The sequence below is a fragment of the Camelus ferus genome, chromosome 9 (assembly GCF_009834535.1).
Source record: "Camelus ferus isolate YT-003-E chromosome 9, BCGSAC_Cfer_1.0, whole genome shotgun sequence".
NCBI lineage: Eukaryota > Metazoa > Chordata > Mammalia > Artiodactyla > Camelidae > Camelus > Camelus ferus.
The window spans coordinates 12,069,006-12,130,127 of NC_045704.1; the positions used below are offsets into that span (position 1 = coordinate 12,069,006).

Genomic DNA, 61,122 nt, shown 5'->3' on the forward strand with positions numbered 1-61,122 from the left:
AACAACAGGGATCTACTGTATAGCACAAGGAACTATATTCAATATCTTGTAATAACCTGTAATGGAAAAGAATCTGAAGAAAATAACTGAATAACTGTGCTGTACACCTGAAACTAACGCAACATTGTAAATCAATTGTACTTCAATTTTTTTTTAAAAAAGGATTTATTATGTACCATGGGAACTATAACCAATACTTTGTAGTAAGTATAAATGCAAAGTACCTTTAAAAATTGTATAAAAGTTAAAAATTAAATTTAAACAATTTTTAAATAAAAAGAGTTTTTAAAAAAGACTCTCTTTTGGCTCAGCCAGTGGGAGGGGGAGTGGCTTAATGGCCCAGTTGTGCAGTGAGAGTGGGCTCTTGGGGCTGGAGGTGGCCTCATCTCACCACCTCCCGAGCAAAGCACAATGTCTTCTCTGGTGGAGGCTGCACCTCACCTACAGGTAAGGGTGAGGGCAGATGGCTCGGGTGAGGGGCAGTGGACCCAGGTGCATCCTAGACCCTCATGACCTGTGTCCCTGCTGAGATGGCTCACCTGTCCCTTGCCTTCTGCTTCTGTTTCCTCATATGCAGGAGGGAGGCAGAGCAGCAGATAGATCAAGATGTGGGTTTTGGAAACAGATGCCTAGATTCATTCACTTAACTGTGTGACTTTGAGTCAGTTGATTGACCTCTCTGTACCTCCCTTTCCCCTTTCATAAATGTAGGCATGATAATGAGTACCTCATGGTGTTATTATGAAGATTCAAACTAGTCGACATATATAAAGCTGTTAGGAAGGCACCTAGAAAAAAAGTGGGTGATATACAACTGTTAGATCTTCTGTTTTTATATTTTTTTATCATTATTATCCCTAGTTCCTGAGATGTGTGTCTGTCTTTTAGCGTCTATCTTTCACTATGCTTCCAGCTCTCTCCTGCTTCATATCTGTCCATCTCTGTCTGTTTGTCCATCTCTCTCTCTTCCAGCCTCAGTCTTTCTGAGACCTTGGGTAAAGTACCTAACCTCTCTGTGCCTCAGTTTCCTCATCTGTAAAGTTAATAATGGCATCAACTTCGTTGTGGCATTGTGGTGAATAAATGAGTTATTCAATATAAACAACTTAAAATAGGGCTATGGTGAGCTCTCAACATAATTGCAATGAATTTGACATTACTTAATTAATTGAACCGACTTAAGTTCCCTACTCTTGTCCCAGCGAAAAGAGCTATTATGAAAGTGAGCTATTGCTACTGTTTGTTACGATCTTTCTCTCTCTCCACTAGTCTCTGTCTCCTGTTCTTTCCTCTTTCTGTCTGTCTGTCTGTCTGTCTCTGTGTGTCTCCCTCGGTATCTGTCTTTCTCTCTCTTTACCCATCTGTTCAGCACACACACACTAAATGCCTGCCTACTCCATGGGAAACACTGAGTTTTCGGTGGTGAACAGAAGAGACCTGGGCCTGTCTCCCAGGAGCTCCCAGGCTGGTGAGAGAGGCAGGTGTTTGAAAAATAAACACACAAACAGTAACATGTGTGTAGATTGTACCAAGGGCTCTGTGCTTTGAGAAGAAAACAAACAAATGAAACCCAGGAGAGTAGGGGCCTAGGATTGCATGGGGAGAGGGGTCAGGTAAGGCCTTTAAAGTGAAGTGACATTTGAGATAAGGTAAAATGAGGAGTGGGAGAGGACAAGGGAGAGAGTGAAGGGAAGAGTGTTGGAGGCACATGGAACAGACCACAGGGTGGCCTAGAGGATGAGGGAGGTTGGGGAGGTGTCTGAAGCCATTCACGGGCGCCAAATCCCTCTGGGAAAGAGACTGGGATGGAAAAGGGTGGGAGCAGAGAGCCCAGGGAGGGGGCCGAGCCAGAAGACAGGGAATCGAGGTAGGGAACCTGGCTAGGTCTGAATTACATTTTGGAGGTGCCGTCCAAAGGACCTGCAGATGCGCTAGAGTGACCAAGAAAAGAATCAGAAGGGACCTGTGAATGGGGTGACACCTACTGAAAGGGGAGGCTTGGGAGCTGGGGCTGCGTCAAGTTGGAGGACGTTTAAACTATCTTTTGTCTCTACTTTAAAACTGACTTCCAGGATGCTTCAATAACCTCTCTGTCTGTGTCATTTTCTCTTTACTTCTGTCTGTGTCCCTCTCTCTGTCCCTCTCTATCCTGTGTCTCTGTCTCCCTGTCTCCCCCTCATTTAGGGTCTCTATCCCTGTTGTTTCCTAGTCTCTGTCTTTATCTCTTCTTCTTGTCAATCTCTGTGTCTCTGTTCTTTGTCTCTGTGTGTCTCTGTCTCCATCTCTCTGTGTCTCTGTCTTTCTGTGTCTCTCATCGCCTTATCTCTCGGTGTATTTGTCTCTCTTTGTCTCTTGTTCAGTCTGTCTCTCTCTGTCTTTGTCTCTTGTTTCTCTGTGTCTCTCTTAGTCTCTTGTCTCTGTCTTAATCTTGTCTTCCTGTTTCCTCTCTCTGTCTCTGTTCCTCTCTGTCTCCCTGTCTCTGCTTCTGCCTCCATCTCTCTCTGTGTCTCTAACTGTATCCCTCTGTGACTTCATTTCTCTATCTCTGGTTCCAGTCTCTCTGCCCATCTCTGTCTCTCCTGGTCTCTGCCTCTCTGCATCCCCTCACCAGCCAGGGTTCTCACCCATAGAACCCCCACCCCTATGGGTCATACTCCACACTGTTCCCATCTGCCAGGTGGAATCATCTCCATGGTGTGACCCCCACACACACTCTGTCCTGGATACACCCCCAAATAACTGGGTCACCTCTGCCTGATCTCGGGTAGGACAGGACACAGGAGAAGCCACAGAACAGGGCAGAGGGGTGCCACGTGCCTTCTCCCTCCTTCCAGCCACCTCAGCCCTGTCCCCAACTAGGGCCCCAACCTGCCGCCTCTCACCGTCCAGACCTAAGACACGTCTGGGCAGCCAGGAGACCCGAACCTGCCCTGCATCCCCCGCCCCTCCTCCCGGCCTCTTCTGTCCTCATGGTCAGAGCTGTGGGTCCCAAGGAACAGAGCAGGGTCGGGGGTCTGTGTGCCACCAGGAGATGGAATGCAGGCACATAGATGGAGACAGAGCCAGAGACCCAGACAGACACTAAGAAAGGGTTAAGGACAGAGAAATCAGAGAGAAAGAGGGACACGACAGAGAGAGTCAGAGAGAGGCACAGACATTCATGCCTCAGTGTCACCATCATCTGTCCACACAACCCCTCATCAGCCCCGTCCACACCTGCTCCCTAGGTGATCTCATTCAACCCCAGGCCTCTAAACACCACCTCTCCCCGGATGACTCCTCACTGTTTCTCCCCAGCCCTGACCACTGTCTGCGCCTTGGTGCTCATACGGCCAACCACTTGGCTCCTGGCAGGCGCCCCCAGCTCAGCCCTTCTCCCCACACCTTCTAGGTCCTCCACGCAAATGGCACCACAAATGGAGCCACCAACAGACCAAATCTCAGAGGCACCATCCTTGCCCCCTTTTCTCCTCCCTCCCCACTTCCCACCCATCGGCCAGCAGTTGACTCCCCCACCCCAGCCCCACCCCCCGAAATGAGCCCTGTACTCATTCACCTCTCTTCTCCCTGGACCACAGCGTCTCCCAGCTGGGCTGCTGCCACCTCCCACCTCCTCTCTGCTTCCATCTCACCCCTGACCATCATTCTCCACGCAGGGTGTTTTTAAAAAATAAATAAGATCATGTCACTCCCTCTACCTCAGTGCTTAAAATCCATTGCACCTACAAACCCAAACTCTTCCCCTGGTGTGCAAATCCTTGCACAGTCTGCCCTGCTCCTCTCCTGGCTCTGCCTGGCGCACACCAACTTCTCTCTTTTTCCTGCAAGGCTCACATGCCAGGAATGTTCCCTCCTCGGAGACTCCCGGCCACCACCTCATCCACAGTCACCCCACCCGATCCGATCCCCGTCAGCTCTGCACACACGCGACCATCAGATACTTGCTTGTCCCTGTGCTTCTCCTGTCTGTCAGTCTCCCCTGCTAGGACGTGAGCCCCATGAGCACCAAAGTCTGCTTGTCCCCTCCTGGGTCTCAAGGGCAGTGCTCAGAGCATGGCAGGTGTGCAATCGCTCTTTTTTAAAATTTATTTTATTTTGTTTGTGGGGTTTTGGTTTTGGGGGGGTGGGGGGAGGTAATTAGGTTTGCTTAGTTAGTTGCTTTACTGGAGGTGCTGGGGATTGAGCCCAGGACCTCGTGTGTGCTAAGCGCGCGCTCCACCACTGAGCTCCACCTCGCCCCACGCCAGCTGCTCTTTACTGAGCGAGGGCTTCATCTCGCCTGACACTGTGTCCAGGCGCTTTCCCCACGTTCTCTCTTGATAGATGAGAAAACAGAGGCTCAAGGGTGCAGTCACCTCCCCAAGGTTCCAAAGGTAGAATGTAGATGCTAGGGGATTTGATCTGGGAAGTCTGGCTGCGGAAGCGCAGTAGGGGGAGAGAGGGACGGAGGGCAGATGGGAGAGATTTAATGAGAGAGAAACTAAGAGAAGAAGAAAATGAGAAAGGAGGAGAGAGAAAGAGAGCAAGAGAGAGAGGGGAAGATAGAGGGAGAGAAGAAGAAACTGACAGATAGCCAAAAAAGAAGTGGGGGGGGTGAGGCCAGGGTCTCCTCGCGGCGTCCCTCTCCCAGCCCCTGGGGCTCTCTGACCGCAGCCTGGCTGCTGAGAGCACTGAGCTGGAAGCTTGCAGCACCTGACCCCAGGAATGTGTCCCTGGGGGGGCAGGCCAGCCCAGCTGGGGATGTTTATAAGCCCCAGGGGGACCCCTGTTGGAGGCAGCAGGCAGGAGCTCAGCCCAGCGCTGGATCCAAGAGCCCAGAGGCAGCCGGGTGAGTCCCCACTCACTGCCCTCTAAGAGCCCAGCAGTCTTTGTGAGCCACTCTCCCTGTGGCTCCACGTCACTGCGATTCTCAGCCACTGGACGTTGTGTCTCCAGGCCTCCCTCTTCTACAAATGGTGTCTCTCCAATTCCTCCTCTGTTCCCCCTTGTCTCTCTCTCTCTCAGTCACTCTCTCCATGAGTCTGCCTCTCAGTCTGTCTCTCATTCTCTCTCTCAACTGCTCCATCCTCCCTCCAACCTTAAGGGTCTGGTCTCCACCCTCCTACCTCCCCCAGTTTACAGATGGAGAGACACTGTCTCCATCCCTTCCTCTCCACCTAGCTCTCTCTCTCTTTCCACTTCTCTCTCCCTCTCAATCTGTCTAGATTCTGAGTCTCTTGGTCTCAGACCCTACGATGTGTGTGCATCGGAGGGAGGTGGTATCGGTCCTTGTCTGCCCAATAATATCCCAAGGGGACAGGAAGAGAAAGAGAAAGAGAGAGATGGAGAGACCTGAGCCCCAGGGCCCCTCAGACTCACCTGAGATCGACCTTCATGCCAGGTGCTGAATGATGACCACAGCAGGAAACCCCTGGGGCTGGTTCCTGGGGCACCTTATCCTCGGGGTCACAGGTATCTGAGCGTGTGTCTGTGTGTGACAGTCTGTGTCTGAGGCAGTGTTTGTTACTGTGCAGGCATGACTTTGTCCCCCTGGACATGACTACAGCTGCACGTGTGACCACTGCTCTCTGGTTGGGCAGGTGGGATCCCTGTATCACAGGGAGTTTGCACGTGTGCCACCTGTGTGGTGTGTGTGTGTGTGGCTTTGCACACCTGTGTGTGACACAGTGTGACAGGGTGTGTGGTCATACCCGTGAGAATCGGTGTGTGATGGGGGAAGGACTCTGACAGTTTGTGCCTCTGAATATCCTATGGAGTGACAAAATGACAATGTGAGGCCGTGGACATGAGTGATGATGTTTTGAGGACATGGGAAGCCTAGAGTGCCGCTAAAAGGGAGATTGTTCTTCTGGGGGAGTCGCCCATTGCTGGGAATCTGTGCCTGCTTCCTGGGTCTCCGATCCTCGGACCCCAGGGACCCATATCACAGGACAGTGTGATGGGGTTTCTGTGTGAGCCACCTTTTCTGCTGCTGTGGGGAGGTTGAGCCAGGGAAGGCGAAACTCTGAGGGTCACAGAGGGTGGCACTGCCTACCTGAGCATCCGGCTATGTTGCCCTCGCCTCTGCCACCTTGTGTGAGGGGTCTGCTTCTGCTGGGAGACTGTGGCCCCAGTAGTGCACATGCCTGGTGTGGTGGTGCTTGAGTGTGTGTGTGCGTGTGGGTGTCCTGGAGATGGGTGCCTGTACGCTCAAAGCTGAAACTCTCCTCTTGACAAATGACCCTACCTCCTGTACCCTGATCTCAGCCTCCTGAGTTCTAACCCACCCCAAGGAACCTGACCCGCGGAATAAAAGCCCTGCACCGTGACCCTGCCCCCAGGAGGCCTGATCCCACTTCCTGAGTCCCCCTCCTCATTCTTGACTTCACCTCTAAGAGCTTGGCTGCCCTCAGGTCCCCTGACTCCATCCCTGAGACGCTGACCACAATCTCCAACAGCCCTATCCCGCCTCTTGAGTCTGTCCCTGAGCCCTGACCACGCCCCTACACCGTGATCACACCCCAGAGAGCCCTGACCTCGCCCCCAGGAGCAAGTGTCTAGCATCCTGAGCCTTTCCCCACCAGGCCTGACCACGGCCCTGCACCTAGCCCCGCCTCCGGGAGCCCCTGTTCCACTCTGAGCCCGTCCCCCCAGCCCTGACTCCGCCCTCAGGATCCCCGGCTTCGGGTGGCAGCAGCCGCATCATAAACGGCGAGGACTGCCACCCGCACTCGCAGCCCTGGCAGGCGGCGCTGTTCTTGGAAGACGAACTTTTCTGCGGGGGAGTCCTGGTGCATCCGCAATGGGTGCTGTCAGCCGCACACTGTTTCCAGGAGTGAGTGCTGGGCGGGGTGGGGACGGGGGCGGGGCCTGGGCCCTAGGAGGGACCTGGATGTACTGTTAGCCGAGATAAGGGCTTAATAGGTTCAGTCTCTGGGTGTTAAGAAGTGAAAACCCGCCGTGAAGGTAGGCTCTGCGAGGGAGGCGGAAAGGACTGTTGCTTTGGAACCGCTCAGAAAGTCCTGGTGGAAATCCCAAATCCAACGGCTGAGTTACTAGTGAATTAAGGCAAATTCCTACCTGTGAGTTAGGATTTGAATCACTGCTGAGTAGCTCTTAGTGCGTAGCAAGGAGGACAGGGGTGGGGTAAGGGGAGGGAGATAGGGTTTTGATTGAGGGCAAGAATGGAGATAATGGTGTAGTTGCCACAAAACTATTCTGTGCCCCCGTGGCCCCCAGTTCCTACACCATTGGGCTGGGTCTACACAGTCTTGTGGCCGACCAAGAACCAGGCAGCCAGATGGTAGAGGCCAAACACTCCATACAGCACCCAGAGTACAACAAACCATTTTTCGCCAATGACCTCATGCTCATCGAGTTGAAAGAATCCGTGTCCTGGTCTGACACCATCCAAAACATCAGCATCGCCTCCCAGTGCCCGACCCCTGGGGATTCTTGCCTGGTTTCTGGCTGGGGGAAGCTGATGAATGGTGAGCTCGGGAGTGTGGGTGTGTCTGCCCTCTCTGGGGTTCTCTGCCCAGCCAGAGGGGCTGACCCAATGCTCTGCATCCCAGGCAGACGGCCCAAAGTGCTCCAGTGCGTGAACATCTCTGTGGTGTCCGAGGAGATCTGCAAAGCAGTCTATGCCTCCGTGTACCACCCCAGTATGCTCTGTGCTGGTGGAGGCCAGGACCAAAAGGATTCCTGCCACGTAAGAGACGGGGCAGAGAAGAGGGGGTAACAGGGAGTGGTGGAGAAGGGACGGGACATGGGGGAGATAGTGATCAATGGGGAGAGATACTGAGAGGAAGAGAGAAATGGACACACAATTAAAGGAAGCAGAGAGAGAGAGAGAGAGAAAGAGACAGATGCAGGGAGGCAGAAACACACACGTACAGAAATACACCCAGATGGAAACAGATACACAGACTCATAAAGATGAACTGCAAAGTGAAATAGGAAAAAAATACATACAAAGAGATGCAGAGAGGCACAGGGACTCTTGGAGTCACTGAGACAGAGGAAGAAACTCTAGGAGTAGACAGAGAAGGAGAGGCACAGAGAAAGAACAGCAAAGAACCCTGGAGAACGGGCCAGCTGTGAGGATGCAGGGGAGCAGGATTAGGTGCGGTTGGTTGGGGCTCTGGAATGCAACATCTAAGGGACATGTGGCTATTCTTTTTTTTTTCTTTCTTTCTTTCCTGTCTTTGTCTCTCCTCGTTTGGTTCCTCTCTGAGCTCACGTTTATCTCTACCTCTCTGTGTTTTGGATTCTCATTCTCTGTCTCTCCACAACAGGGTGACTCTGGGGGTCCCCTGGTCTGCAATGGGTACCTGCAGGGCCTCGTGTCCTTTGGACAAGCCCCGTGTGGCCAACCCTCTGTGCCCGGCGTCTATACCAACCTCTGCAACTTCACGGACTGGATAGAGAAAACCATCCAGGCCAGTTAACTCCTGGGACTGGGACCCATGAAACTGAAACCCCCAAATATATGCTGCTGAAGGAATTCAGGAGTCTGGGTTCCCAGTGCCTTCCTCCCTCTGCTCCAGGAGTCTAGACCCCCAGGTCCGTCCTCTCTCAGTCCCAGGAGTCCAGGCCCCCCTAGAATCTTTTCCTGTGCACAGTGCCCCCTAGTGGCACAATGTTGACCCCGCCTTCCCATTGGTAGAGAAAGTTGGTTTTTCCCCTTTTTTGTCCCTTCCCCTAAGCCCAGAAATAAAGTCTTAGAGAAGCACGGGCTCTGTTCAAACTGTCCTCCTTGCTTCCATTCCCTCCAAGGGATTCCAGCAAATAGCTTTTCCTCCTTGGGCCTCAGTTTTGCCATCTGGGAAATGGGAGCCTTAATCAGGGCCACAGGGTCCCAAAGGAAGGAGATACACCAGGGAGGTTAAGAGAAACTGATTCTGTGGGTGTTGTCCAACTTCTGAAAAGTCAAAGCAGCAAGGCTTGGTCTTTTTTTCTTTTTTTTTTAATGGAGGTACTGGGGATTGAACCCATGACCTTGTGCATGCTGGTCATGCAGTCTACTACCAAGCTACACCCAGCACCCACGCCTGATTGGAATTTATTGATAAGGGCTCTCTAAGCAGAAATTCTGGATTTCATCTTGCAGATTGAGGGGTCAGAAGGTCTCTGGTTATTTGTTTTGTTGGCTGAAATATGGATCAAAAAGTGGCCCTGCACTAGATGAAGTTGAAGTGGTAGAACCATCTTGATAAACTATGGAGGAAGAAACCCAAAGACTTCAGGAGATGGGATGTTACAACGAATATATATTTGAGACCTGCTCGCCCATGCTGGGGGGCTCCAGAGACACATTTTTCATCACAATTATGGCAAATAAATTTTCAAGGGGAGCCAGCATCCTTGGAGAGTTCTGTGATCGCTCTTCTCTGTAGGTCAGAAAGTACAGTAGGAAGAGAGGCCACTGAATGGGAAACCTAAGTGCAATGGAGATGATTGGGTCCTGTGGTGTTAGGGGGCCAAGTGGTAGCACCTAATCACCAAGACACGGTGGATGTGGTGGCTGCACTAGACATCAGAGTCAAAGCAGTAACCGGAATCATCTGATCACACGGCCACAGAGACTCAGGCATTGGCTAGTTGATCATGGCACCTGTAGCAGAGAAACAGATGGGCAAAATGAACTTCTTTGTTGACCCGTATAAGCAGAAGTATTGTAGGACACATGGACAGAAGTCTGACTTGAATCATAAAACAGAGACGCACAGCACCCTCGTCAGCTCCCAGGCTTGAGTCCATTGACAGACCTAGAACCCCTTGAATGAAGGGGAGGCTGAATCCCCATGAGGACAGACTCAACTATGCTACCAAAACAATTATATGCTGTTAATTTCTCTTCCAGCCTTCCCCTAAAGGGACCTACAGCCTTTTGCTAGGGTCACAGTTTACTGGGATAAAGGAAATAATCAGAGTTTGGAAGGATTCATGGACCCTTGATCTGAAGTGACAATAATACCAGGAGACCCCAAAGTCACTGTGGTCTGCCAGTCAGAGCAGAGGTTTACGGAGGACAGGTGATCAATGGAGTTTTGGCTCAGGTCTGTCTCACAGTGGATCCAGCATGTCTTTGAACCTAGTCTAGAATTATTTCCCCAGTTCTGAAATGCATGATTGGAATAGACAGACTCAGAAACTAGCAGAATCCCCACATTAGCTCCCTGACTTAAAGATGAGAGCTATTGCGGTATGAAAGGCCACACCTAAACCAGTGGAGCTGTCTCTACCTAGGAGAATAGTGAAACAAAAGCAATACTGCGTTCCTGGAGAGACCAGAGTTTAGTGCTGCTCTCAAGAATTTGACAGTTGTAGAGCGCATGCCTCGCATGCAGAAGGTTGTGGGTTCAATCCCCATTAATTACTTCTAATCATCATCATCATCATCATCATCATCATCATCATCTAATTACCTCCCCCCCAAAGAAAACAAAATGTAATTTAAAAAAAATTTTAATGTAAAAGTTGTTTAAAAAAAAGAATTTGAAAGATGTAGGGGTGGTGATTATCATCAGATATCTAGATCTACCCTGGAGAATGTGGATTTAGCCGAGCTTCCATGTCCAAATCTGTATGAGTGTGTGTGTGTGTGTGTGTGTGTCTGTCTGTCTGTCTGTCTGCCCTTAACTTAATTGACATATTTGAATACACACATAGGAACATCTGTGCTGATTCTTGAAGCTGTAACCCATGCACATGAATTTCAGCTGAAGGTGCATTTTTATACATGTACCTAAGTTCGGAAGCCCAGCTGTTCATATATGTATGTCCATGACCTTGTGTGACCACATCTGTGTCCTTGTACGACACTGAGTTTGACTAAGCCGCCCAGATTCTGAGACCAAGACTATGTGTCATACATACTGAATGGCCACATCTGTTTGATGTCTGTGACAGATCAGTGACCTTGAATGTCTGGTTCCAAATGTACACCTGTCAATCCCTATACACGTCTTCTCCAAGTCTAATCACAAGGACTTCTTTCCCTCCACTGGTACCCTCTTTCTCTCTGTCCCGGCTTCTAGGAAAAATAGGCAGCAGTTATAAAAAAAAAAAAAAAAAGAGAGAGAGAGAGAGAGAGAGAGCGAGAAGACAGACAGAGCTTAAGACAATACAGCAGGGACTTCTGGAGAAACGGGGGGTAATGTGCAAGTGAAGATTATGACCCTCGGTTTCCTCCTCTATTCCGTTCCCCACCTGCAGCGGTGGGTCATTCTAATCTCAGAACTGACCTTTTCCCTGCGTGCTCACTTCGGGGTAATGCTAGAAGCAGTGAGCCCTGCACCCTAAGAGCTTGAGCTCACGGTATGAGCTGCGCACAGCCAGGGCTGGGGGCGTGGCCTCGGCTCTGTGAGTCGGAGCAGACTGGGGCGTAGCCTCAGCTCCATGGGCGGAGCTGGACGGGGGCGTGGCTTTTGCTGATTGTTCCGTCAGCAGGTCCAGGCTGGGGCTGTAGAATTAAGAAGTTAAATTTCTACTCAGGAGGGGGCACGTGACCCAGCCATAGAGATCTGGTCATGGAGGGAATCATTTGAATCCAGACAAGAGGTCCTAAAGACTAGGGCAGAGGGTAGAGTCTCCTATGATGGAGACTCATTCAGCCCTGGGTCCGAATCCCAGCTCAGCCTCTCAGGCAGTGAGTGAGTGAGATCAGGCCAGCTGTCTTTGAGCCCTGATTCCTCATCCTCGGAGTAAAGGATGGGGATGTAATTGGAGGTGAGTTTGGGATTGATGGTGAGGCTGGGTTGGCAATGGGGATGGAGATGCGGATGCGGTTGCCAAGGAGCTGGCCTGCCCTTTAGTCTAAGATGCAAGGGATACCAGCAGGGCCTTGTGTCAATGGGAGAGCCTCGCTGTGGGAAACCCCACGAGCCAAAAATCTGCACAAACCTGAGACCTTTCACTGACTGGATCCAAAAACTCCTGCACACCAATTAAGGACAAATCCGAGGACCAAGGTGTCTCCATCCTCTTCCCTCCCTGCTGCCATCAAGATCCACCTTCTTCCTCAGTCAGAATTCCAGAGAAGTCCTTCCCTCAAAGCTTGCTCCCTCAGACCCAAGAGTCCCCGCCCCAACCCCGTCCTCCTCAGACCCAGAAGCAACGTCCGACAAACAAACGCACATTGGCGCCACCTAGCGGCAAGACTCTCCCAGGACAAGAAGAAAAGAGGTTCCCTCCTGTTCCCAGCACAGCACAAAAAATAAAGTCTCAGAGAAAAACCAGGCTGCACGTGGGGTCTTCCCCCTGCTCAGTGACACATTCTCAAGCTGGCGTCTCACACATGTTTCCTTTTCCTGGGTCTCAAGTTTCCTCATTTGTAAAACGGAGGTCTTGATAAAGGGGTTTCAGAGAAAGGTGCCAAAACAGAGATGGAGAACCTTCGCTTCTGCACTTCTTCAAGTCCTGATCTGCCTCTGCCCAACTGTGTCCTCTGTGAAAGACCCCACAATCACCCCTCCCCAGGACTCTGTTCTGGGGAAAACAGAGCTGATGATGGCCTTGGATTACTCAGCACGGATTTCAGGCACGAATGCTTCAAAACACTCCTACGAGGCAGAAGCAATTATTATTCTCATTCTACAGATGAGGAAACTGAGGCACAGAAAGGTCAAGTGACTTGCCTAAAGACACACATTATGTGTTGGAGGAAGGATTCGAACCCAGGCCACTCCTAGGCATTGGCCACTGATGTCCTAAACAGTCAGCCCCAATCATGCAGCCCCTTCCTATAGAGGCAATGGATTTTCCAAAACAGAGAGGGACCATGCTTGTAATAGGTCCCATCTTTAACTGGGTGATCTGGGATCAGTACCTCCTGCTCCCTGTGCTTCCTCATTAGTTAAACAAGTGACAACATCTCAGGGCCCTATATGGTCCTGAGACACTGAAAAACAAATTTAAATTCCCAGAGCTTTGGGTCATCTTAGTGATGATCTCCAGTCTCCAGAAAACAGAATCCAGATTTCAAGCCTCAGGATGCAGAATCAAGACTGCAAGATCCAGAATAAAGACTCTAGTCTCCCAGTCTCTAAAGTCGTACTCCAGAGCAAAATTTTAGGAATCTCAGAATCATAGAAGCCAGGCCCCTATCTCCCAGTCTAGTCTGTTAAATGCACAATGCAGATTTGAAACTCCAGACTTCACATTCTAAAGTCAATCCATAAAACCTCAGGGTCTAGACCCAGACTCTAGAATCCAGGTTCCAAAACTTAAAATCCATAATCTATCATCCATATTCCAGGCCCCAGGACTTCAAGTCCTAGATTTCAGACACCAGACTCCAGATTCTTAGTCTGGACTCTAAATTCAGAGGCCCTGAATCTAGAATCAAAGCCTAAGTCCTGTCACTCAAAGGCTAGACTCCAGGATCCAAATTCCAGACCTAAACTCCAGAAGTCAGATTCCAAAATCCACACTCTACACTTCAGATTATGTGTGCCCAATTCTAGGCCCCCAAACTCATCAGAATTGGAGATCCAGAATCAACAGTGCAGAGCCCAATATCCAGAACCAGAGATCTGGATCCAGAACTCAGAACCAGCAATCAAGATCAAGAATCCAAGATCCAGAATCCAAACTTGGGAGGTCAGACTCCAAGATCCAGAACTGGGTATCCAGATCCAGACTCCATTGTCCAGAAACCAGAATCAGAGATCCAGAATTGAAGAATCCAGGTTCAGATCCAGAATCCAAGTTTCAGAATCCTACTCCAGGCACAAGAATGATGACTCTAGAATCCAGTTTCTGTACTCCAGACCCAAAAATCTAGGTTACACGCTGCAGACTCCTGGCTCTGTATTTTGATCTCCAATTTCCTGCTCTTGCGCTACTGCCTCCTCCCCCTTAATGAACTGCCCCTGGTAGGAAAATTCCTCCTTGTAGACTCAGACAAAAGCTTCAGCCTAATAAATGCTCATTAGGCCTTGTCCCCCACCCTACTAGCTACCTAGGCGTCCCTGTAAACCCAACTCTCAGCCACCTCCCACCCCACCCTACCCCCATCACCCAAAACCCGGGTGGGGTTGGGAGCTTATAAATTCAGGCATTCAGCTGCCTGCTCCCTTTCTTCTGGCATCCAAGCTTCCCCAGATGCTGCTGGAGGATCTGGAGGGGGTGAGATATTTGAGATGGGGAGGTGCGGGGCGGCGGATAGTGGGTAGGAGTGAGGAGAGACACAGGTCTGCCCTAGTCTAGGGGAGACATGGGATGCACTGGTTCCAGGAAGCAGACATGGATCTCCCTGAGGGAGCTGACTGTCAAGGGCACCTGTGTAGGTCCACGTGGCCTTTACTGCAGCCCCAAGTTGAACTTGAACCAAGAAAATGTCTTGGGGATGCAAGAAGGAGTTGTAGTTTGGAGGTGGGGAGGGGATAGAGTGAATCAGGAGGACGTCTTCGAAAGCACTTGTACCAGAGCCAAGAATGAGGTCAGGAGTTATCATGGGTGCAGGTCAGCTCAGCACAGCCTCCCCGAGGTCACCTGTGTGCCCTGGCTGGGCAGCAGCTGAGACAGAGAGAGGACCTGACCTGATTGTATCAGGGTCTCCCAGACCAGGTTGGGGCTGGCCTCAGAGGACAAATAGGTATTTGGAAGATATGGGGAAGAAGGACTTTAACTCATTCCTAAAGCTTGCCAAGGACAGAACCCTACACTGGTCACTGACCTGGGGAGGTCAGAAAAGGCCTCAAGGAAGAAGTGGACCTTGAAGGAGGAGGAACAGCCTGAGCAAAAACGTGGAAGCATGAAACTGTGGGAAAGGAAAATAGAAGAATTGGTCATGTCTAGAAAGGGCAAGGTCATGAGAGATCCAGCCAGAGGGACTGGAAAGGGAGAAGCCACTCATGTCCTCGAAAATGAGGCTTGAGGGGGGCTGGGACTTTATCCTGGGGGTGCTGGAGATCTTCCAGGGCTGTGAGCGGGAAAGGGATCTGGTCAACTCCAGGTGTAGAAAGACCCTGTGGGGCCATGAAGTGGGGCAGGGTGGTGTAGGGGGTGGCAGGGACTGGAGTGGAGGGACGGACTTAGTGAGGAGGACCCAAGAGGCCAGATTGGAGGCTGGGATAGGGTGTGGGGAAAGAATGTGTCCTGAGTTAAAGCCTTGGGGCAAGTGGATGATGTTGGGGTCCAGCAGGCTGTGGTGGCACCTGAGAGTCTGTCCCAGTGCCTGGAGGAACAGCAGACCCTTGGGGGATGGGGAACCCAAGAGGAAGAGCAGGTTGGCGTGGGGAACAAGGATGGTGAAAACTTTAAGAGCAGGTGGGATGAGTTTGTGTCTGAAGGGATCCAGGAAGGGGCAGGAGGGTCCATCCTCAAACCAGTTCACTCTCTCCCCTCCCTAGACTTCAGCAGAGCCCTGGTCCCTCTTCACAATGTGGCTTCTCCTCACCTTCTCCTTCCTGCTGATGCCTGCAGGTGAGGTGGACCTAGGTTAGGTCCAGGTCTGTGGGAGTGTGGTGCCACCTAATCGCCCCAGCATATCTGGGCCCTGCAATCTGCCAGCCTCTCCCTCACCCAGGGACCATCTGATGATCCCTCCCTCACCCCCAACTCAGCCATCTGCTGATGTCCCTGAGTCCTTACCCTACCCCAAGAGCTGTCAGGGACCTGGGGCTGCTCTAGAGTCCCCATGACAAATGAACATGGCCCTGGGGTGACACAGACTTGAGTTCAAGTTCTGGGGCTGCCCTTTTCCTTGCTGTGTGACCTTGAGGAAATTACTTCACCTATCTGGGCTTCTCTAGAAGACAGCACCTACCTGCAACAACAATGATGAGGTTTCAATAGCACAAGAGGTAGGTACAGCTTACACTAAGCATTAAACAAATGTTGGGAGGCTCCAGAACACAGGCTCTGGGTTCGAATCCCACCTCTGCCACTTTCTAGTTACTTAGCGTCTCTGTGACTCAGACTCCTTAACTGTACCATGGAGATAAGAACAGATGCTCCCTCACAGGGTAATTGTGAGGATTAAATGTGGTCCTGGCTCCAGCTAGCGCCCTGGGAAGGTATGTCAGCACTGCTGTGCGCTTGGTATGTGCCAGGCACAGCCCTCAGGCCTGAGGGATGCTCTGCTGATCCTCTGTGGGTGGTCTCTATCAGCCTCATTTGACAGGAGAGGGGGATGTGACTCAGAGAGGGGCAGCCACTAGGTCAAGGTGACCCCAGGTGGCAGGAGAGAGCCAGACCACATTCAGCCACCACGCATGGAGAAATTAGTTGTAACCTGATGCCTCTACCCTGAAGAAGTTGAAGGTGGACTTTTATTAACCACCACCCCCACGACTCTCACTCCTGGGGGCCCCTCTGACCTCCCCCCTCCCCTCTGCTACTGCTGCCAGCCTCCCCTCGGGCTGTCTCAGTGCCCTCTCCTCCCTGCCTCCCTCCTGCCCACTGCACCCATCTCGGGCCTCCGCCCTCCTCCAGCTTGGACTGGCCAGGTGCGGCCTCGGAGCCCAGCTGTTCAGCCTGCACCCTCTGTCCTTCTCCATAGGTCGACCCCACCCTTCCCTCGTTAAGCCCCTTGTCCACCACATCCGCGTTTGCCCTGCCTTGCCAGGGCCCTTGGCCCAGTTCCTAACCCTGGCGGGCCTTTGGGGTGGCCATGCAAATCCTGCCACAGTGTGGGTGTCTGTGTGCCCGGCTGTGACCTTGAGGGGACATATCCATATTGCCCGGTGTAGGGGGTCACGGTCCTGTGATCTTGACACATCCCTGTTGATGTCCTTGTGCATGGTGCCGTGTGGGTGGGGCGAGGGTGTGTGCAAGGCCCTGTGTGTCCACATACAGCCTACATGTATGAACCAAGTCCCCCTCCGTGAAACTCGAGGAGTGACCTTGAACACCAAATGACTGACTTGGAGGCTGATCTAGAAATGGATAACTCTATCCTGCTCTTGCTGCCCATGTCTCCAGCAATGTGTCTTTGACCTTGAATGCCACCTCTGTGTCCGATGTTTCCCTGGGTCGGATCTAGTGGCTCCACATCTGAGCTCTGGCCCTCTGGGTCGGTTCTACAACTTTGAATTCCCACAAAGTGGCTTGGGGATGAATCACAGTTTTGACCTTGGCTCTCTTTATCTGGCTTTTCCCCTAAGTCTGGCTTATTTTGGCTCAATCTATATTTACAACCTGAACATCCACACATATGTCTATGTAAATCAGTCTATGTGTCCTCTGTTTAAAATAACTAATATTTATTAAGCAATTACAATGTGCCGGGCATCACGCTTGCTTTCTCTCTCCTATTTAATTCGTACAACCATCCCATTTTACAGATGAGGAAATAGAGGCACAGAGAGGTCAGTTTGCTCAAAGTCCCACAGATAAGATGTTTGGATTCACAGACTTTTACTCTGTCACATCAGATTTAACCACTATACTACAGATTCATGTCAGTGAACAAGTCTTTGGGGGTCTGAGCGCATATCAGTGTGCCTCCCTGTGTACCCTTCTTCAGAACCCCATCTTGTTGTTCAGACTGCGTGTGCCAGAGTGTGACCTAGTACACGCAGATCTACACTGGAGGCTACAAATTTAGGTCTGAGCTTCCATGTCCAAATCTGCGTCTGTGCATTTGTGTGCCCGTGTGCGCTGTCCATATTCACACACACACGTGAACGTCTGTGCTGTGATTCCTGAAGCTGCAACCCATGTGCATGCAGGTGCATTGCAGCTTAAAGTGCTGTCTGTATCAGTTTCTAAGTCAGAAGACTGGTTGAGCCTGTATGTTCGCCCATGACCTTGTGTGGTCTCATCTATGTCCTTGTCAGACACGCTGTGTTTGGCTGAGATGTGCAGACTCTGGAGCCAAGACCGTGTGTCATACATATTGAGTGGCCACATCTTTTTGATGTCTGTGACAGCTCGGTGACCTTGAAGGGCTGGTTCCAAGTGACCACCTGTCTGGGCCTATATCCACTGCGCTTGTCTTCACTCCCCATCACAGAGGACATCTTGCCCTCTGGTCCTTTCCCTGTCCTCTCTCTCCCGGAGTCTTGTAGCAGATGGGTGGGGGCCAAGGGTAGGGAGACAGTGCTGGAGAAAACAACAGCAGCTGTAAAAGCTAGAGAGAAGGCAGAGCTTAAAAATCAGCAGCAAGGACATCTTAAGAAGCCCGGGGAAGGCATGGGTGGAAAATACGTGGCAAGGGCAGGGTGCAAGGAAGGTGCAGAATGCAAGCAAAAGGACTCTGTCCTCAGGGGTCTTCCTCTATCCCCTCTCCCAGCGGCCCAGGACGACAGTGACAAAGTGCGGAGGAGTGAGGAGTGTGCGCCCCACTCGCAGCCATGGCAAGTGGCCCTCTTCGAGCGGGGGCGCTTTAACTGCGGTGCTTCCCTCCTCTCCCCACGCTGGGTGCTGTCTGCAGCCCACTGCCAAACCCGGTACGAAGGAGGGGCTCGGGGTACACATTGGGCATAGCGGGCAGGGCTTAAGAGATCTGAAAATCTCTGATTCTGAGGAAGAAAGAGCCGGAGCCTGGGAACTGAGTTCCAGGTGTGTGCGTAACTTTGACACCTTGGCGGCGGAGGAGGGGGACTGGAAGTATGGCGTCAGAGCCTTGGGGAAAGGGTCGTGGGATTTCCAGATTCCCAAAGTGTCAGGGGACCCCAGGTCGCCTGCTCTTTGATCTTTCTGTCTGCCCCTCATTCCACTCGTGAGTAATAACCCGTCCGCCCAGCTCCGTGAGAGTGCGCTTGGGCGAGCACAATCTACGCAAGCGCGATGGCCCAGAGCAACTGCGGACTGTTTCTCGCATCATCCCACATCCGCAATACGAAGCGCGAAGCCACCGCCATGATGTGATGTTGCTGCGTCTAACCCGGCCCGCGCGCCTCTCCGCCCAAGTGCGCCCGATCCCGCTGCCCACGCGCTGTCCCCAACCTGGCGAGGCCTGCGTGGTGTCAGGCTGGGGCCTGGTGCCTGACAAAGAGCCTGGGGCCGCAGGGAGCCCAGTGTCACAAGGTGCGTGAAAGGATGGGACTGGATGATGTCAGGCCTCAAGAACCCTATTCTCCAGGGCTCTTGGACAGAGGGGACAGGGCTTGAAAACGTATGGATTCACTTCAAGTCTCCTGTCCTCCCCAGTGAGCCTGCCAGACACCTTGCATTGTGCCAATATCAGCATTCTCTCGACCACATCTTGTAACAAGGACTACCCAGGGCACCTGATGAGCACCATGGTGTGTGCCGGTGTGGAGAGTGGAGGCACCGACTCCTGCGAGGTCAGAGCTGAGAAGGAGCCGTGGAAGGAGGTGGAAGGGAGGGGGACACATTTGGGAGCTGGGATGGGGCTGGGTTTTGCTTGCTTTGGACCAGAGAAGATGCTAAGGTTTGGAGATGGAGAAAGAAAGGCAGTAAGAATGGGGGTGAGGTTGGAGTTGGGGTTCAAGAGGTTATAGTGTTGTGTTGTGTTTGGGCTGGATGACGTGGAGCTGAGAATGAGTTTGGTTTGATTTCAGATAGGAAATATGTCAGGGTTGAATTAGGGGTGGGGTAACTTTTGCTTGGAATGCAAAAGACATGCTGATGGGGCTGGATTGTGTTGGAAGTGTGGATGAGGTTAGATTCTGAATGGGAAAGACGTAGGGGTCGGGTTGGGTTGCAGTTGCAGGGGGTGGGATTGGACATGGGTTGGCTGAGTTGTAATGGACAGTGTTGGGTCGAGGTTGGGTTGGATTGGTTTGGGTTAAACTGGGTTGTGTTGAGTGGAATTGGGGTGGGTTTGCATGGGGTAGGGCTGGATTGGGTTTTGACCGAGATTCTGAATGGTGATTAGGATGGGGACAGGGCACTGGATCCAGAACATTCTCATGCAGGCTTCCCCTTCTCCCCACAGGGTGATTCTGGAGGACCCCTGGTCTGTGGAGGCGTCCTGCAGGGCATTGTGTCCTGGGGTGATGTCCCCTGTGACACTACCACCAAGCCTGGTGTCTATACCAAAGTCTGCAGCTACTTGGAGTGGATGAAGGAAACCATGTCGAGGAACTAACTATTCTGACATACTGCCTGAGTCTCAGAAGCCCACATGGCTGGCCAGCAGTCCCAACCTGACCTGGGACAGAACTGGGCCACCTGCCAATAGCCTCTCCGAGGCCCAGAGGTTAGCCAAGGACCTGCCCATCTGAGACCAGAGCTGGTGCTCAAGGTCACCTGTTTGATACCAAGATAACAGAGAGCACTGATGCAAATTTCTCTGTAGGAGTTTCTGTGACTTTCTTTCAGGATTGAAGGGAAATGGGAGCCAGAGACTGGGTGGGGAACCCAGAGCCTCTGTACACTGTCCTTTTTCACCCACTCCTCTGATCCCTAGGTGAGAAGAAATGACTTGAAGCAGGGCTCTGTTCACTCAACACTCGGACCAACACCTAGGGCCTAGGATCTTGAACAAAAGACCCAACCTCAATCAGCCTGGGTTTCCCCATCTCATATTGCTTACCTCATAGGGCTGTGGGGATGATTAAATGAGATGATGCACAACGAACTGATTTGAAAAGTGCGTGGCCCTGGGAGAAGTACTCTCTGACCTCCAGTGAAAGGATGCAGCACACACTAGGTGATCAAGGGTGACTCCATGTTCTTAATCTACAAGTTCTGGGCTTCCTGGTAACTGTGGCAAAAGGCAAAAACTCTCCTTTCCTTAGTCAAGTTCCTGAAACACAGCAGAGGTTGGGACACTCTGAGCTGCTTTGATTTTACTGAAGAGCCAGAGAATGTGTTGGAAGCCTATGGGTTTACCATTGAGGCTGCAGGAATCTAGTTCCTGATTCTCTTCAGAGACCCCCAAAAACATGACTTTCAAGGTCACTGAGTGTTGAAGTACATGAACCTAGCTCCTGAGATCTAAATATTTTAGGGGGGTAGGGTGGATTGGAATTTGTAGAGAGGATTTCATGACCATGAAGGGCCAGTAGCCCAGGATCTCTGGGACTTTGGAGGCTATAACCTTGAGTATCCAGATTTGGAGAACGAGGGGGTGGGTAAGGGGACCCCAACATTGTCTGGGGGGACATTGGATTTTGAAATGCTAAGGAATGTACTCTGACGTCCATTTAAACTTCATATTCCTGTATCTGGGGGCGCTAGGATTTAGTGAGGGGGACCTAAGATTTTACTGTGAAAGGAACAATGGATTTGGAGACCCAGATCCTGAGTCTGGGAGTGCACCAATCAGCATTCTGAAAGCCAAGGCTTAGATTTCAGGGGGCGCTGGAAGCTGAGAAGTTGACATCTTGGTTCCAATTGGTGTAGAGAGAAAGGAATCAGAGCCCCACTGGTATTTGAAGGTACACTGGGTCTTGGGTGCATAGCCTTACTTGGGGTTTAGGTACATGGGGCTTTGGATCAGAGGTCAGCAGTTCCTCCACCATCCTGTTTTCCTGTTTCTGCTTCCATTCACCCCACCTCCACCTCCTTTCACTGGCTCTGTCCCTAAGAGCAAGGCCCCAGGAGCTCCAGGCCCTGCCCTGTCTGGCTTCAGGCCCCAGGAAGGCTTCCAGTGTGACTGAGGGCTTGCAGAACAACAGCTGCTCACTCTCCCGCCCTTTCCAAGGCTCTGCAGGTGGGAGGGGGTTGCCCAGCCCCCAGGAAACAGGGGCAGGGCCTTGGCCAGCCTCTGGGTGCCAGCAGGGCAGGGGAGGGACCCTGGGGGGATGAGGGCTTTAAAAAGCTCCCCAGGGAGGTTCCCCAGCTCCAAGCTCACCGCCTGTCTGCGCCTGGACACCGCTGTCACCATGTGGTTCCTGATTCTGTGCCTTGCCCTGTCCCTGGCAGGGACTGGTGAGACAGTGGGGAAGATGTGGAAGCGGGGGGTTGGGCCCGATTCTTACGCTGCTCTCGTCCCTCCCACCTGGAACCCCAGCCTGCACCCCTCCAACCCACAGCCCAGCCCAGACCAGGATATGGGGCTCTTTCTTATCTCTCCCGGCCCCACCCTAAAGTCCAACCCGGCCTCTCCTTGTTGTCACCTTACTCGCAGTCCTGCTCTCATACTGGGTCCCTGCTCCTTCCCAGGAACAATCAGAATTTTCTCTTCCCCACTCAGATCCCTGTGCCCATCCACTTTACCAAAGGGGCAGATCCTGAGCCATCTGTCTCTCTCGTCCAAGAGACCACCCCCAACCCCACCAGCCTCTGGGACCCTGACCACCCTCCTCCTCTGCCCTAGGTCTCTATGGCCCAATGGTGTGGCTCTTGGGTCCCCAAATCCTGCCACGCCCTGGTGATTTTCCCCATCCAGCTATCAACTCTCAACTAGGTCCCCCAGCCCTAGCATCTGGTCCCCATCAATCCTCCCTGGACCCCCCAATTCCACCAGATACCAGTGCTTCTTCAAAAACAGGTTTCTGGTCTGTGATCAGGTGGCCCCCTCATCCTGGTATGGGGGTTCTATGAATGTCTCTTCCTTCCCTATTTGTCCTTGAAGCTCCATTCCATACCTTCAGCCTTATCCCCCCAGGGAAAGCACCCAGAACCCAAAACCACATGCTCCTTTCCTTGCAGAATTTCCATCTTTCCCCAGACTCCAGCCCTTCTCCAACTGAATCCCTCCCACACAGCTCTGGCTTTCTGGGAATCCGCCCCCATCAGGATTCCAACAAATACCTTCCCAGCCCTGCTGTCCTGCCCTTATCCCATGTGATTTGTGATTCTAAAACATGTGATTCTAAAAATCCCACATCAGGTGAGTTCTCTCTATGTTCTCACAGCTGCTTGGCCCCTCCTCCATTCTTGTCCTGGCCCTGCTCCCAGGGAACCCCAGATCCTTCCTGGAGACTCAGACCTTGGACCCCATCCCCATGAGAATCACCTGATCCCGGAATGGCAATCATTCCACTCTCCCTCCTTCTGAGGTCTGTTCCAGTCTGACCCCCACCCAGTCCCAGGACCCTCACTCCTCTTAGAATGTCATTCCTGGATCACAGGACCCCTTCCCAGTCTAATCTTTTCATTCGCTCTTTGACCTGGAACCCCCAATTCTCCCAACTCTCCCAGTCCCAATCCAAGAACCCCAAATCCCCCCAAATGCTCTTCTTGGTTTCTCTCACCCAATTCCCCAGATCTGTGTCCCTTCCAGAACCCAAAAGCCCATCCCAAGCTCTAACCATTTCCTCAGCCTGAGAGCCCCTTAATCCTACAAATCCTTCCCCGCCCAGCCTCTGAGCCCATCTCTGGGGGCCTTTATCCTTGGTTTCTCCTCAGAACCCATAGCCTCCTGTCCCCCAGTCCAAGAACCCAAATCACCCGACGTTTATACCAGGTGCTTCCTTGCTGCCCCCATCCCTGGGGTCGGCTCTGCTCTCAGCGTACAGTCCCCACACCCAGGACCAGCCACCCGCCCACACTCCCAGGGATGGCTGCAGAATTCTAAGCTCTTCCCAATACCCCTTGCCCATGTCCTCAGACCCCTGGCTCTGGTCCTGTGTCCCCATGGCCCTCCAGTCCCAGAGCTCAGCTCCCTCTCCTACCCCAGTCCCTCAGCCCCACTGCCAACCTCCACGCAACCTGACCCAGCACCCACTCCACAGGTGCTGTGCCCCAAATCCAGTCCCGGATCATAGGAGGCTGGGAGTGTGAGAAGCATTCCCAACCCTGGCAGGCGGCTCTGTACTATTTCAGCAAGTTCCAGTGTGGGGGCGTCCTGGTGGACCCCCAGTGGGTGCTCACAGCTGCTCACTGCATAAACGAGTGAGTAGGGGCGGGCGTCTGGAGAGGGGGTGTCTGTGAGCACACAGGTTAAGCCGCCAGCACCGTTCCCTCAGATAGCCTTAGGGGAGACTGCCGGACCTGATGAAGAGAGGGAGGGTTGTGGTCCAGGGTTACAAGGAGAGAGGCAGGGCTGGGACTGGATGACCCCAGGGAAGCCCTCTCCATGGGTGCCTGGGTCTCTTGGGTCTGTCGGCATAATTGTCTGTCTTTCTGGGTCTCCCTGTGCCCTGTGTCTCTGTGTCTCTCAGTGACTGGTTCTGTGTCTCTCTGTGTGACTGTGATTTCTCTTTCTCTCTTCTGTCTCCATGTCTCTGTATCTCTCCCCATCTCTGTCCACCTCTGTCACCTGTGTCTCACCTTCTATCTCTCTGCCCCATCTCTCTCTCTCTGGTTCTCTTTCTCATTCCCTCTCCCTCATCACTCTCCCCCATCCAGAGAAAAGGAAGAGGTTATCCCCAAGGAGTGTGTATGGGGAGGGGCTCTCACACTGTCCATCCCCTCCCTCCAGGACAATCATCCACTCAAGAGGGACCCAGGGAAGGGCTGGTGTCAGCTGGGCGGGGGCAATGGAAAGAAGGAGGAAGGAGAAAAGGGGAGAGGGAGCTGGGGCAGGAAGGGGACGCTGACCTTGGGCTAGGGGCCAAGCCACCCGCCTGCTGTGGAACCAGCCCCACAGCCTCAGCTGCAGCTGAGCTGGTCCCAGGCTCCCCCACTGCCCCCCTCCCCCGTCCTCCTCCCTCTTCTCTCTCACCCCCTGTCACCCCCCTCGCTACCTCTGCCTGATTTCTCATTCTCTCTTCTTACTCCCTTCTCCCTTCCTCACTTGGTCCATTTCTCACTGTCCTTCCTTGTCTGTCTTTTCCCTCCCTCTGCTTCCCTTTGTCTATTTCTCACTGTCTCTGTCTCTTCCTCATCCTGTCTCCCGTGTGCTCCCTCTATCTCACCAGCTCCCCTCCACCTTTCCCACTCCCTCTACTGTTCTCAGCTCTATTTTACTCCATTTCTGTCTCTGTCTCTGTGACATTGTCACATTCTTTTATTTTCTGACTCGCTGAATTTTTTCTGTGACTCTATATCTTTCCTTCTGTCTCTGTTTCTCTTTCTCACTTTGGACCCTTCCTCATGCTCCCCTGCCCCATATCCCTTGCCCCCTCCTCCGTCATGCTCACTGTCTCCATCCTCTCCTTCCCCAGCAATTACCAGATCTGGCTGGGTCGCCACAACCTGTTTGAGGACGAAGACACAGCCCAGTTTGCCCTTGTCAGCAACGTCTTCCCACACCCTGAGTTCAACCTGAGCCTCCTGAAGAACCACACTAACCTCCCCGGAAAGGACTACAGCCACGATCTCATGCTGCTCCGCCTGGAGGAGCCCGTCCAGATCACAGAGGCTGTGCAGGTCCTGGAGCTGCCCACCCAGGAACCCCAACTGGATAGCACCTGCTATGCCTCCGGCTGGGGCAGCACTGAACCAGATAAGTGTAAGCTGGGGCCAGACTGCGCAGCCTGGGGCCGGGACACATGGGAGTGAGGGAGGAGAGGGCTAGGAACCTGGGCTCCGGAGTCTGAGGAAGGAGGGCTGAGGAGGTGGGGTCTGACCACAGCCATGTTTCTCCCTGCCCCGTAGTCACATACCCAGATGATCTCCAGTGTGTGGACCTCACTCTCCTGCCCAATGAGGTATGTGCCAATGCCCACCCTGAGAAGGTGACAGAGTTCATGCTGTGTGCTGGAGACCTGGAGGGCGGCAAGGACACCTGCGTGGTGAGCCAGCCTGACCCCTGGGGCTTTGAGGTGCTGGGGGAGGGGACTCAGATACTGGACTGAGGGTCAGCTATGCAGGCATCTGTCTCTGCTGCTTTCCAGCTGTGGCTCCCTCTTCCCTGCCCCCTTTGCTTCCTGCACTCCCATCCAAGTATCACGTCTGTCTCTCCTCCACATCATAGTTCACCCATCCCCACCTCTGACACATACGTACTGTCCAGTCAAGAGAAAGCTTCTTGGGAGATGTGACATCCTGAGATGAGCCCTGAGGGTGGGAGGCTCCTATACATAGGTCCCACCTCCTCCTCCCCACTGACCTGTCTGCAGAGACCATCCCCCTCCTGGATACTGCCCCTCTGGGCAGAAACTGGACCCTGAAGTCTCATCCCCATTGGCAGGACTGGAGCCACTGTCCCCTCTGTTGGAATCCCCACTGACGTTCCTCTCGGAGTGGACTATGGAGACAACTGTCTCTTTCCCCAGAGTTGGGGAGTTGCTGCTCCGATCTGGGCACCCAGGTCTGAGTGCTGGAGCTCCCCAGGCGGAACCCCGAGGCTTTGCTAACCCCTCTCATGCTCTCCCTCTCCCCCTTGCACTGTAGGGTGACTCGGGGGGCCCGCTGATCTGCGAGGGTATGTTGCAAGGAATCACGTCATGGGGCCATATCCCGTGTGGTAGCCCCAATAAGCCCGCCGTCTACACCAAAGTGATTTCACATGTGGAGTGGATCAAGCAGACAATGGCTGACAACCCCTGAATGCCCCTGTCCTGTCCCTTACTCCCAGTAAAATCGAATACGCATCGAATTCGCATCCATTTCTGGTGTCATCTGGCCTTCCAAAAGCTGGGTGCCTGCACTCAGGGCCCACCCAGCCCAGACTAGCGCTCAGAAAGGCTCAGACCCCAAGGGGCAAGGCAAGGACTCTGAGCCTGCCCTGGGGGAGGGCACGAAACGGAGAGTCGGACTCTTGCGAGGTTGGGCCCATATTTTATGATGGCGAGGAAGGCGGGAAATGTCATTGCAAGCCACGCCTCCCTGGGGAGGGGCCTGTTCCGTCGAGGAGTGGGGCTGCGTCAAATGCTGGGCAGTGTCCTGTTGGCCTGGGGGCAAGACTGGACATCCTGGGTCTGTGCTGGTGGTCGGAGGGGGAGGAATTCCGACGATGGAATGAGGCTTCGGGCAGTGGCCAGCAAGGGCTAGACAACTGGGGGCGGGGCCTAGCTAGGCTCGGGGGCGGGGCCACACAAACTGGCCACACGGCAAAGGCAGTGCGCAGAACAGGAGGGGGCATTGTCGGACTTCCAGGGAGAGGGGTGTAGGGTCAGGACTCTGGGCTGGAAGAGCCGCAGAGGGTGGGCCCTAGTTCGAGGGGCGGGACTTTGTTACCTGTTCTTGGAGGGTTTCTAGGGAGTGGGGCCTCCAGGGAAGCTTAATCTCAGGCGTATGGTCAAGATGAAAGGAGCTGGCCTGGCACCTGGGCGCAGTTACGTGTCAGTGTCCTGAGAAGCTCGGGTGCCATTGTTTAGAGAGGCTTAGGGGAGGGTCTTGGGGAGGGAAGTGAACTGGGGCACGTCCTCGGTGCACTTGGAGTCTTGGTCTGACCGCGGCTGTTCGAGCTGTGGACCTCTGGGTGCTCTGCTGCGAGACCCACCGGCGATAGCTCAACCGCCGCTCCATAGAGGTCATCCCTCTGCCCCACATGCCCACGTGGTTCAAGTAGCTCAGTGCTCCTGGGGGTGGGGACTAGGTGGGCCGTTGGACTCCGAGTTCCGCCCTAGGCTCTGCCCTATCCCTGAGGTGGATCTCCCCCCAGGTCTGCCCCATCTGGCCCTAAGCCGCCTGGAGTTCTCCCCGGGCTCCGACCCCTGCCCTGCCGAGACCCCACCCCTTCCTCCCGAGGCCCCGCCCTCACCGGCCCACAGCATCAAGGCGCCGCCGCTCCAGCACAGGTAGGTGGTCATCAGGTAGGATACCTGTGGCCTCGGTTGCAGCGTCTCACAGTTGACTACAAAGAGCGTCAGGCTGAGGACAATCAGGAACCCTGCACTTGGGTGGGGCCAGAGATGGACACGAGGCTGGATAGGGACCCTGAGACTGCCAGAAAGAGAAGAGATCCTCTCCCATCCTTCAGGACAAGTGCGCTCTTTTGGGCACACATTCACACACACACACACACACACACACACACACACACACTCACACACACACACACTCACACACACTCACCAGACAGAAAGATACCAAGAGGCGGCGGAAAGAGAAGGAAACAGGAAGAGACTGAGAGAGATACCCAACACACTCCCCCACCTTAGTAAAATAAAGTGAGATGCGCACAGAGAGTGGGACAGAGATCCCAACAGACATTCAAAGACCGAGACCCAGCAGACATCAGGACAGAAACTCTGAGAAGCATCTTCCCCAAAGCCAGAGAACCTCAGGGGAGAGATGCTGGGATAGGGAGGGTACCCCCTCCTCCAGGGTGACACTTACCAATGCTTAAGCTGAGGGAACTGAAGACAAGGTCAGCCTTGTTAAGGCGGCGGAACACTGGCCGGAAGGAGAGGCTCATGGTGGGGAGGAGGACTAGACACAGGACCAGGGCCAGCATCATGAAGCCCATGCTCATGTGGATGAGAACTGGGGGGAAAGGGGGAAATGCCCCAGAGTCATCCCCAGATACTCTCCAAGGTCACCCTCATCCCCACTGACACCCATGAGCAGTATCCCCAACAGTTACCCCCAATGTTTAGCTACAGACATCCTCAAAATCACCCCATTGCTGTTGCCAAAGTCACCTCCTAGAAAACCCCAAATGATGCCCACTCTCACTCACGAAGTCACCCTCATGTACCCGTAAAGTCAACCCAGTCATCCCCACTTTGTTTAAAAATTGTGACTCACTATGTTGTGAAATTTATATAATATTGTAAATTAACTATACCTCAGTTTTAAAAAGCCTTCCCCATTTGCACCCTCAAAGTCATTCCAAATCACCCCACTTGTCCCAAAGTCAACCCTAGACACTCTCATAATCAAATCCACACATACCACACAGATGACCTGAGGCACCCCCCTCACATCCTCAAGTTCACCACACAGAATCATCTCTATTATTTCTAGAATTATCCACACACACACACACAAAGTTACCCTACTCATACTCCCAAAAGATGTCCCACAGCAACTCACATCAATGCCCTCAATACCACTCCTAGACACTCCTCATAGCACCCTCAAAGTTACCCAAGACACCTTAGTGACTTTAGTCATCTCTGAAGTCACCCTATTTCTCTTCCACTCATAACCCAAGGTTCCCTAGTGACCTCATTCACACCCCCCAGAAGCTCCCCAAATATCCAAATGTCATCCCCATTCACACCCTCAACCCTCCCGCAGACATTCTCCAAATGTCCCCTTGTCCTCCGGAGCACACACAAGAAGTACACAACAAGAAAACTTCCAAATACTCTAAAACCAAGGTACCTAAAAGATGTAATCACACTCAGTTTGAAATTGATATTTATCCAATTTGCATTTCAGTATGACGAGTTTCAGCCCCTTCTGAGAATTAAATCTCCTCCGTTTAGCCCTTTCCTGTTTTGCCTACTGTTGAACAGTGCAAAACTACTTCAGCGAAGTGGGCTAAGACTTCATCTGCTTTGTTTTTGGCAAACTGCACATATATACAGAATAGCAATAGTGCTCTTGGGATCCATCACATAATCCTGGTTGAGGGCTTTTCATGACATATCCTGCCATCTGGGGCCACAGAGGTCATCGTGTGACTGTGGATGAGCCCATCACAGTGCCCCATGACCCAGACCAGGGTGATGGGCTCAAAGATGGGCACATGATCAAAACCAACCAATCAAGCTCTTCTCTGGGACTTTTTTCTAACTGAAGTTGTCAGGGACCAGCTCCTTCTCCTTTAGCCAAGAGGATTATGAACTTGGAGCTGCCTGAGCCTTGGACCCAGCCTCATGGGTGACAGGAGACCTGAAAGATAAAACTAAGAAGAGAAAGCAGACAAGAGAAAGAGAGTTCAGATGACATTCAAGTCCCTGGCTCTTGCCATCCCAGAGATAAGCCCACTCTTGTAGTTTGGTCAGAAGGAGTGGCCATTTGCTGCTTACCTCCCCACCGTGCATTTTGCCTTCCTGCCTTTAGCCACTCTGAGCCCCAGTTAAGTAGCCAAGAAACAGACAGTAATGTCTGATGAAATCACCTGGACCCTGAATGCAGCCATGCCTGAAAGCATTTCTGTCCCCACCTTTTTCACTGGGTGAGCCCATAAATTCCTTCACTCAAGCTAGTTTAATTTAGAGTTTCTATCACTTGTGACTCAGAGACTTCTGAGTAATTCAGGTCTCTTCTGTAGGTTGGCAAGGAGCACAGGATTCAATACTGCCTGCCTACCACCCACCAAAATCACAGTCAGGCCCTAAAACACACACACACATATATATATATAAAACCAGAATTGAATGTTCACCAAAAATCTAGAGGGAGAAGTGCTTCCCAAAGCTAAGTTAGTAAAGTCACAGAGACAAAGGTGGAGAATTTAGACTATATAAAAATTCTAAATTTCTGCACCTCAAAAAATAATTAAAACCTTCATAACCTAACATGTTAGTTCTTTATGCCAACCATAACGCTCTGTATATTCTTAGCATTCAATAAATGGTGACTCACCTTTAAAAGAGAACTATAATACTGACTGTGTGTTTTTAAATGATAAATATATGTATACACATACCTCTAAGTGTATATATGTATGTATAGTCATATGTGTATATACACATATAGCGATTTTCTCATATGTGCAGAGAATATGACTAGAACACGCAAGAGCTTAAAAACGGTTTAGCAACATTGGTTGCCCCCCAGGGCGGGGATCTGGGAGAGATTCAGCCCAAAAATGAGAGAAGTTAGCAATTTTTTAAATGTTGAACCACATACATATACTACCTGTTCAAATAAAATAAAAGCCATTTAAATTTAAAATAAGGAAAAATTGCAAATACCAACTACTATATATAGGACAGATAAACAACAAGTTTCTACTGCGCAGCACAGGGAACCATATTCAATATCTTACAGTAACCTATCATGTAAAAGAGTTTGAAAAGGAATGTATGTATGCACATGCATGACTGAAGCATTATGCTGCACACCCAAAACTGACACAACATTGTAAACTGACTCTACTTCAATAAAAAAACGAAATTTAAATAAGAAAAAGTTTAAAAATCACACACAGTTAACATTTTAGAACAAATGAGGCATATAATGAATATACACCATTCTTTTTTGTCTTCCCAGCACCTTTGAATACCAGTCCTGTTGGAATTTCCCAACCTATGTATCTGCACTTCCCAGTAAGGAAACCAGCCTGTCTTACAGCTAGGACCTCAGCATGCGATGAGGCTCCACCAATAAAATAGAGCCACGCTAAACTTGGAATCAGCAGCCAGAAGTAGGTGGGAACTCAGTTCTAGTGAGGTTGGCTGCAACTATCTCCAGGCTCCCGGTGTAGCAGAGAAAGAGGTTCCCCAGTGGAGTCCAGGCCTGGAGATACTGGGATCCACAGGTCAAGCTGCAATGTGCATGCCCAGCCAGCCAGTCCTCCAGGACTCTTTGGGCATGGTCTTAATCCTGAAAATATAAATCTATTTTCTGCTTAAACCAAGCTGAATTGGCTTCTGTTGCTGGTCATGAGACTCCTGGATTCTGTAGATGGAGTATCTAACAAAGCCTTACAAAATGTCACCAACCCTCCTGAAGCACTGCTATTCTGCGCTTGGGAGTCTACCTCCCAAAGTAATTGTGCTCAAATAAAGTATTGTAGACATACGGGGACATTGTGCACAGTTGCGTTTGCCCACCCAGCTTCCATTCCCACTCTTTTGGCAACAGCGTCTTGATACTGTTCGGAGGAACTCTCCACTCACCCTCTGTCCTTGTGCTTCTGACAGAAATGACCCCTTCCATTGACTCTTAAGAAAAGCACCTGATCCAGACCCAGCCAATCACAGCATGACATCCTCCTGACCACAGCAAACGGTTCACAGAGCAGTGAGAAATTCCCAGGCAGTGAACCTGACCCCCCTCTGACTTAATCCTGAGACCTTTGCTTGAGGGCCAGAGGAGACAGCTTATTCTCTTTTTTCCATGGTTGTTTACAGAAAAAAATGGGACCCGGAAGCTGCTGGACAGCCACATTGCCACTGCATGGGCACAGTTTGCCTAAGGGCCCACCTACAGAGGAAGGCTTCAAGGAGAGATGGCAAGAGACAGACACCTTTTGAGCACCAGATCCAGCAGTACCTGAACCAGGATCAATGTATGGCTCCCAATTTTTCTATAACTTGAAACCAGCTTGAGTTTGAGAGGTATAAGAGAAAGAGATTCTCAAAATAAACAATTAAGATTAATCTTACACAATGTTCAGGAAGTCTTAAGGAGCACTTGAGATCCAAAATGAAGGTAGGTGCGTTGGCTGGAGAAAAAGAATTCTTATAATAAGAACACGGGACCAGGCACTGTTCTAATTCCTTTCTGTGTTTTAACTCACGTCTTCCTCAAACATGATTAGGTACTGCTATCACTGACATTATAAAAATGAGGAAACTTGTGGCACACAGGAGTGAAGGAATCTGCCCAAGATAACCCAGCTACCAAGTGGCTGAGACAGGATTTGAACCCAGGCTCTCTGGCTCCAGGGTCTGGGCTGCCTCTGTGGCAATGCTCAAAAGCCCTGGAAACACAGACATCTACAAGGAGGCAAAATGTTTCTCAAGGAGCCGGAAGCCTCCTGTTATCTTTAAAAAAAAAAAAAAAAAAAACTTTTAAAAAGTGTGTGAGAGAGAATGATGGTGCCTTTAACCATCTAATCTTCAGGCCACGTGTAATGCCCTTCTTTCCATGCACAGTGACAGTCCCGATTTCTCTAAGTCATATGTAATTCCAGGAAAACCCTCACAAGGCCTCCAGAGAATCTCCAGAGACCCTCTCAGGAATACTGAAGACTCCCCCCTCCCAGGAACACCCAAAGAGATTCCCCCAGAGATTCTCTCCCTTGATAATCTCCGGAGACACCTCCCCCAAGAGCACCCTATAGCCTGTCCAGGCTCCTACTGACCGGTGACTTGGCCCAGGCTGACACACTTGTGCTTCCTGCAGTCAGTCCAGAAGCCCAGGTAGCCCGTGTAGGAGCCCTGCAAGTAGGCCATACGCCCATCCAACACACTGAGCACCATCAGGGTCGCCAGGATGCTGAAGACGAGACACCAGCCCCGCAGGACGAACTTGCGGTCCTCCTCCCAGGAAGAGACGGGGTCCACTGGGAAAGAATAGAGTTCTGGGGGCCTGGATCTGCCTGCATCACTCTGTTTCATCCTAATCTCCATCATGGAACACAGTCATATCTCTGCCTCCACCCAAACCTTGCCTTTTACCCTATTCTCAATTCCCTTCCACCCATAGCCATCTTTCCCATCCCCACCCAAACCCCCATTCCAACTTCATTCCCCTCTCTGTTTTCTGTCCCATCCCCAGGACCATCCACAACCCCATGCCATCCCCAGTATGCTTCCTAAATCCCAAACACTACCCATTTCTATTTCTACTCCTAACACACAACTCAGCCCCCATCCACATCCCACCCTGAGCCCAAATCTACTTGTTCTGTCTCCAGCCTCATGCTCTCCTTCCTAGTCCTCAAAGCCCAGCTCTGTCTCCACTCTCAGCTTCATTCCCCTTACCACCATCCCTGTCACAAATCCCAACCTAGGACACAGAAAACAATGACACAGGTTCCAAAGTGTGTTCACCAGGCCAAGACCCATGGCGTCAAAGGAGCGAACATGGGCGGTGCACCCAACACCCACCAAGCACTGTGATCTGCCAACCTTCCCAGTTGGCAGGGACCCTGACCCCACACTGCTCGCTTACCTCCAGAGCCACACTGGACTTCACAGGGTCCCTCTCACACACCAAGAGGCCACCTTGGGGCCTCTCCTCCCTGAGTTGAAGCTCGGATTCCTGCTGCTCCCTCCACCTAGGGCTTTCTTCTTCCACCTTTGCCCAGACTGCCCTAAACACCCTCACTTCCAACATCACTTCCTCCACATTCCTTTCCGGAGCTCCCCCAGCCTCAATTCTTAATCAGGTTCCCTATTAAACACTCCCATAGTGCAGTGTGCAGTTCTCTCTCACAGGGCACACCATCGGCTTGGGATTGGTTATTTCACCATTTATTTCCCTACCAGTCTTCCATGAGGGTAGGGAACCAATTTCTTCCATTTTCCGCTGCACCGCCATTGCCTGGTATGAGAATTTGCTCTCTTTTTTTAAATTTACTTTTTGGTGGGGAGGGTAATCAGGTTCATTTATTTATTTATTTTTTAATGGAGGTACCGGGGATTGAACCCAGGACCTCGTGCATGCTAGGCATGCACTCTGCCACTGAGCTGTACCGTTCCCCTCCCCCCAGCCTTTGCTCTTGAAAGCGTGCATGAATAAATGAATGAATGGATGCATTAGCGGTATCCAGGAATAGTAATTCCTTTCTCTTCTTCTGTGGTACCTCTCAATGTGGATTTCAGAAGAAATTGGGTCTCTGAGTCTGGAACTCAGGAAGGAGCTTAGGGGATGGAGAAAAAGTTTTAGAACTGAAATCAACATCCATGAAATGTAAAAACTTTCAACAAGTTTTTCTTACAGTGGGTTCTAAGTGCTTTTATCAGCCCATTTCATCCTTACAACAACCCTCTGAAGTATCATAATCTCCTCTCACAGATGAGGAAACAGAGGTACAGAGCAGTTAAATAGATATCCATGTAATTAAAGACATAAAAGTTTGTGGGTTTTGTTTTTTTCAAAATATCATCATTAAAGGCAAAGGAGAGGATGAGGAAAACAGCAGTTTGGAAAAATCCCCTCTCTGACTGGAAAGGCAGCACATACTGGTCAGGACGCCTGCACTTCTGCTGACCTCTCCGGAGCCTTTCTCGATCTGTGGCTGGGTCTGCTTCCTCTCCCCAAGCCCAGACTGGAGGTCTTTGAGGGTAGGGAGCAGGCCTAATCTTCTCTGAGTCCCTGAGACTCAGGGACAGGTGAAGAGAGACGGAGACAGAGACAGAGACAGAGAAGACAGAAAAGGAACAAGAATACACATGGAAATTGAGACGGGAATAAGGGGAAGAACTTGATTCAGAGAAGGCCCTGGCTGGGATGAGGGGGAGACAGGTAGGAGGAGTGAATGATAAATTCAGATCACAGGCTCTCCAGAAACTGCAAGAATTGATCTCAGAGATGGCCCGTGACCCAGCCCTGACTCAGCCTCGCCTAGCCCTACTCTGGCCCCTGTTGTCTTCACCTTGACCCCTCCCTTACCCCTTAACCCTACTCTGACCCCACCTACCCTGGCCCCTCTCTGATCCTGCTCTGTCTCCACCCTGATCATTCCCTACCCTCTATCCCACCCTTGCCCTGTCCTGACACCTCTCTGACCCAGCAGTGACCCCTTCGTAACCCAATCTTGACCCTACCAAGACCCTACACTGAGCCCACCCTGACCCAGCCCAAGCCCCCATGTCTCTCACACAGGTCTAGGGTGGAATGTGAGTCCATGGCTAATGTCTCTACCTCCTGGAACCCCTCCAACTGTCATGGAACCCCCCCCTGCCCCCAGCTCCAGGTCAGATTGAAGCCCTGAGGCCTGACTGTGGACAGCAAGAGAGACCAAGAAACACAGAAGAGGGGACAGAGAGATTCAAACCCCAAAGGACACAGCCTGAGCCCCGGGAGAGACCAATGGACTTCCAAGTGGCCATGGAGATGCCTGGAAGGAAGGGCTGAGGCAGTTGGCAGGCTGTTGAGTACATCTGGGGATTGGCCAGACCTCGCATGTCCACATGGCCCAGAGGTCCCAATCTGGCCACCAGAGTGCTCTGCCAGAATTCCTTCCAGCAGCAACTAACAACAACCAAGGCAAGACCCAAGACTCGTCATCAACTACCTTCAGGCCCCGAGTCAGTACCCAAGACTCTCAGCCCACTGTCCAGAGTCACCAAGTCAGTATTAAAGACTCTCAGCTCACTGTCCAGAGTCACCAAGTCAGTATTAAAGACTCTCAACCCACTGTCCACAGCCGCCGGGTCAGTATTCAAGAACCCCTGCCAGTTGTCCACAGCCGCCGGGTCAGTATCCAAGAACCCCTGCCAGTTGTCCACAGCCGCCGGGTCAGTATCCAAGAACCCCTGCCAGTTGTCCACAGCCGCCGGGTCAGTATCCAAGATGCATCATCCATCAGTCACCAAGTCAGTGCTGAGGACGTGCCACCCATCACCAGCAGTCACCGGGCCAGTGTCCAAGACACACCGTCTGTAATCTACAGTAGCCATTTCAAAACCCGAGATGTCCCATCTGTTTTCCATACTCACCGCTTCAGTATCCAAAGCCCTTTGTCAGTGACTCGCACCCCCCGGGCCAATGTAAAATCAGTTACCTGCAGTAGTCAAGTGAGTATCCCGCCAACAACCCAGAGTCCCCACTCAAGCCTTCAAGTCTCCAGGTCAGTCCGGGCCAGAGTCGATGTCCCCCCATCAATTACTCACAGCCCAGAGGCCAGTATCAAAAGTAATGAATCAATCATCTGGACCTCCCAGGAGAGCTTCAAAGACACTTTGGATGGTCCCCAACACAACCCAAATACCCCAGAAAGCTACCTCTACAGTTCACCATCAGGCAGCTCCACTGAGGGCAGATCTGGCAGGTAAGAGGCAGGGGTCCAGAGAGCTGGTCAGCTTTGGGGCTAGAATTCTGGGGGAGGGGTATCAGGAAAAGCCAGGGACCAGAGGCATAGTCGGTATAGCAGAGATTGGAGTTTAGAGTTAGGGTGTGGCTGGGCTTGAAAGCTGGATCTGAAGGCTTGCTCTGGGTGGGGACTGGCATAGAGGCTGGACCTGTGATTCAACCTAGAGAATAGATTTGGGGGTGGCAAGGCCTGGAAGCTAGATCTGGAGGCAAGGGAGCCTAGAGGCTGAACCCAGGTGAGCATGTCCTAGAGGGAGATACAGGGCATGGAGAACAGACATAGGCAAAATAGAGTCTGAAGGTTAGACTTGGGGGGACAGGGTCTGATAGCTGGACCTGGGGTGGCTGGGCTGGGTGGCTGGACTCAGTGCTGACACTGGTAATGGGCAATCTGCTGCAGGTTTCGGGACAGGTGTAGACTCAGCCATTCCCAGCTGCCCATGGGCTGGCGGCTGCTGCATGAGGCCAAGAAGATCAGTCACCAGCTGAGCCTGGTGCTGAGCCTGGCCGGCATGGTGACCATCGGTCTCATCTCTCTGGGCCAGCACTGGATCCACTTCCAGGTGCCACTGATGCCCCCTGGGGATGCTGCTGGCTACCCCACCATCCTCATCAATACCATCTTCTTTGTGCAGTGCCCTGACACCTCCTGCCAGAATGAGTACGACCAGAATGCTTGTAAGACCTACCCTACACTCACTGTTCCTGGGACTCATCTCTCCTCTTTGTCCCAGGGACCCTCTTCTGCCTTCCCCGGATTGGTCCTCACTGCCCTGGGCTAGTTCTCCCCTCTCCATGACAGTTCCCACTACCCTTGAATAGTCCCCCTTTCCCCCAAGACGGTCCTCACTGCCTATGCTCATTCTCACCTACATGATACCCATCCTCACAATTCTCATGACCCTAGCAACTGGTACATAATCCTGAGGCTTTTTCACCCCAAGGAATCTGTCCTCATCACATCAAATTAGTTCCTCAATGCCCAACCCACTTGTCACTGCCCAAGAACCTGTCCTCAATGACCTAGAGGCATCTGCCTCAATACCCCATCTCTAGAGCCCAATTTCAATTTCCTTAAAATAGGGATGAAGAATTTTCAAGGGAGAGGACTTAAGACTACTTCCAGACTCCCCGGGGACCCTCTCCCCCATGCTCAGGGCCTCAGGGCCCATCTTGGTGTCCTGATTTTCTTCCTTCCCCAGACTTACTGGACTTTGCCTGGGCCTTCCTCCTCATTGCAAGCACTTCCAGCTTCTGCCTCTGCATCATCCTCATAAACATCGTCTTCTTCACAAGCACCAACACGCCCATGCTGGACTTCTCCAGTGTCATCATCAGCATCCTGACAGGCATGGCACTGAGACCTGTCCCTGAGGAACCAAGTAGAGGAGTTCCCTGCCCAGTGCCTCTCCTGATAGCCAACCTCTCCCCACCACACTCCAACGCCATCCTCATTTTCACCTTCAACCCCAATCCCAGTACTATCTCCCTCCAAATCTCCAGTCCACCCCAATAAAAAATATTAACTTCCAACCCAACCCCATCTCCAGTCCAAGTCCACTCCATCACCAACAGATCTCAAAATCACTCACATTCCCTTCTGTGATATCCATCCCCATCCATACCCCCACTCCAATTCTATCTTCTTTCCAATCGCCAAGCCCTTTACAAACATCAACACAACTCAACTCCATGCCTAACCCTCCTCAAGACTCATTCCAAATCCAAACTACCCCTCTTACCTGTGAATCTCAACCCAACCCATTCCCAACCTCATGGTCTTACCAGTCTCCAATCCATACTCATCCCCAACCACAACTCATCCCCACCCCTCAAACCAGCCTCAGCCTCAGTGTCCATCACTCAGTCTTCAACTATCCAATACTCAACCCTGTGTCCAGTTCCCACCCCATCCCGTCTCACCAACACCAGCAGCTCAGTGATTTTGTTCAAGCTACTTAATTTTTCTGAGCCACAGTTTTCTTATCTGTAGGATGGGATAACATTTCCTACCATGTGGAGATGTAGTGAGGATTGCATTAGAAAATGTCAGTAAGTGATGGTAGCAATTTAACTGTGCCTGCATCTTTATTGTGATAATCCTCCCACCCCCACCCAAATAACTCATAATTGCTATTCTGATTAGAATAGTTTAGTTTCCATTTGCATGCCAAACCACACTTTTTAGAAGAGAGGGGCACTTAATTTGGAAATGAAGAATATTGTGTTCCTGTCTCCTGTAATAATTGATCACAACTTTCAATTGCATCAAGAGAACATTCTTAGAGAGTAATAGTGAGGCCAAGAATAGAGAACAGTCCACTTCCTTGTTATTAAATGGTATTTACCCAGTTTGTCTAGTAACTCCTCCTTATTGTTTAAATACAAGGTACAAAGGGTAGAAAACATCTCAGTTTTATGTCATCTAAAACAGAACATTTTTCAATAAGAAAATCATTTCTGTCCAATGTCCCTTTCAATTAAATGCAAAACACCTCCTATATTATTTTTCAATAACATAAAGAAAAAAATTACCCAGTATTCCACTACCTGAGGAAAAAAATGAATCTTTTCCTTTTCACAAATTATCTTTAATTCATGTCATTTCAAAATAAAGTTCCAATGTCCAGAATGACTAAGTTCCTTCAGAAGCCCAAAATTAAAGATCCAATACAGTGATGATAATCAGGCCCAATTCCTGAGGGCACATTGTGTGCCAGGAAACATGCTGATCTCAATAACTCCTAATGACAGCCCAAGGAGATGGGTCCTATGATTATGCCCACTTTACAGATGAGGGAAATGAGGCTCAGAGGGATGGAGTGGCTGCCCTAAGATGGGACACAGAAGCAGGACAAGAAGTCCAGTCTGTCAGCCCCAAAGCCTGTGGTTTTAGACACCACCAGTGCCTGGTTCAAGACCAAGTCTTGCCCTTCCAATGTCCTCCACCATGACGTTGTCAGGAGCCTGTTTTCCAGCCTGTGAGCAGACGTTCAGGGAGGTGAAAGGAAGTGGGAAAATAATGAACAAGACCTTGGCAGCCACACAGCTATGGGCAAGGGTTCTCACACACCTGATGCTGGCCTCCTAACACCTGTACTCACGCAGGGATCAGCATGATACTGTGTATCCTGTTCTACTTGATGCAGGCCCATGAGTACCTGCAGGAAGGCATGACCTACGAGCTGGGGTGCAGTTTCTACCTGGCATGGATCGGCGTCTTCCTCTTCCTGATGACTGGTCTGGGCCGGGCTGGGGTTGGGTTTGGGGTTTGGGCATGGGTTCAGGGAGGCAGATGGGGACTGGGTGGGACAGGGTTTGGGAGGGGGATGGGATTGCAGAGAGGGTTAAGTAGGATTGGACTGAGGAGGGAGATGGGGTTGGGGATGGGTATAGGGCTGGATGCACGGGTGGGGTTGGGTTTGGACTGGGGAATGGGTTGGGCGCAATGTAGAGAATGGTCCTGGGTTTGGGTTTGAAGATAGGGGTCAGGGACAGTGTTGGGGATGGGGCGGAGTTTGGGTATGAGCATGGATTTGGGATCACAGTAAGGGGTGTGGCTGGGCTTGGGGAAAGAACCAGGATCAGGCTCAGGCTGGTGAACCTTGCGCCTCAGCCCGCTGCACTCTTCCTTCCTTCAGGTTTCTTTTCCTATCTGAACTACATGAACTTCTGGTCCCTCCTGGCGATCCAGGCCATCTGGACTTAGGGCACAGGAATGACCCTACCTCCCTGCCAAGGAGCCTGCTCACAGCTCCCCACCAAGCACCTGACAACCCTGCTCTCCAGCCTTACCCACACTGAGAGTCTCTTCCCTTTCCAGTCGCCTCTGAATATTCCTCTCCCAACTCAGATTAATAATCTGTATTTTCAAAGAATCTGTGTTTTTCACCCAGAATGTTCTTTGAGCTCAATACCTCGAAGTGTTCTTGGGAAGTGGCAGGCCTCCCTGGGGCCATCCCTTGGGCCCTCTGGGGAGAGGGGCAGGTGTGGGAGGGACTCAAGGGGAAAGAGACAGGAGGCACCAGCACACAGAGCAGGTTCCTGATTCCTGCCATAGAGATGGTGCTCAGTCAGTATGTCAAATAGCTGATGCTTTTAAGCCAAGCTCTTTGGGCTTCATCCTTCCCATCTGTGACCTCCAATAATTTGCCCCTCCCAAGGTTAATTCTCTTTGCACCCACACTTCCTCCTGCCTTTCCCAACAGCTCCTGTCACTGTCTCCATTCTTCTCCCCAACTCCACCCCAAAACAAAGATGTTCTTTTTTTCACTTAAAATTTTTTTTTCTATGGGGTCCCATTCCTTCCTTATTTATTTATTTTTAAGGCTGTCATAGGTAGCCAATCTTTGCAGATGGTCTGGGGCTACGAGTCATTTACTAAACGGGGCAGGGTTGAAACTCAAGTACACAGTTATATCAATGTCTAGGTCTCCCTGCAGGGCCCCCGCCTGGGGGGGGTCCCATTTATCCCCCTTTCACACAATGGTTAAGGAGGCAGGTTTTGAATCTAGTGCAGCCACTGACTCACTCTATGACCTGGGAGCAAGGGGTTGAACCCATTTGGACCTCAGTTTCCCCAACTGTAAAATGGAGATAATGGTAGTCTAGTTGTTCCTCTGTATCCGAGTGGGATTGGTTCCAGGACACGCCCCCCTCCCCCGGCTTCGGATAACAAAATCCAAGGATTCTCAAGTCCCTTATAAAAAATTGCAGAGTATTTGCAATTTTATACAAGGGATGATGCACATCTTTCTGTATATTTTAAATCATCTCTCAATTATAATATGTAATACAATGCAAATGCTATTAAATAGTTATAAATATAATGTAAATGCTATGTAAATCGTTGCCTGGGCACACGGCAAATTCAAGTTTTGGTCTTGGGAACTTTCTGGAACTGTTTTTTTCCCCGACATTTTCCATGCGCAGCTGGTTGAAATGTGCACGTGGAACCCGCTTGTGGGGAAAGCCAATGGTACTTCAATCTAGATAGAGTTTAGGCCATAGTATGTGCTCTCTAAGTGTTGTTACAATAATCCTTCCTCTTGTCTCCCACAGAAGGCTCTCAAATGTGCTCATTTTTAATAAGAAGTGAGCTGCAACTATGAGCCAGACACTGGGTCTATAGGAGTGGTCAAACTAGACACAAATCCTAGTCTTTAAGGAATTGACATTTCGGCAGAGAGGCAAAAACGAAAACAAAAACAAGCAAAAAACCCATGCCCACAGAAAGATATGTGAGAGGATAAGAGCTATGAAGAAAAATACAGGAGAGAAAGGGTGACCAGTCTGGAAAACAGAGGGCCTGTTATATAGAGTGAATGGGTGGGGAGCTCTAGGCTACGGTGACATCTGAGCAGAAACAGGACTGAAGAGAGGAAGAGGGCCATGGGGATAGACTGGATGGGAAAGTTCCAGGCAAAGACAATAGCGAATGCAAAGGTCTTGAGGTAGAAATGACCTTGGCAGTTCCCAGGAAGACCAGGGAGGCCACTGTGCTAGTGTAGCCTGAGCAAGGGAGACAGAAAGGGGAGACGAAGGCAGAGAAGGAGCAGGGACTGGGTCACTCTGGGCCTTGTGGGCTACAAGGAAGACTTTGGTTTCCTCTGAGTTACGCAGGAGCCAGTGAAGGAAATGTCTCATTTTAAGAGCAGAGTTCAGGTCTCTTCCTTTTACTTCAGACCACAGGCTTCACGGAGGAGTCTCTTCAGTAGAAGGAAGAAAACAACCCAAACGACCAGGGGGACCAGCTAAACAAAATATATTCTATTCACACAAGGGAATGCTTTGCCACTGTTTAAGGGATGAGGTCGCTCTGTGTACTGATGTGGAGAGACTATTTATGGGACAAACTAGAGTGGGAAAAAAAGCATCTTTATCCATAACACGCGCGCTCGAGTATCCATAAAGGAAAAAGTCCACACCAAACTGTAGACAGTGATGATTCTGGTCAATGGGTTTGAAGCAGTAGAGAAGTTTCATTGTTTTATTTTTGAAAAAATTGTTACAATCATGTCACTTGAAAAGACACCGGGGGGGGGGGTAGGGTATAGCTCAAATGGTAGAGCGCCTGCTTAGCATGCATGAGATCCTGGGTTCAATCCCCAGTACCTCCTCTAAAAATAAATAAATAAACCTAACTACCTCCCACTACCCTCCAAAAGAAAAGACACCCAGATTTCCAACCCTGCCAAGAAGCCAAGCCCCCAACTCTTAGACAATCCAAACCAGGGGTGTACCCCAAATCTGGCCCCCAAACAGCCCCAGGAGTCCAGGCCTCCTGCCCCTTCCTCAAACCTCCAGCCTCCGGTCCCGCCCCTCCCCCTCACCGCGCAGGCTCGGCCTCTAATTCTGCGCCACGCGACTCTTTCCCAGAACGCCCACCTGTCAAACTCCGTACTGGGTCCGGCCTCCCACTCTGCGGCTGGGACGTCGCCGGGGCCTGCCCCGCCTCTGCAAGCGCAGCTAGCGCCACTGCAGTGCTGGAAATTCCAGTTGCTTCCCCTTCTGGCCCCGCCCACACCCGGAAGGGGGCCTTCCCCTTCATGGCCCGCCTTTGGTGCTGTTCACAGAATTGCCTGACCCTCATGACAGGAGAACGGGTCCCAGTTTTTCCTTGCCCCTTTTCTCCGTCCCCAGGGACAACATCCCACCGTCTGGTCGGGAAGATTCTAGAGGAGACAGGTAGTATTCCCTTCCATAAGCACCGAAGCGGGGTTTCCGACACCGGCGTATGTGCTGGACGCCTCGGTGTGAAGCCCGGTCTGGCGCTGGGGGGCAGGCCGCTCGCACGGCGCGCTCTATAAAGCAGGACACGCTGCAGCCTGCACACGCGGTGGGGAGAGCGAGTGTGAGGTGAGCTTTGTTTTACTATTGGGTCTTTTCTGGGTTTTGCGGTGGGGTGTGCGTTGGGACCTGGGTCGTGCGTGTCGCGTGGTGCCCAGGACTGCAGCAAGGGCGGCCACTATGTCGCGTGGGCCGAGTCTGGGCCCAGCTAGCCTGAGTGTTACTTGCGGGGCGGGCAGTGGCGTCCGGAGAGGGTGGGGGCTCTCTGGGGGCGCTCAGGGGGTCGGGGAGGACTCCTGCCGCCGAAGCGAACCGAGGCCCCCAGGGCTAGTTCCTCTTTCTCTGCACCGCAGCCTGGCTACGCCATTTCTGCTGCCCACGTCGCAGGGCTCCGCCATCTTGTCCATGTCGGGGGCGGGGGGTGCAGGCAGGGGGCTAGTGACATTGAATATTTCTTTGTGAAGTTTTCCACCCCCTTTCTCGCTACACGTACTCTCCTTAGGAAATCGCTTTTGTATTTTTGATTCCACGTGGCTGGCATTTTTGTGCAGCATAGAACAAAGCCTGTGGGAGAGGTAGAGGCAGGATCTCAGGAGTTACTAAGGAAGAAGTGGGAGTGAGGTCTTTAAGTACTGTGTTGTTTCCGAGAACTAGATAGAAGTGGTTTTAGGAGAAAGTTAGTGAGGCCTTTGTTCACTTTTAGGAATTATCCTCACACGGCCACTCAAATATCAGAATTTTGAAATCACTTAGAACCTCATAGTTTTATTAAACGTCAGTCCTGGGGCTGATCGGTCCTAAGATCTTTTTGGACATCAGTTGCTTGACGCCTGAGCAATGCAGCGCCCCTGGCAAGGAGAGCCAGCCCACGAGCAAATAGCTGATTTTCTGTCTCCCCACAGCAACCCAGCAAGAATCCCTTCTGAGTTTCTCCCTTCAGTCAACCGTCTAGAAAACTGTTGAGTTTACACTTACTCTTGCCAAGTCACAAGTGGAATTTCTCGTCCATTCATCTTTGGAGTGCGCCCTCTTTTGCCATTGTCCGATATATCCCTTTTTTCACGCCCTTTTTTCCTTTTTATTTTTCAGATCCTCAAACATACGGGGAAACAGACATGTTTAATAGTTACAACATTTCACCAAGTTTGCTTTTTTGTCCTTAGTGTTCTGAAAGTATATTTCTTATTTCATCCAAAATAGTTAATACTTGTGTCTCTAAAATAACGTTTTTCTAGGTAATGACAGTGCTGTTGTCACCCTCAATGAGATTTGTTCCTTAATGATACCATCTTCTATCTGCTTAGTGCTCATAGTTCCTAAATCATCTCCAAAACGTCTTTCGCAGTTGACTTGTTCAAAAACGGTTGTGCTTAAGGGTCTCTGGTCATTGCTTACACTTCTTATATTTTAGGTTTCTTTTTCTCCCTTTATTCCCCCACAACAGGCTCTTCCAAGGGATTTCCATCTTAGCTTTCGCTGTATAGAGTTAGCAGGTACAGCCAGTGCTAGAAATCTGCAGAACTGAGACAAGAGGAGTAGTGAGTAGTGAGCAGGGTCTCAACATGTAATGGGTTTGGAGACAGTCCCTTGTGGACCTGTGAGACTGGGGAGGTGGGGGCATCTTGGTGTCTCCATAGGGAAAGCTGTGGGCATTTGTACCCTCCTGATGGTTTTTTGTGTTTCTCAGTCTCTAAGTGCTGTTAGCTTGGCCTCTGTTCCTGAAGGTGAGTGGCCTTGGGATCTGGTTGCAGAGGGACCTGGGCTCCAATGATGTCCAGCACTGGGCTCTGATCACCCCTGAGGACACAGTGCCCCCCAAGGACCTTTGACACCTGGGGATCTGAGGTGCCCTGGTTTTGATGTTCTCTGGACCCCCAAACTGTTTCCTCTCCCACTCTCACCAAATCCTTCCTGTGTTACAGGTGTGTCTTCAAGCTGAGGGGCCACCCACCACCACCCCATCTTGGTAAGACCCCTTATGCCTACTCCCTGACCCACTCAGATCTAAAATAACTCACCCTTGTTTTCAGTGCCTTCACATCAGATACCTCTGGGACCTAATTTATATGCCAGCAGTCATGCTTGGGATTTACCTAGCTCTGCTGTTCTTGGGCTTAGAGGTGTTAATCAAGTGATTGCTCTCCTGAGCCTCAATTACTCTGCCTGTAGAGTGGGCACAACACATCAGGAACAGATGGGCCCCTAGGCCTCTGTGCAGTTGGGTGGGGGGTAGTGATGTTTCCTGCCTTCACAGGTGAGGGTTGGATAAGGCGAGGAGTACATGGGCTGTGGAAGGGGAAATATATATGGTCATTTCTCAGTGTCCATGGGGGATCGGTTCCTGGGGCCCCATAGATACGGAGGGTAATGTGTATGTATTTGGGTTTCAGGGAAAAGGACTAATCAGAAAGCTAATTTTCAAACTCAGCAGAAGAAAAGAAACAGCAGGGCTGGAATCATTATCACTCTTACAGTGGGGAGCGGCAGCGGGTGTAGACTGAATACAGTGTCGCCTTCAGCAAAGATTAGGCAGTTTCCCCATGAATCATATCTCTATAAACTGATACAGTTATTAAGGTTACCCTCAATTTACACAGTAGCCATTGTCAAAGGATGTGGTTTATCTGGAGAATGTTTCAGGAGTGTTTCAAAGAGCTAAATCATCAGATAAGTTGGTATGTGTGTTCCCCAAAAAGAAACAAGTGTTCTGAGCTCTAGGAGGCTTTTTCTCTGTCCCTTGGGTGTGGGGAGCGAGGAGGATCATGGCTCTGGTGGAACAGTCCTGACTTCTCAATAGAGTCTGGACCCAAATCTCCATTCCCATTAATAAGGTTGATTTCTGATAACAGATGGGAACGATTGTTTTCTAAATACATAACAGAGAGAACAGAAAGGGTATTCTCTGAGGTTCTCAGAGGTTTAGACTCCTGCCGACAAGCACCTTAGGGATGAGAGCTGCGTGCCGTGAAGGGTTAGCTCAGAATGCAGCTCATCAGAGTGTCTTTCTGGGGGGGCTCATCTCTCCGTCCTCTGCGGAGCTCTGAACCTCATCGCGGACTGAGGAAATTTCCGGGGAAGTGTGGAGTAGGGAGGGGGCCCGTCGGGCAGGGATATGTGAGGGGGGCAAGGAGAAGCAAAGCAAGACAGCAGGATAGGGAAGCCCTAAGGGACACGTAACATCTATCGATTTCCGAGGCAGCGCTGTCCAACAGAGCTAGCAAGATGGAAACGTTCTATGGTCTGGTTGGGGGAGGGAGGCAGTTTAAGGGCACTGGGACCCCCATGATGTCCAGCACTGGGCTCTGATCTCTGGTGAGGACATGGTGCCCCCGCCCCGGGACCTTTGACCCCTGGGGTTCTGAGGGGTCCCGCCTATAGGGAAGGGTGGATGGGGGCCATGGTTTCCCTGCACCCCACCAACCCTCTCTTGGATCCCCCACCCTTTCCTGTCTGCAGGTGGTTCCTTCAGGAGTTGAGCAGCCTGGCCATCCCTCGGTAAGAACAGAAGAGACTCCCCTTGTTAATACCATAGTAATCGTTAGACTTACAAGATTCTAAATTTATCGTTCATTAAATCTATAGGGTTAGCTCAGAATGCATGGTAATAGGTCCTGGGTTCGATCCCTGCTGCAGAGATGGTTTGGGGAGGGTGGTAAGAGATTGTGAATGCAGGAGGGGCTAGGATTAGAAACAGGCCAACCCAGGGGTGGGGAGGTTAGGGGCTTTGCAGTGAGGTGTGTTCAGTCAAGGCTCCTGAAGGGGCCATATTTGGGGACCCCCATGATGTCCAGCACTGGGCTCTGATCTTCTGTGAAGACACAGTGCTCCCCCAGGACCTTTGACACCTGGGGATCTGAGGGGCCCCCAGCTCTGTGGAGGGATGGGTGGGGGCTGTGGTTGCCCTGTGTGCCTCCAACCTCCTCTTCCCCACCCCCACTCCTTCCTTTCTGCAGGTGGTTCCTCCAGGCGTCCCAGAGCGCCACCATTCCTCTGGGTAAGAACAGAAGTTCTCATGAATGCCATAATAATCATATTTATTTTATAGTTAACAAAATGTAGAGATTATGGGGAGGGTGTAGCTCAGTGGTAGAGTGCATGCCTAGCATGCAGAGGGTCCCAGGTTCAATCCCCAGTACCTCCATTTTTTTTTAAAAAAAAAAAGCACCTAATTACCTCACCTCCCCAAAGAAATATTTTTTAATAAATAAAATTTTTTTAATGTGAAATTATATTTTTTTAATGCTCAAAAAAAGAATAATTGAAAAAAATTTTAATGTAGAGATTATGGTAATAGTATAAAGGCAAATGCTGAGCACGTAACTGACCGGGCACATTTCTAAGCACTGGATTCATTTAATCTTCACAGTAACGCCATGATGTTGGGGGTGGGGGAAGCTGCTACAGGAGCAGCTGGTGTGGGGGGAGCGTTGCATTGGGACATCCAGTATCAGAGCACCCATGATGCCTAGCACTGGGCTCTGATCTCCCATGAGGATACCGTGCCCCCCAGGACCTTGACATCCGGGGGTCTGCGGGGCCCAGCTCCAGGGAGGTGCCTGGTGGCCGGGTGTGTGGGGCTATTTCTCTGTGCCCTCCCTGCAGCACCCGTGGCCGCGCCCCTCCCGGCCTCTTCCCGTCCCCCAGCTGGAGCAGCCACAGCCATGGCCGAGAGAGCCCTGGCGCCCACCCAGGTGGGGCGGGGCGACCGCTACTACACGTACACTGAGCTCCTGGCCATCGCGCGGCGCTTCAGGCAGAACCCCAATGAGCTCATGATCACCTGGATCCTGCGGGTGTATGACCAAGGGGGCCCAGCGCTGTCCCTGAATTCCGGGGAGCTGGCGCTGCTGGGCGACCTGACCAGTGATGCCGTCTTCAACTACCACTGCAAGGCCCTGCGGGGTGGCTGCCGAACGCTGCTGGCCTGGCTGCTGCTGGCCTGGCGCCAGCGCTGGGAGTCCTTCCTGCACTTCGAGGCCACTGAGCTGCCTTTCCGGCCCTGGACCACCATGGAGGAGGGCATCCAGCTGGTGCGCGAGCTGGGCATGCTGGACTGGATCTACCGAGAGCCACCCCTGCCCAGCGAGCCTGAGCGCCCGGCGCCCGAGGACGTGCCCTTCACGCAGGGCCTGCAGCGGCGCCTGCTGACGGCCGCTCCCTCCGAGCTGCGGCTCTCGCTGGTCAGCCTTCTGGTCAAGGGCATGACGGTGCTGGAGGCGGTGATGGAGATCCAGACCATAGCCGATGTTGGCCTGCTCTGGCGCCAGAGCCAACCTGGCCGCACCAAGCTCATGCTGGGGCCCAACCCAACGCGCAAGGACCTCATGGGCTGGCTGCTGAGCCACGGCGTGCCCAGGGAGCGGGTGGACAAGCAGCCCACCAAGGTCCTCCTGGAGCTGTACATCAAAGAGGCCAAGCGCAGCCGCAGCCATGCCGCCTACGGGCTGGAGGAGGAGCAGCCCCCGCCTCCCCCATACTCTGACCAGGCCAGCGGAGGGGACCCGTCAGTGCCCGTGCGCCACGACTAGGCCCCAGGGTCCAGCTGGTTCTCAGAGCGGGGCAGGGAGGCTAAATCCCAGGCGAGCCAACTGGCAGGGAACAGGGACATTGGAGGGGAGGCCCAAAGCCTCGGCAGGGTCTCCTGTGTGCCCCTGAATGGACTGAGGGACGCCCCTGGCCACCCTGTGGGCCTCACTGGCCAGAGCTGGAGATGAACGGCTCCTGGCCGAGAGCTGCCGCAGGATTCGGGGAGAGTCTGCTACATTTCATTCTGATACACTTGAGCCCAGTGGGTGTCGGGGGGTTGGTACCCACCGCTCTGCCACCTGGGCCCCCAAAGCACTGCAGGCCAAGTGGGAGAGCCCGAAGCCCACGACATGGAAGCACCTGGAAGTTTGCACACTTTCTCAAGGCTTGTTTTAAATGCAGTATTTTAACCTGTTACTTTTTCAGCGTAGAAGGGGTTTTAGGGAGGCTCTTTCCCCCCTTTGTGATGTCTTTTCTCTTGAGACCTTTTTTATGCAAGGCCTTTTCTCTTTTAAAATGGAACTTTGCCCTTTGCTCACCTGGGGAAGGTGCAGCCTGTTTCTTCCGGTTCCTCTAGCTGGGTGTGTGGCTGGAGTGTCTGCTAAATGCCTGGGTGAGGAGTGCTGGGGCCCAGAACCCCAGCTTTGTGGGGATGGACAGCCCTGGCAGACAGTGCCAGGCACCCATTAAACACCTCGCATGTCCCTGTGTGTGAGCTGTGCTGTTTGGCTGGGTTCTGGTGTGGAGCTGGAAGGAGAGCCGTCCCCCAGTGAGGCCAGGGTCCCCAGGCACAGATGGACAGCACCCCCAGTGGTGTCCCCATCTCCTTAGCCATCCCAGCAGTCTGCTGAGGGAAGGGCTGCTCACAGCAGTAGGGTAGAGGAATCAACTAGAACTTTCTTTGGGTCTTCTGTGTATCTATAAACAAGAGGCTCCCCCAGGACCCGGAAGTGCAGAGGGCATTCCTGGGGTCCTGTGACCGTCACGCAACTCCCCAGGCAGGCAGGCTTAAACAGGTACCAGTGTGCGTGTACGGATGTGCAAATGTGTGTGTGGAAACACTGCACAGCAGTGCAGGAGCGCACACGTATATGTACATGCACGTGTGTCACAACATGCACACGCTCAACTGCCCGTGGCTTCCAGGCCAGGCAGCCCTCCCTGCCTTCCCCCGACGCACACAGTAAGTCACAGAAGCCAGGGCAGCAGGTGACGAACAGATGTGTTGGGATCCAGTGTGTGTTGTGGGGAAGGGGTGGTGCCCGATCTGGCTCACACGGGGCCCCCCCAGGCCCGCAGGCAGCCTGGTCTCCAGGCCAGCAGACCCAGCCCCACGCTGAGTGCTGCCAGCACGGCCACAGCCCCAGCCAGCAGGGGCACTGTGGTGGCTGTGGGGAGAACACGGGGGTGTGAATCTCGAGACGTGCACCCCCTGCTGCCCCCCCAGCCCCGAGGGCCGTCACCTGCAGGAGTGGCAGGCTTCTGGGAGCCATGGCAGGGGATCCCCTTAGCCGGGGGCCGGGCAGGGGCTGTCAGCTGGCGGAAACGGCCTAGTGGGCAGGGGGCTGGGCACCCGGGGAGGCTGAGGGTCAAGGGCAGGCCAGCAGAGTCGTTTCGGTAGAAAAGGGAGACGGTGGCATTCCTGGAGGAAGAGAAGAGGTGGTGGTACCCAGGCCCCTTGCCTTCCCCTCTGCTGACTTTAAACCTGGAGGAGGGTAGCTAGATGGAGAACCGGGCTCTTGATTCCTGCTTGTCAACCCCCTGTTGCCACCAGCACCCTCCCTGGAAATTCCCCCTGCAGGCCATGCCCTGCACCTGGCATCCCAGCCCTCCTCATGAGAGTTCTGTCCCACCCACTGGAGCACCACCCCCTCCTCACCCTGCGTCGTCCTCCGGGTCCCCGAGGCGCTTCCGGAACTCAAAGCCGAGGCAGGCAGCATAAGGGGGTGTGTGCCCGTCATAGAGACCCAGGGCACCCTGGAGGGCCAGCAGAGTGCTGTCGTGCTGCAGGCGGATCCAGGGCTGAGACAGGGCTCCTGACATCTCCCCTCTCCTGAACTCTAAACTTGTGCATCCAGATGTCCCTTAGACCCCTTACGAATAAACGCGTGCACGCGCGCGCACACACGCACACCTCTGCACCCTGGAGGGAGCCACCAGTTACAGGTGGTCATTTAATAAAGATTGGTCACATAGACACGAAATATGATTGGACAGCTCAATGAAAGAGCCTGTCCTTTCAGAATAGCTGAATTCTTGTCCATAACACCATCACCTCCCACCTTCTGGATTCCATACCTCTAGTGATATGGTCTGAGAGTATGGTTTGGAGATGGGAGTTACTCCAGGCATTAGGCTGAGGTTCCTTTGGGACCACCAGCTCTTCCTCACCCAGATCGCCACCCTCCTATCCTGGTGACCATGTGGCACTGCCACCCTTCCCGAAGACTCACAGCTGAATACATCACCATCTTGAGTGGCAGCCCCAAGCGCTGGACTCGTGAGAAGTTGGCAAGGATGGCATCCAGCAGGACTCCTGAGAAGAAGCAAGACACAGTGCTAAGACCTCCCCAGAGCAAGGTGCCTCGGCCTCCCAGCCTCCCCACCCCACGCCTCACCCCCAGTCAGCTGGGCCTTCTCTGCTGCCCGGGGTGGGCCCACGTGGGCCCCAATATCCAAAGCTGAGATCCGGGCTAGCGTCTGCAGGACATCTGGGGAGGCCCAGGATGGAAGGGGAAGACCATGGGCTTGCTGGGGAGAGACAGGGAGGGGAAAACGTGACCACGACATCCTGAGCTCTTCCTGTTCTCCTCAGGCCCTCCCAGTGCCCAGGCTCCCCCATCAGCCCCTACCTGAACCCCTCACGGGCTAGGTCTAGTAAGAAAATATGGTGTGGGCATGAGCAATCATGAATGAACCAGAGTAATGACCATCATTCCGCAGTCCAGAAGCCCTTATCTGAAACCCTTGGGGCTAGAGCTGTTTCAGAATTCAGACCTTTGGGGTTTTAGAAAGAGCCACGGTGAGGATACCGTCCACCTCATAACACATCCAGTGGGATCTAGGGCAGCCGCTTTACACGTGCACGTTGCTACTCCCACCGTGCAATTAGGACCATTCCCAAAAAGTGGGGTAAGCGAGGACTACCAGCATCACACCACTCCAGGTCAGCTCCTGCCACCCAAGCTTTGGTTTCAGGCGTTTTTCCGATTGCAAAACTGGGAAGGTGGAATTGCAAACACAGCGCCAAACCTTCCCGCGGGCCTCACTGTGTGCCGGGTGCATTTCTAAGCTCATCACGTGAACTAACCCGTTTCGAGCTTCACAGCAAACCAATTGTACGGGTGGGTCAGCTGAGGCAATAAAGGTAGGTGACTTTCCTGAAGGAATACGGGTAGTGAGCGGCAAAGCTGGGATTGGAATCCAGGTGCCCTTAATGACTTGGTGGGTGGGCAGGGGCCCACCTGGCAAATCAGAGTGTCCAGAACCTTCCACGCCCTGCGTAGCGGCTCCCCAACCAGCGATAGCCCGGTGAAGTTCTCCAGGCGGGTCAAGAAGTCCTGGAAACACGGAGCTGGGTGAGGCCAGCAGACCTCCACTCCCCTTCTCATCCCGCAGGCCCCGCCCCGCTGGCCCCGCCCCCGCCCCACCACGCAGACCCTGCTCACCGTCCAGCCCTCTAGGGCGGTCTGGTACTCGGTGGCCTCAGTGGCCTCCCTCAGTAGTTCATGGTATCGGGGACAGCTGCGCATGGGGAACCTTAGCAGCTAGAGGAAACAAGTTCAGAGGGGGCAGCAGCGCGACTGGGCCCGATGGAACCGGGGGAGTCGGAGCTGTGGGGCCCTGCCTGTGGTCCGCCGTCAATCCCAGGTCTGGCTGCGCAGTGTGGGGTTAGCGGCTCACCCCATCAGGACAACTCTGCCCCAGGGAAGGTCTTGCTGCTCTGGTTCTCAGGAGCCACCCAGCCAGGCCCTGAGCCTCCTCTCTGAGCTGCTGGCCCTCTCCATCTCAGGGTCCCTGTCTCTCTCTCCATCCCTGCCACCTTCAGGCTCTATCCAGCCCCCTGACCTTGTCCTCAGCAACCGGCACCGTGTGCACAGGGATGGGCTTCCAGGTGGCCTCCGAGCGCCCTGGGGCGGCCTCAGGGAACAGCCCCGCGAGGTTGGCCTGCGCGCTCTCCAGCGTCCGGTCAAAGTCTGTGCTGCGAATGTACACCTGGGTGGGGTCGGGAGAGGGCAGGCCAGGGGACCATGGCTGGGGTCAGAGGTCAGCTGTAGCAGCAAACCAAAAGCTTCAGATTCAGTTCAGGGTCAAAGGTCAGGTGTTAGGGGGTCAAAACTCAGGGCAGGTTCAAGGGTCTGGCCTTCAATGTGGGAATTTGGGGTCAAGGGTCAGAGGTCAGGGTCAGGAGCTGTTGGGTTGGGGGGGTCAGAAGTTGAGTGGACATCGAGGATTAAGGAGATCAGTCAAGTCAATGAAAGATCAGAATTGCTGGAGGAAGGTAGAGGTCAAGATGAGGAGGGCGGGTCGGAGATCATAGGGTCAGAGTTCAGTACACAGCTATCTGGGACCAGAGGTCGGAGGTCAGGAGGAATGATCCTAATTGGAGATCTGTCAGGAGACACTGGAAAAGATAGGAAAGAAAAGTCAGATTTGATGAAAGGTAGAGGTCAAAGGTTGAAGTCAGGAGGGCAAGTAGAATCTACGAGGGTCAAAGACAGAATCAATCAGGTTCCAGAGTCAAAGGTCAGAGGGTCTGGCTGGAGTCTGTGGGAGTCAGAAAACAGAGGTGGAGGCCAGCAGAAAATGAAGTCAGAGTTGATGGAGGTCAGAGGTCAGATGTGACTCAGGTTGAGGTGGAGTCCGTGCTGTGTGGGTTGGTCAATGGCTCAGGAGTCAGAGATCAGACGTAAGGTGCAGGTGAGGTTGATGGGGGTCCAAGGCCTGAGGTGGAGGCCACGGGAAGCACTGCAGGCAGTGGGGGTCAGAGGGGGGCCAACACGGCAGTACCTCCTCCCGCTGATATTCGGGGCTCAGAAAGGCCTCATAGCGGCTCCTCAGGAAGCGGCCCAGCTCCAGCTGCTGGCGGACCCCCTCCTGGGGACAGAGCAGACTCAGCAGACCCCTCCCCACCCGGCCCCACCCCTTGTCCCCATCCCCAGCTTCTCACCCCGGTCAGCTGGCCCAGGCCACGCGGCCACAGGGTGGATGCAACCTCCTTGTGCGGGTCGGTGGGGTAAGAGGCCAGCGGGGCCCGGTCGCCATGGCGGAAGACCTGGGGAAGGGACCCGGTCAGGGCTGACCTGGGGGATGCGAGGGGCCGGGCCGGGGTGGGGCACCTCACCACAGCCACGAAGACCAGGGGTCCTTCCGACAGAGCCTGGGGCGGCAGCAGCAGCGGCAGCAGCAGCAGGAGGGGTCCTGTGGGGTGGCCCCGAAACCCTGGCCCGGCCATTTCCACACAGCCAGACGCTGAGCTCAGCCCGCTGTCTGTGCCGCAGCCCCACCTGCTCATTACCCGGCCTGAGCCACCCCCCCAGGAGAGCAGGTCCCAGCACGCCTCCCCCTGGAGCCCGATCCCCCGGGGCCTTCGTCAGCCTTGGATTAACCCATGGAGTAACCCACTTCATCTTTACCGCAACCCCAGGAATCATCTATCTGATCATCACCCCCTCCATTGCTCAGATGGAGAAAGCGAAGCACAGCGCGGTTAAGTAATTCGCCCACAGGAACACGCTAGTGAGCAGCAAAGCTGGGATTTGAACCTGGGCGCCCTTAAACTGGGCATAGAGGGAGGGAGAGACCCCTGCCCCTGCCCCACATTCTAGACTCCTCCCTCCCCATGCCACCCATCACCGCTGAGTTGGTTCTTTTCCACACCCCTTAAATACTGGGGCTCTTTGAGGCTCTCTTGGGCCTCCTGGTGATTCTGTCTTCTTCCCGAGCCACCAGCAACTGGCGAACCCACGTGGCCCAGCGATCGGACCCCTACACCATGGAGTTGGACAGGTTGGGTTCAAATCCCAGCTTTGCCGTTTATAAGCTGTGTGACTTTGGGCAAGTTGCTGCACCTCTCAGTGTTGTAGTTGCCTCACTCATGAAATGGAAGCACAGTCTGTACCTCAAAGAGGTGCTTTGAGGATGAATGAGTTCAAATACATTCAGCCTTTAAAACAGGCTTTCGCAGAGTGACTGCTCAATAGCGTTAGTTATTGATGCCAGGAAACAAATTTCTCTAAAGTTTAGTGGGTTAGGACAGTAGCCATTAATTATGCCTCACAGTTTTTGTGGGCCAGGAGTTTGGGAGTGCCTTAGCTGGGTGAGTCACATGACTCACGTGGGCTGCAGTCATGTGAAAACTCGACTGGGCCTGGAAGAGCCACTTCCAGGCTTACCGATGTGGCTGTTGGCTGGAGGCCTCAGCCCCTGACCACATGCACCGCCTGTAGGACTGCTTGAGCCTCCTCACAGCATGGCCACCAGCTTCCCCCAGAATGACTGAGCCAAGAGATAGCAATGTCTTTTATAGCCTCACCTCAGAAATCACCCTCTGCCGTTTCCACCACGTTCTGCTGCTTATACAGGTCAGCCCTGTTCCACGAGGGAGGGGACTTCACGGGGCCTGAAGAGCAGGAGGTGAGACTCTTTGGGTTAGGGTTAGGGAGGCTGGCTGCATGGTAATGTTCTTTAAATAAATTAAAGATGTCTTGTCATAGAAAACAAATTCATGGTTACCAGGGGAGAAAGGGTGGGGTGGGAAGGCATAAAATGGGAGTTCCAGATTTGCAGATACTAACTACTGTATATAAAATAGGTGACAATTTTGTACCTTGTTGCACAGAGGAATATATCCGATACCTTGTAGTAACCCATAATGACAAAGAATATGAAAAGGAATACGTGTATGTACGTGTATGACTGAAACATTATGCTGTACACCAGAAACTGACACAACATTGTAAATTGACTATACTTCAATTTTTTAAAAAGATATCTTGTCAGCCCACTTCCTGAGTCCCCCTAAAATTGGTATGTTGAAACCCTAATCTCCAAGGTGGTGGTATTAGGAGGTGGGACCTTTGGGAGGTGATTAGGTCAGGAGGGTGGAGCCCTCATGAGTGGGATTAGTGCCCTTATAACAGAGAACCCAGGAGCTCCCTGGCCTCTTCCACCTCATGAGGGCACATTGAGAAATTGGCCATCGATAAGCCAGGCTCTCACCAGGCACCGGATCTGCCAGTGCCTTGATCTTGGACCTCCAGCCTTCAGAACTGTAAGAAATATATTGGTGTCGTTTATAAGCCACCTCGTCTGCGGTATTGTGTTATAGCAGCCTGAACAGACTAAGTAAGACAAGCCCCATCTCGCAAGGTCCTTGACGTAATCACCTCTGCAATGTCCCTTAAGCCACGAGAGGGAAATACTCAGAAGTTCTGGATTAGGGTGTGGGCAGCTTGGGGCCGTTATTCAGCTCACCACACAGGAAAACACGAGTGGCTTTCTGCACCCCTCTTACCCACTTCTCACCCTTCCTCGTCCTGCTCTGTGCCCTAGAGGAAGCCTCTGACTTCAGCTGCGTCCTGGCCCCCCTGCTCTCGGGGTCCCTGCTGGGGTCAGCCACTGATGGAAGCAGTAGCTCCAAGGATGCAGGGCCCTGACGGTAGCGTAGCTTCCTCTGGGGCCCCTGACCCTTGAGGTCCTGGTGACATGGATCTCTCCCTGCCTTTTGATCCCTAGGGGTGTGTATTGATCTGCTAATAAACGACCACAAGCTGGCTGGCTTAGACACCAGAAACTATCGTCTCCCAGTTTTGGAGGCCAGAATTTCAAAATCACGTTCTCAGAAGAGGGGGGTGGGGAGAAGGAGGGTAGAGCTCAGTGGTAGAGCACATGCTTAGCATGCACCAAGTCCTGGGTTCAATCCCCAGTGCCTCCATTAATAAATAAATAAATAAACCTAGTTATCTCCCCCCACCAAAAAAATCCTGTTGCTAAAAAACAACAATAATAAACAAACCAAATAAGAAAAAAGAAGAGAAAAACTCAAGGTGTCGGCAGGGTTGGTCCCTTCTGAGGGCTGCAAGGAAGGAGCTATTCCCTGCCCGTCCCCAGCTTCTGGTGTTACTGACAACCCTTGGCTTATAGAAGCATCAGTCCGGACTTTGTGGTCACGTGGCCTTCTCCGTGTGTCTGTTTCTGGGTCTCTTCTGGGACACCAGTTATGACCGGATCTTAAGTTGATTTACGTCCACAAAGACCCTATTTCCAAATAAAGTCACATTCACAGGTAACAGGGATGAAGACTCAAACCAGTCTTTTTGGGGGACTCAGTTCAGCCCCGACTGGGTGGTCTCAGCTCCCCGATTTTGCTAAGCCCAGTGCTGCACTGTCCTGCCACCTCTGAGCATGGACCCTGCATTGGACTCTCTCCAATTAAACCCTTTTGAGCTGCGTCTGCTGCTTCCTGCTGCAATGCTGAGAAAGAACACCCTTCCAGATTTTTAAATGCACATTTTTTCCATATGTGTACTTTTTTTACACAAGTGAGATCACAACTCACGTGCAATTTTGTAACAATCTCCTCATTTTTGTGTCAATAACACTTTCACCTCATCTATACCCACTCCTTTCAGAGGTCCCTGATATCTCCCCAGATATCTTTTGCAGCTGGTTTATCCAAACCAGAACCCAGTTCAGGGTCACCCACCAAATCTGGCCGTATGTCTCTTATGCATTTGTTTAAATATAGCGAGTCCACTTGCTTTGATTTTGTTTTGTTTTGTTTTGTTTTGGGACAAGGACTTGGAGAGACCATGCCAGTTGCCCTGTTCAATATTTTGCCTTCTGGAATTTTCTAGTTGGTGCCCAAAGGTAATAGGCGATTCTTATCCTTTCCAGGATTTGCGTTGTATAAAGTCACTGGGAACGCGGGATTAGCAAATACGGAATCATTGCTGCTGGGGAAAATGTGTGTGTGTGTGTTTGTGTGTGTGCGTGTGTGTGTGTGTGTGTATCACATGGATTATAATCTTAAATCCTAAAAAAATACTCATTCTGGTAGATTCCTTTTTTTTAATTTTATTTTACAAACTAGGAAATTTGCCTAAGGCCACCCCACTCGCAGGTGCCAGAGCTGGGGTTCAAACCCATCCCACTGGCCCCAGAGCGGGAGCTCCTCACTGAGCACCACCTGCTCCAGTCTCCGGCCTCTGGACCTCCCTCTGCTGAAGATCTAAAGCCCGAGAGCAGAGAAGCATCACCTTGATCGACCTCAGCTGGGAATGTGCACCTTTTGAGACTCAAAATTTTAGCACTCCATGCAGAGATGGAACTGCGGAGAAGGAGGGCTGACGGCCCTTGCTCCGCTGCCCTCTGTATCTCAGGTAACCTGGAAGTTAGTTCTAAAGGTGTGATGGACAGAAAGAAACATAGGTGTCTACAAAACTGTCAGGAGGGCTGGCTGAGCAGAAGTCAGGGGCCGCTGGAGGGCTGTGGGAGACAAGGGCGTGTCACTGTCCCTGTGGCCCAGAGATCAGGAAGCTGCTGCCTTTGCCACGATTCCTACTGTTATAACTGCTGCTCCTGCCCCCAAAACTGGCGGCCAGGCTCTGGGATGCTCAGTTTAATCACTGCTACGTCTCTCCATCTTGTACTGGAGGAAATTTTGCCCAGGCCACTTCACCTGCTCTGCTGGCCTCCAGCCTCCGCCTGCTCTGACATATTTCTGGCACCCAGAGCTGACCCCCTCCCTCCCTGCTCCCAGGCCTCCCATGGCTCCCCAGCACCCTCCACAGTGGTGGTGGGGAGGGAGGACAAACACTTCAGTGTAGGGTTGCAGGTTTGAGCTCTTTGATCTCAAATGTCCCATCCCAAGTCCAGATATCCCCCTGTGACATTCTGCATGCCCCTTCACCCAAGCCTCTGCCCCAGGGTCCCCTCTACCCAGAATGCCCTTCTGTCATCACCATGGCTGCCATTCTGGTCTCCCGGGCAACCCCCTCTCAGGTTCTGCTGACGGATCTTCCTTCTCTGGCTGAGAGGTCCAGGAAAGGGAAAGGGAGGTCAAGCAGCTCTTCAGCTGAAACCCATGGCCATGAACTTTCAGGAAGTGAGGAGGGGCCCAGCAGGGGGAGGAAGGCCCCGGGCAGGGGTCAGGGGGAGGGAAGAGAGGGAACGGGACCTGACCTCTGACCCCTCCACCCAGAACTGTGACCCTGGCCATAGCCGTATTCACCATCCTCGCCTCCATCTACTTCTTCAACAAGGTGAGTGGGAAGAGGGCAGAGGGGGTAGGCTGGAGCTCTGTTGATTTGGCCTTCATTTTACCATATTGGCTGTCTCTTTCTCTCCCATGTTTCTGTGTATCTCTCTGTCTCTTTTCCTCTCTTAGGCTCAGCAATGAGAAGACACAAGATCCCTGATCCAAGAGCCCCGCCTCTTCCTGGACCATGGCTCTGGCCTCTGAGACCAAATAAATGTAACTGAATCAGCACATCCTGCTCCGTCTCCCCACCCTAGCAGGCACACAGTCTCGGGCCAGCTCTGTCTGAGGGCCAGGCGTCTGGGTCAGAGAGAGGAGGCCTGGACTCCCGGGTCTGGGGAAAGTAGGGGCAAATGGCTGGGGCTCTCAGGTTGGAGGCTAGAGCCTAGAATCTGAATTCAGTTTTGAGGGATGAGTAGGAGTCTGTCAGGAACATTTAGAGACGGGAAAGGACAGTCCAACTTTGGGTGCAGGAGCACAGAGAGGAGAAGGAGCAGGGCTGACTCACCACCTGCTGCCAAGACAGCTGCTGTGCGCTTCAGATTTGTTCCTTAACCTTGGTCCAGTGGGCCCCCAAAGGCCATAGCAAGGACACCCTGAGATCAAAGATGTGAATAGAATTTTCAAGCTGCACAGGGTCTCTGGTTGCCGTCTTCATTGCTATATTGTATCCACACATCTTCCTCTTTTCTTAGAAAACTCCTGTTCTGCCTTCAATACCCACCGTAAATGCTTCTTACTGTAGAAGTATCCAGACCTCCAGACACACAGTCAGTTACCTGTTCCCTCACTAGCCACCTCCTACCCACTCCTTGTCTCCCCTCCCAGTGGGTGAAGTGCCCTGGGTGACACCCCAGCCTTTGGTTGAGCTTCATCCACTTTCTGATCAGATAAACAGTTTCATTTCAACTCAAGAGCTGAAAAGGCAGCCTCTGAGTAGGGTCACTGAACATCCTGGTTTCCCAGGAAAGGCCTAGCAAATTCTAATTAGAAACATATTTATAGCCTCAATATAACCTTGGTTTGCAGGTTACAAATATTTGGAGCCAGTTGTTTCAGCATAATTGACAATAGCAACCTCTAATTCTCAAAAGCAGTCTCATTTGGAAGATAGTCTTACTTATAGGAGACCTTGGTTGCAAAACTAAGAGTAACCACACGGGGGCGGTGTTGGACCATGTTCCCAGACAGAAGTTGGCCTGCCGGGCTCCAGCAGGGAAGCTGGTTTCCCCAAAAGCAGAATTCTGAGTCAAGGGCAACAGAGGGGTCCTTGAGGCTTCGTCCCCTCTCCCAGACCTTTCTCTCTCCCTGGACCATAGCCCTGCCCCCTATCTCTGTCCCCCAGTCCTCACAGGAGTCGTTCTACAAGCAGAGCTGACCCGTACTTTTCAGCTCACAGCTCCCCACAACCCCTCTGGGACGAGTCCCAGCCTCTCAGCAGGGCATTGGAAACTGCGTGTGACCTGATGTCCTCCAGTCTTTTTTAAAAAAATCTCACCCACCTCCTACACCCCCTGTGTAGCATATCCTTAACAACATATTAGTCAGAGGTAGTGGGGGGATAAACCACCCCAGTGCCTTTGCACATGCTGTGGCTCACAGTCTGAAGTGCCCTTTCCCACTTCTGTTTTGTCAGCTACCCCTGGAAGGCTTCCTATAATCAGATGGAAGCTGCTTGCCTATCCTGCCCTCCTCCATTCCCACTACCTTCCCTCCCACCCTTCCTGGCTGTGACTGGGAGCATGAGGGTGGGAGTGCACAGAATAGGATCTGACTCCTGCTGAACCCCAAGCTTGGGTCTTGGCTATTCATGTTTGTAAAACAAATAAACACAGAAAAAGAAGTCGGTCTTTGCGTCCCTCCTCCCCACACCCACCTCCAGTGTTTTCAGCCATTTCGTGCTGGGTTTTTCAGTCCCCTGGGAGCACTCAAGGTTGCATTTGCACAACCACAGGCACTTGAAGATGGACGGTGCTTAGCCCGCTGCCTGTGGGAATCTCTGGGGAGCTTTTGAAATTCTCAGAGCCCTGGACCACTTAAACCACGAAGCCTGGGGATGGGGCCTGGACATCGATTGGATTTTAAAAGCTCCCCCAGAGATTCTAATGCACAGACAGGTCAAGAGGCATCACTGTAATGCGTTTTCCAAAGATGGGAGAGATAGATTTTCCCCCTTGGAGCTCAGTGCATTTCTGAGGTAGCTCCATGGATACATCAAACGACTCAGAACATGGAGCAAAAATTAACCTTTAGTTTGGAAA

The 61,122-nt window shown here is 52.3% G+C and overlaps 5 protein-coding genes and 4 non-coding genes across 14 annotated transcripts; 7 read left to right on the plus strand and 2 right to left on the minus strand.

Moving 5' to 3' along the window:
* The first annotated feature begins 5,390 nt into the window (after window positions 1-5,390).
* Window positions 5,391-20,186, plus strand: LOC102515712 (transmembrane protease serine 9). Its single transcript, XM_032487389.1, has 11 exons — window positions 5,391-5,451; window positions 6,634-6,814; window positions 7,219-7,469; window positions 7,554-7,690; window positions 8,277-8,424; window positions 14,042-14,112; window positions 15,339-15,411; window positions 18,224-18,380; window positions 18,677-18,960; window positions 19,084-19,220; window positions 19,835-20,186. Exons 1-11 carry the CDS (start codon window positions 5,391-5,393, stop codon window positions 19,985-19,987), a joined length of 1,653 nt encoding a protein of 550 aa, XP_032343280.1. The 3' UTR covers window positions 19,988-20,186.
* LOC116666012 lies at window positions 9,232-42,885 on the minus strand. Of its 6 annotated transcripts, none has more exons than XR_004322861.1 (5): window positions 42,673-42,885; window positions 32,609-32,809; window positions 27,958-28,104; window positions 20,435-20,647; window positions 9,232-9,595 (listed from the first exon to the last, which is right to left on the minus strand). XR_004322861.1 is itself a non-coding variant. In XM_032487868.1 (5 exons), the coding sequence occupies exons 1-5, from the start codon at window positions 42,875-42,877 to the stop codon at window positions 26,990-26,992; spliced, it is 798 nt and encodes a 265-aa protein (XP_032343759.1). In that variant the 5' UTR covers window positions 42,878-42,885; the 3' UTR covers window positions 26,383-26,989. The 6 variants fall into 6 exon arrangements, 5 of the variants coding, with proteins under 5 accessions (XP_032343759.1, XP_032343757.1, XP_032343758.1 ...); XM_032487868.1 differs by lacking the exons at window positions 9,232-9,595; window positions 20,435-20,647 and adding exons at window positions 26,383-27,105; window positions 27,380-27,508; XM_032487866.1 differs by lacking the exons at window positions 9,232-9,595; window positions 20,435-20,647 and adding exons at window positions 26,383-27,197; window positions 27,380-27,508.
* On the plus strand, window positions 21,640-26,272 carry KLK1 (kallikrein 1). Its single transcript, XM_006174285.3, has 5 exons — window positions 21,640-21,774; window positions 23,523-23,682; window positions 24,897-25,183; window positions 25,330-25,466; window positions 26,068-26,272. The coding sequence occupies exons 1-5, from the start codon at window positions 21,648-21,650 to the stop codon at window positions 26,221-26,223; spliced, it is 867 nt and encodes a 288-aa protein (XP_006174347.2). The 5' UTR covers window positions 21,640-21,647; the 3' UTR covers window positions 26,224-26,272.
* A 168-nt stretch (window positions 42,886-43,053) lies between the features above and the next one.
* On the plus strand, window positions 43,054-49,304 carry LOC102516234 (Friend virus susceptibility protein 1). The gene is made up of 5 exons (XM_032487881.1): window positions 43,054-43,143; window positions 44,997-45,040; window positions 46,531-46,569; window positions 47,028-47,068; window positions 47,677-49,304. The coding sequence occupies exon 5, from the start codon at window positions 47,736-47,738 to the stop codon at window positions 48,600-48,602; it is 867 nt and encodes a 288-aa protein (XP_032343772.1). The 5' UTR covers window positions 43,054-43,143; window positions 44,997-45,040; window positions 46,531-46,569; window positions 47,028-47,068; window positions 47,677-47,735; the 3' UTR covers window positions 48,603-49,304.
* LOC116666143 lies at window positions 44,834-44,925 on the plus strand. The gene has a single exon (XR_004322992.1). It is a non-coding gene; the product is annotated as a small nucleolar RNA SNORD88 (small nucleolar RNA).
* LOC116666145 lies at window positions 46,349-46,443 on the plus strand. The gene has a single exon (XR_004322994.1). It is a non-coding gene; the product is annotated as a small nucleolar RNA SNORD88 (small nucleolar RNA).
* LOC116666144 lies at window positions 46,847-46,938 on the plus strand. The gene has a single exon (XR_004322993.1). It is a non-coding gene; the product is annotated as a small nucleolar RNA SNORD88 (small nucleolar RNA).
* Window positions 47,525-47,614, plus strand: LOC116666146. Its single transcript, XR_004322995.1, has one exon. It is a non-coding gene; the product is annotated as a small nucleolar RNA SNORD88 (small nucleolar RNA).
* A 552-nt stretch (window positions 49,305-49,856) lies between the features above and the next one.
* ACP4 (acid phosphatase 4) lies at window positions 49,857-54,055 on the minus strand. The gene is made up of 11 exons (XM_032487800.1): window positions 53,945-54,055; window positions 53,771-53,875; window positions 53,611-53,697; window positions 52,669-52,815; window positions 52,269-52,367; window positions 52,065-52,160; window positions 51,219-51,351; window positions 51,054-51,136; window positions 50,480-50,604; window positions 50,064-50,242; window positions 49,857-49,988 (listed from the first exon to the last, which is right to left on the minus strand). Exons 1-11 carry the CDS (start codon window positions 54,053-54,055, stop codon window positions 49,873-49,875), a joined length of 1,281 nt encoding a protein of 426 aa, XP_032343691.1. The 3' UTR covers window positions 49,857-49,872.
* Between the last annotated feature and the right edge of the window lie 7,067 nt (window positions 54,056-61,122).

Excerpts from the sequence above, each read along its gene's own strand:
- LOC102516234 (XM_032487881.1), top strand. The coding sequence starts at position 47,736 with ATGGCCGAGAGAGCCCTGGCGCCCACCCAGGTGGGGCGGGGCGACCGC.
- LOC102515712 (XM_032487389.1), top strand. The coding sequence starts at position 5,391 with ATGACCACAGCAGGAAACCCCTGGGGCTGGTTCCTGGGGCACCTTATC. Across the intron at positions 18,961-19,083 it reads AGGGAGCCCAGTGTCACAAG|TGAGCCTGCCAGACACCTTG; the intron begins GTGCGTGAAAGG and ends TGTCCTCCCCAG. Across the intron at positions 19,221-19,834 it reads GAGGCACCGACTCCTGCGAG|GGTGATTCTGGAGGACCCCT; the intron begins GTCAGAGCTGAG and ends TTCTCCCCACAG.
- KLK1 (XM_006174285.3), top strand. The coding sequence starts at position 21,648 with ATGAGGGCTTTAAAAAGCTCCCCAGGGAGGTTCCCCAGCTCCAAGCTC. Across the intron at positions 23,683-24,896 it reads GCTGCTCACTGCATAAACGA|CAATTACCAGATCTGGCTGG; the intron begins GTGAGTAGGGGC and ends CTCCTTCCCCAG. Across the intron at positions 25,184-25,329 it reads CAGCACTGAACCAGATAAGT|TCACATACCCAGATGATCTC; the intron begins GTAAGCTGGGGC and ends CCTGCCCCGTAG.
- LOC116666012 (XM_032487866.1), bottom strand. The coding sequence starts at position 42,877 with ATGAGGGTCAGGCAATTCTGTGAACAGCACCAAAGGCGGGCCATGAAG. Across the intron at positions 32,810-42,672 it reads CCCAGTACGGAGTTTGACAG|TGGACCCCGTCTCTTCCTGG; the intron begins GTGGGCGTTCTG and ends ATTCTTTCCCAG. Across the intron at positions 28,105-32,608 it reads CAGCCTGGGCCAAGTCACCG|TTCTCATCCACATGAGCATG; the intron begins GTCAGTAGGAGC and ends CTTTCCCCCCAG.
- ACP4 (XM_032487800.1), bottom strand. The coding sequence starts at position 54,055 with ATGGCCGGGCCAGGGTTTCGGGGCCACCCCACAGGACCCCTCCTGCTG. Across the intron at positions 51,352-52,064 it reads TGGACACTCTGATTTGCCAG|CAAGCCCATGGTCTTCCCCT; the intron begins GTGGGCCCCTGC and ends GTCTCTCCCCAG. Across the intron at positions 51,137-51,218 it reads GAAGGCCCAGCTGACTGGGG|GAGTCCTGCTGGATGCCATC; the intron begins GTGAGGCGTGGG and ends GCTTCTTCTCAG.